Below are 72,089 nucleotides of genomic sequence, written 5' to 3' on the forward strand. Positions count from 1 at the left end.
CAATCTTGGGATCATCCATGACACCATAGTCTTCATGATAATTTGAAGGCAGGATAGGCTCCTTTATAGTATTATTCATAGGTTGGGGAGAAACCTCATGCACAATAACCTCTTCATATTCATGGGAAAGGTTGTCCTCATGAACTCCTTTGACCTCGAACTTTAGCTCATGCACCTGTTCCCTGTGAATATCAACATCACCCTGCCACTCCAAGACCACCATTGATGTGAGAATAGAAGTGTCATTTTCTTCATGATTAATGACGAAAGGAAGATAGTCAAATGAGAGGACCAAGTCCTCTTCTTCATTGTTATCTTTCTCTATTTTGATGGTTTGTTGCTGCAACTGGTCATTCTCAATATCTTCCTGCAAAATATTTGCCTCTTCTTCCTTTGGGGAATGTGAAGGCTTGCCAATGATGCATTGAACCCCCTCCTTTTAATGAGGATGACAACCACCTTCCCTCCATACAATAGGTCCACCCTTGAAAAGGGAGATAGCATCAGGAAAAGGCCTAGGTTGGAGTGGTAGAGGGGATGGCTCTTGCAAAACAATAGCCTGAGCTTCCTTGAAACTTGGGATTTTAAATCTAAGAGGCTCAAAAGAAGGCTTGGGAATTTTTCCCTATTTCAAACTTGGGACTTTAAATTTGGGAAGCTTAGGGGCAAAAACCTCCTCTTGCATGAGCCGCATCTCAATGGTTGCCCATAGCTTAATTTCCTACTTCCTAGTAGAGGCAAGTTGCCTTGCAAGGAAATCCTCATGTTATTTCCTTTCGGATTCTATTTGTTGTTGTTGAAGCTGAGCCTGATAGGCCAGCTCCTCTTGTTGCATGTCAAGCTCCAACTAGCTCTTGAGCTCAATCAGATGGTTGGTTTAATCAAGCATCATGCTTTTCATCTCTGCAATTAAAGCCTTTTCATCACTTTGGGGATAGTTAGGCTACCAAGAAGATTGAGTAGGCGTGGATGGGTGGAAGGCATTAGGAAAGTACTCACCTACTTGTGCAATGAATTTTTTGGGGATGAAACTAGGAGAAATCCTTGTTTGGTCATGTTTGTAAGGAGGGGAAAAAGGCCTTGAATTCTCAAGAAATTGGGATGAATAGAAGGTACACCCATAATATGAACTCATGATGAAGTATCCAAGAAAGCAAGACCGATTCTAATAAAATTATAAAAGACAAGTAGGTTTACCTTACCAAGGATTGAAACATACCATCAATTGCCAATATCTGATAGCAGAGTCACTAGGTGCTTGAAAAATATTATCTCCAAAGCCTTGATGGACTAAACAACACACTGAATCTTTAGTTTGGTTTAAGCTTAGGACTTCTTGATCAGTACATTCTTCTCAGAGTTGCCAAGTATGTAAATGTTGCCTCCAAAGGAAAAAATTGTTGGCAAACACACCAACTATCAACAATAGTTAACAGATTAAAGCAATAGTTAAAATAACTTGAACTAGAAATAGTTCAACTAGTCGCACCAGGTGTGCCAAAAAGTATTGTTAGAAAATTTTGCACTTTTATTGAACACTAATGCTCAAAAACCTTGTGAAACATGGAAACAACCTCCAAGTGTGGGACCTTGCACATGTGAGCTTGAATCTCTAGAGAAGGCCAATTTCCTTTCCAATCAGGGTGCAGTATTGGACCAACCCAACACTTGCAAAATCTATTCTAAGCATGTTCTAATCACTTGCAGAGGAAAAGGGAGAAAGAAAGCTGAAAAGAAAATGAAAAGTGACCAAGATTGAAATGTATCTTTCCCTTCCTTTGAATGCACAAGATATCAATAAAACCACCCAAGGACATACACAAATATTAGCCTATCAGTTGTCTCCAAGGAAAAACTAAAAGGATAGAACCTGATATAATGTTGAGAGGGATTGAAAGATATCCTCAGACAACACACATAATCACATTTAATGCAATCTGAAATCTAGGGGAAAGAAAGATTGCAAAATAAAGGTAAAAAAACACACAATGTATTTGACAACAAAGATAAGGCAAAATAGATAGTTTTATTAACATAAAGGCAAGGCAATTATAGTTACAAACTGAAGAGTTATATAAGAGAAAAAGGGAGAAGAACCCTGAGAAACCATACAAAATTGCCTTTATAGGTCAATCATAACTCAAATAGAACATTGGTTTTGGAAACCCTAACTAACTAGGGTTAGGTTACAAAGAGACTGAGATCATGAATCAGATGGAAGATCTGATGTTGTGTGTTGGAGTAGATCCCTAGAGTGTTACTATAGTCGATGGAGACATGAATTCACAAAAAATTGGGTGACCCTGACAAGAGATGGTATTTGAAGTCCTCTATCAGGCCGAAAAAGTCTCTACAAGCAATAAATAAGCATGGGAGACCATGGGAAAATTCTATAGAGTCTAGAAAAATTTGTTGGCAATTTGGAGGAATTGATTGTGTTGCATTTATGTTTGTCATTGATGTCAACACTAGCTTTTTTAGTTGTCTATCAAGTTCTGGTAGAGTGGTTGGACTTTGATGATGATCTGGAGACTATCTCTGGTATATTTAGATTGGTGCAATTGGTTTGGTTTGGTCATTCATGTTATTCATATGCATGTCACATTCAGTTGGTTCAGGATTTGGTGATCCAAAAGCTATTATATGCTCTAGTAAGCCTTTTGGTTACCCCTAAGGGTTCTATCGACAGAGATTTGTTGAAAATCTTTTGATGGATTCGATAAGTGGTGTTGGTGCAGCTTTTAGAAGGTTTTCGGGATGTTGAAGGTTATCTTGTATGTGTTCTAGTTGATCGGTGTTGTTGCATTTGGTTTATGGTGACCTATTTTAGGTCTGTACTTAATGCTATTTTGTTAGGTTATGGACCGCTTTATGTAACGTGTTAGTGGATGCTCTTGATCCGTTATCGGTTGGATTTATTGTTTGGTTAATGTTGTTTTGGTCTTAGGCTGACTTGGATTATCATTGGTTTGTGGGTTTATGTAATGGATTTATTGTATTATCTTTTAGGTGGTCGACTTAATTGTTTAGGTCTCGAGTTGGTATAAATATGATGTAAGATATCTTTGTAGTTTGTGGCATGTGGTCATGGTTATGCGATTATCTATGTGCGAATAATATTGTAATCATATACAGAGGATTTGGTCGATCATAGGTGATAAAATGGGGTTTGTGTAAGAGGTTTAAGACCTCTGGCATTGAGCTTAACTAGAACTGTACTTGGGCATAGGAGATTCTATGAGAAGTGCACTCTAGCTTGTTGGCCTTCATGCATGTGCAGGCCTCTTAATGTAATATTTATTCATTTGATCAGTGGATAGATATTGTGGGTCTCCAATCCCATTGTGGTTTTTCCTCATTGAGGTTTTCCACGTATAAATTTGTGGTGTTCTAGTTTTCATCTTTGTGGTTGCATTATTACTCATTATTATCTACTTTTATGTTTACCAGTTACTAAGTTGTTGTGCTAATAAGGTTAAAATTAATCATTCTGACAGAACACTGATTCATCCCCCCTCTTAGTGTTCTTGCATCCCAACAATTGGTATCAGAGCCTAGTGCCTCGGAGTAAGTCTAACAGCTCGAGGAAAATCCTATATCTAGAATCTATGGAGATGAGTTTGAGGAAGGAACTTCAAGTAGCTCTTGAAGACTATGATACTGAAAGGTTGAGGAACATGAAGATACAAGATGAGTTGATATCTGTGAAGGAATTTTTTTTTCTTTGTAAGAGAGGTTGTCATCTACACAAGATAAAAGGAAGGAACTTTGTGATCCATTTCAAAATCAGGATGATGAAGAGAAGAATTCTTTAAAGGAACTATATTAGAAACTAAGTTAGGAAAATGGTGTCATGAAGAATGAAATGCAAGCCCTAACCATGAGGATGTCCAAGGAGATTGAACCCCGGAAGAATAATGAAGAAAATATTGTTGAATCTCTGAAAGACAAGTTTGAAGAATGCATTAGGTTGGTGCATGAGAATGATATATTGAGAACTGAATTGGTACAATCACAAAACAATGAGCAAGAGTTGGAAAGAATGGTGACAATCCTAAGAAGTGATTTAGATGTTGCAAATGAGTAAAAAGATAAGATCAAGGTTAGTTCTACAAAGCTTGATGAATTATTGAAGAATCAAAGGGACAGTGGAGACACTAGAGGTCTTGGATTTGAGCATGGAGAAAGCTCCAATACAGCAAATCAGGATGATACATCCGATTAGAAGAACAATCAGGAGAATTCACCAGACAACCAGAATAAGAGGTCATCGGTAAGGCAACTCAATGCACATAAATTTAATGGTAGATGCTTTGTTTGCAATAATTTTGGTCATATGGCACTTGAGTCAATGCAGAAATAGAGTCAATCAGAATAATAATTTTGTCGGTCAATGTTTCAATTGCAAAAAGTATGGTCATAGGATAGCAGATTGTAGAATGAATGTAAAATGTCATGCATGTGGAAATTTTACACATATGGCCAATCAATGTAGGTCAAGGAATGGTCAGGGTTATAGCAAGGAAATTAAAAAGAACAATGTCACTGGTTATGCATGCAACAAATTAGGACATATTGCTAAATTTTGCAGGAGCAAGAACCTACCGATAGGAAATGACAAATCTGATGAGAAGGGAAAGCAAAAGGTTGATGATATCCAGAAGGAGCATGAGAAGAAATGGATTAGAAAGTTTGAGGATCAATCAGCTAAAGCATATACCCCAATTACTCAACCGACAGAACAGAATGTTCCTGCACCTACGGGAAACTCATCTGGTATCTAGGGAATTTGCCTTAGGGGGAGGTAAATTGATGATTGATCTTTCATTAGCCTTGGTAGTGGTCTAGAATCCTATTTCATATCTTTGGAGAAGTTATTTTGAAGGTTAATTGATGAATATTTGTTGGATCTTGGATCTGGTTTTGGTAAATCACTTTATGAGTTATGGTTTGGTCATACATCTACAGTTAAGTATTTCAGAATCTTTGGTAGTGAATTGGAAAGTATGATCTTAGATGAGATAAAGGAATATTTTTTTGATTACTCAAATGAAAGAAAAGCATATAGATGTTATAACAAAAGATTCCAGAGAATTGTGGAGAGCGCTAATGTCAAGGTGGATGAGTAGTACAAAGGTCAAATCAAAACTTATGAGAGAGAACTGGAAATGGAAATGATCGTAACTGAACCGGTAACATTTGTACTAGAACAAAATGTTGAACTAGTTACCCCGACAGTATCAAAAAATTCAACAATAACTAAAGATCAGAGTAGAAAAACAGTAAGTCAGAAGACTCCTAGGTATGTAAGGCTGAATCATTTAGAAGATCGATAATTGGACAAGGAGAAGGTTGGAAGCTTATGAGGCATGCTTAATTTCTCTAATTGAACCAACATCAGTAGATGAAGCATGTAAGGATGAATTTTGGATTAAAGCTATGGAAGAGAAATTGGATCAAATAGAAAAGAACAACACATGGACTTTAGTTCCCTGACCTAAAAATAAGAATGTTATTGGAACTAAATGGATTTTTAGGAATAAATTGAATGAAGAAGGACAAGTTGTGAGGAACAAGGCTAGATTGGTCTGTAAAGGATATTCTTAGAAGGAAGGAATTGATTATGATGAAACTTTTTCTTTGGTAGCTAGGATTGAAGTTGTAAGATTATTTCTTGCTTATGTTGCCCATAAGAAATACAAGGTTTATCATATGGATGTTAAGTGTGCATTTCTAAATGGAGATCTTTAAGAGGAAGTATACATTGAGAAACCTAATGGATTTTCTCTTTCAGATGACAATAGCATGGTTTGCAGATTATGGAAACCTTTATATGGATTGAAGCAAGCCCCTAGAGCTTGGTATGCAAGATTGGACAAATATCTTTTGAAGCTTGGTTTCACTAAAGGTGTATACACCTAAAAATGGTCTAAAGATAGTTAATTTAATTCACAAATGATTTGATTAATTTCCCCATTCAGTCTACTTATAAATAAATCTAAGGATTTATTTATTAAGTTCACTTCAATAATTCACCTTTAATTAATTAATCCTCTCCCCATTTTAAATTCACTCTTCTAATCTCATAATTAGTTAAAACAAATCAAAACATGATTTGTTGAAATTAATTATCTTTTCCTAATATTTGAATTTCTAAATTCAAATGAGAACATGGCTCCTAACTTCTAACCACCTAACCTAACTCATTCTATCTAATCCTAGGTTTAACTAACCCTTTCCTATCTTGCACATCCTAACCTCTTATGGGTTGGATATTCTACCCTTGAGACACGTGGAAATTTTGCCACATGTCTCCTCCCTTGGAAACTTGCCCTCTCATGAGCTAGGTTCCTTGATACTTGTCACCACAAAGATGACAAGTGTCCCTTCCTCAACCTCTTCTCCAACTTCCCCAATCTTAGCCCTTGATATCTTTAGGTCAAATTTGGACCATCGATTCCTACCACCTCAGCTTTGGCCTTGGTATTCCTATAAATACCCCTCATTTTGGAGTAATAAAGATCCCTTGCATTCATGGTTTTAGCATCATTACTATAGGCAATTTTATCTCAATCATCTAGCATAATTAGCATCTTAGATTAATCATGCATACAATCATGTATCTCATATCATTTTGGATTAATCTAGTTTATTTCATTAATCTTGCATTCATCTAGTTTGCATTCATATAGATTAAATCCTTCATCTTGGTGTAGTCAAGTCACTGGTATTGCTTAGACAAATCTGAGAGCATATCTATACTCGCATCTTTTAGGAGGCAATAGGTCGATTTGTCATGGTTTTACATTTATTGATTTTGATCAACTAATCATGCATGTAATGATCTATTGAGTGTTTTTGTTGCAGATGCAGATTCCAGATTTCACGTGAACATTAATTGGTGCCCATCGTGGGGGCCGAAACTCAATTTTTGGCCTCGCAGATCATCAAATTATCAACCTTCAAGATTATGTCCATACATTCTATAGAATCTCGTACGATATTATTTTCTTTATAGTACGATATTATTTTCTTTGTCGTATGGTTAGGTGATAATTCTCATACGGCTAGGTGAGAAAGCTCATATGAGTTTCTGCTTTCTTGTATCAAAAACAGATTGCATTTTGTGGTTTTTCTTGATTGAATTTTGATTATGCTAATTCTAACACTGATCGGTTTTGACATTTTTCACAGCTTAACCAGTTTTTGCAGGACGTTTGTCCAAGAACACACCTGTCGCTAAAAAATAATATGACTATTCATTCGTTGTTTTTGCAAGTTGCCTGAGGAGATTCGACTAAAATTTGTTTATTCTTAGGTTTTTTGGGCACTTAAATTGCAATATGGTAAATGAACAAATATGTTTTTCATGTTTGAGAAGAGTCTAAAAGGTAGGAGAGTATGCTCTTGTCTATATAGACAATCAAAAATCCTGACCCTTGAAGCTTTTCGAGTTTGAGATTTGTGTTCCTTTAGCAAGTCTGTCACAGTGGGAAAAAGTAATCACCCTGTGAAAATGACCCAAGTGAGTACTGCTAGACCTAAGAATTCTGACTCACTATAACAAATAAGCCTCTTGGGATTAAAGTCTTGGAGGAAGGAGTTATTTGAGTTTTCTCTTTGAGATCTCTCATATCAAGTATTTGTAGGGCCTCGCGGTCTCAATCACGCTTGCATGACTACATCTTGTTTAGGTACCTTGTCGAGCTATAGGCCTCAATCACACTTGCGCAACTTCAAGGGGTAATTTCAAGTGGAAATCTTTATTAATAAATTTAAGATAGAAGCTACATGGTTCACCTTCGAAAGGGGGATAATCTTTGTGCAAGGGAGATAGTAACTCTCCCAAGATATTTGTCATATCATGCCCCCATTAGCATTTGGAGTCGACTAATACGACGTTGAGAATCCATTAAGAGAGACTCAGCGGTCGTATTCTAATTAGCTATTGGATGTGTACCTAAGTCTGCAAGCAAAGGTTTTCTCTCTCAGCCAACTTCCTTAGGATTAGCATGATGTCCTTGAGGTCACTTTGCATCTAGGTGTTTGTTGTGTTTTTGCCCTCACAACTGAAACTGAAATATTGAAACTGGATAAAATCATCAAAACATCAAAACTCATTTGTCAAAACTCTGTTCTTTCCAAAAACTCATCCATGTCCAGTCCTGTGTCGTATGAGTCTTACAATTTGTCATTCTTGTCTCTAAGAATTAATGTCTACTGCACTATAAATTGTCATACGAGTCTTCCATTTTGTCATTCTGGTCTCTGATAATTATCGTCTAGTTCACCCTAAACTATCATACGAGTATAGGTATCACCTCATACAAGATTTCCCTTTTGTCTTCTGAAAGTCACTAATTTGTTGTCTGGATTACAGTCTTTTGTCGTACGAGATTTTGTTCTCATCTGTCCAAAAATCTATGTTTTTGTATGTCTTTTCGTATCCGTCGTACTTGCCTAATCAATCCATAGTGAGCATATACCGAGTATTTTCCATCCTATGCATAGGTTGTCTTCTCGGGTTGCTAGGTCAAGTTATCTTTTGTCAAAAAAAATTCAAGACTAGACACGCTAAGGGTTTCAAGTATTCATTTCCAACAAGTTCAAGATCTAACATCTCAAAGTGCATCATCACATTTTCTTTGATAAACTGATCATTCAAACATAGTTTCTCATCAGGATCTATCATCCTTTATCACAAAACTACAACCCTTTGATCATATTAACCTCGTTCTCTATCATAGGATATATCATTCCTATTGAACTTGGTCATATCAAAAATCACAAATTTGCACTCCAAACTAAGATTGAAAAACTTGCAAACTCGCAAATACTTGGTTGACCATTTCGTGTCTTATCAATCTATCATATTTACCTCAACAATTGATCACTTATTGGGGCACATTATAGAAAATTGAAACCTCACAAAACATTTAGAACATGTGTATGCCTATTTTAACTAGGCCTCAAAGACGAAAGATTGAAGAAACAAAAATAGAAATGCTTGAAATGGCAAAATATCACGAGGAAATGGCACACGAAAATGAAATACAAGAAGAAGAGATAATGGATCAACACATCAAAGAAATCAAACTAGATCCTAATTTTGATAAATTCATGGAGAAAATATTGGAGGGTGAAAAAGAAAAATACTTCCTAATGTTAGCAAAATCTAGTGCTACACTCCTCAAAGATTTTGACGTAAATGATTTAAGACCAAGGGGAGGATCAAGTGACACTTACAATGACAATGAACAAAACCAAGAATTTTTCAGTTGTAAAAAGGATGACACAAGAATTCCTGATGATTAACATTTCAAAGAATCATGTTATGCACTCTAAGACAAAGCACATCTCTATCAAATATCATTATCTTAGAGAAGAGCTCAAGAGAAGAAAGTGGTGTTGGAGTATGTTAGCACAAAGGAACAAATAGCAGATATCTTCACCAAGCCACTGCCAAGGGACACTTTTGAGTTTCTCAGAAGTAAGTTAGGGGTCCTACCCCTATCTTCTATTCACTAACTGGGTTCTATGAAAGCATCAATTCAATGACTCTACAAAATATCTTTTTAGAGTTGATGCTGATTTACACACTTTAGGGTTTTCTAAAGGTGTGCAGGAAACAATACAGGAAATAATATAGGGAATAGGAATTGAAGATATAAATGCTCTGATCGAGACTAAGTTAACACATAATAGCAGGAAATCACTTCATACAGGAAGAAATTATATTTTAGTTCTTTACTTTTTGGCATTGTTGTCAAAGGGGGACAAGACTGGAGAAGACTGAAGATTGGAGAAAAGAAAAAAAGAAAGATTGAGAAAAGAGGAGAAGTCTAATATATGGGGGAGAATTTTGATGATAGAAGGAGAGCATTTCAGAATCTCACAGCAATCCAAATCAATTAGGTCAAATCAATTGGTTTTTCCATCAATGCCAAAGGGGGAGATTGTTGGCATTATAACAAGTAAGGAGAGATTGTTGGCATTTCAATAAGGATATTGAGAAGGTTATTGATGATTATGGATATAACTGATTAAGGATGTTTTACTGTCTTAATATTATTATTTTGTCATTGATGCCAAGAAATTGATTTTCTAATTCAGTATGATGTTGCCATATCTTGAGAAGTATGATTTGATGAGTATAAAGATGTTGGTAAAAGACACAGAAAGAATGTGATCAATAAGGGGGGAATAAGTTATTCAATGGGCACCTATTACCGAGTTAGACAATGATGAGATCATGATGTTTAGTCCTACATATGTTATTGATTGAAAGGTTAATACTATACTATGTTACCGAGCAAAGAACCTAGTCGGTAAACCCTAAGGTTATCGCTATCGATTAATGAAGGCAGAATGTATACCGAGTGAAGTTTAGTATTTACCGAGTAATAACATAATGCATTAAATGATTACATGCATTATTTAATGAAGGAAGCTGATGGGCTGGCTATGATTAAATGATTGGTATATCGTGAATGAAGTTTGTTAAAGAATCTATGGCAAAGGAAAATCGACAGGAAGATCTACAGCTCAGATTGAACCGCAATACCCTAGCACAAGTTCCAAGAAATGTATACAAGTTCCAAGGCAAGGTAAAACATTTTTAGATTGAAGGATACATTGAACCTGGTCAAAGTTTGAAGATCTGATGGCTATGATTGATCATGGGAAATGTGATCAAGGAGATTAAGCGGTTGGTGAATTGTTTATAAATAAGGAACTGTTGATAAACAATGCATGTGGGCAAGTGTATGCACAGGGATGCTACATAGTGATTACCGAGGACAGAAGCTTGAAGACCTATTTGAATAACAGAGTATAGAGCCCAGCAGATGGACAGGGTAAGTCCTATATTGTATTGAGAAAATAAGAATCGGATTTAGCATTTTAGATGTGAAGTTGCAGATAGATTTTTATTACTATTATTTTGTAAAGTGACATAAAATCTCTTAACCGAGTGGACTTAATAGTATTATTTGTAAAACCCTCTAGCAAGGTGACATTCTGATTGAGTGTTTGAAATCCTTTAACAAGGTCACTTCTAACAAGGTGAAGATCCTAATAGACCTGAGGGAAATCCCTTTACCGGGTCACATCTAGCAATTTGTTTGTAATCTTTAATAGGATTTGCTTTTAATCGAGCATACTCTAGAAGAATACATTTCTGAGTGGGTCTAAAATCCAGCAGTGGTTTTTCCCTATTTGGGTTTCCACGTTAAATCTAGTGTTATGAGTATTATGATGTTTATATGCTTTTGAGTTTGCATGTTTAGCAGTTTTGGTTATATTACTGAAGTATAAGTTACCGAGGTTGAATCTGATGTTTTTATGGAAGATTAAGTTTGTCTGATTCACTCCCCCCCCCCCCCCCTCTCATCTTATTAGCTTGGCATCTATACTTATCTTTAAGTATCACAACTATCAATTGGTATCAGAGCTTTGGACTCTGGAAGAAAAATTTTAAAGGTACTTGAGGCAAAGATCCAAAGATGTATAAAAGGGATGCACCAAAACTAAACAAGTCAAGTTTCTCTACATGGCAGAAAAGGATGAAACTGCACCTATCAGGAGTTGGAGAATATGTTGTATATTACCTGGAGAATGATTTCATTACACCAAGAACCTATCCATTGACAATGGAAGAGATAAAGGCAAACCAAGAACATATCCAAGCAATGATTGAAATAGCATTTGCATTGACCGATTTAGAGTTTAATGATCTAGAAGGCTCCAATGATGCAAAGGCGATGTGGGACAAGATTTGGTAATGATGCACCATGTCCGATAAAAGGTAAAGGATCTATAACACTTCTTGATAATGCAAGATGCAATGATGTTTATTGGGTTGAAGGTTTGAAATACAATTTGTTGAGTGTAGCACAACTAAACAATATAGGATACTGAATAGAATTTCAAAAAGGAATTGTCAAAGTTTATGACAAGAATGGAAAGTTAGCTGCTATCGAGACACAAACAAAAGGTAACACATTTCACCTTGACTCAACTTGGAATAAGTGTCTGTATGCAAAGATAGATGATACTTGGTTATGGCATAAAAGGTTTTGTCATGTAAATTTTGATAATTTGATCAAAATAAGAAAGAAGCACTGAGTAAGAGGTCTACCGAGTCTTGAAAAACCTGAGAATTCTATGTGCCGAGGATGCCAAATGGGGAAAATGACAAGATCAAGCTTTACAAGTAAGTCTTACACTTCTAAGGGAATTTTAGATCTTGTGCACAATGATCTTTGTGGTCCTATGAAAGTTCAAAGTTATTATGTTGATAAATATTTCATATTATTTGTGGATGATTACTCAAGGATGATGTCAGTTATGTTTTTAAAAGAAAAATCAAAATCTTTTCAAATGTTTAAATGGTACAAGGCAAGAGTTGAAAATAAAATAGGAAGACAACTGAAATGTCTTAGATCAGATAGAAGAGGAGAGTTCACATCTAATGAGTTCAACCTATTCTGCAATTATCATGGTATAAAAAGACAAGTCTCTGCACCAAGAACTCCACAACAAAATAGAATTGTTGAGAGAAGAAACAGATCTATTGTGGATTGTGCCAGAACCCTAATGATTCAAAAGAAAGTGCCACAAACATTTTGGAGAGAAGCAATAAGCATAGCAGTTTACACCCTGAACCGAGTACAACTGAAGAAAGGTACTTTGAAGACACCATATGAAATCTGGTATGACAAGAAACCTAATGTAAGTTATTTTAAAATCTTTGGAAGTAGATGATATGTACACAAGGATGATAGAAATGGCAAGTTTGATCAGAAAAGTGAAGAAGGGACATTTCTTGGTTATTCTTCTAGAAGTAAAGCGTTTAAATGTCTGATCAAATCATCTAACAAAATAGTAGAAAGTGCAAATGTGAAAATTGATGAATTTGCAGAAAGAAATGATGAAGGAAATTCCAAAGAACTAGAAGATGATGATGAATTTGTCTATGTTCAACCGACAAGTCCTACCGAGAAAACTGCAGAAGGAAATGAAGAGAATATACAGTTACTGAGTAATGAAGAAGATCATAAAGAGCCTATCGAGCCTGTATTAGCCAAATATGTCAGAAGACATCATGCACCAAGTCAAATTATAGGAGATAAGGATGATCCAATGATGACAAGGAACAAACTGAGACAAAACACATGCCTGATATCTGAATTTGAACCAAGGATAGTGAAAGAGGCATTTAATAGTGAAGATTGGATAAATGCTATGACAGAGGAGATTGATCAAATCAAGAAGAATGACACATGGACACTAATCCCAAGACCGAAGGATAAAAATGTAATCGGTACAAAATGGATTTTCATAAACAAGCTGAATGAAAAAGGAGAGGTCATTTGAAATAAAGCAAGACTAGTTTGGAAAGGTTATGCCCAAGAAGAAGGAATTGATTATGGTGAGACTTTTGCACCTGTGGCTAGACTTGAAGGAGTAAGAACATTGTTGGCATTTGCTGCTTACAAGAATTTCAAGGTATCAAATGGATGTCAAATCTGCATTTCTGAATGGTATATTAGAAGAAGAAGTTTTTATTGAACAACCTGAAGGATTTGTTGAAGACAAGAATAAAGATCAGGTATGTAAATTGAACAAAGCTTTATATGGTATGAAATAAGCACCTAGAGCATGGTATGAAAGATTGCACTCTTATTTAATCAAGATTGGTTTTATAAGAACAAGTGAAAACAACAATATGTACATGAAGAATGATGAAAATAGAATACTAATCTCAGCCATATTTGTTGATGATATTATATTTTGTGGGAATGACTCTCTATGTAAGAACTTTGGAAATGAAATGAGCAAAGAATTTGAGATGTCATTAATCGGTGAGATAAAGTATTTTATAGGTTTACAGATACTGCAAATAAAAGATGAGATTTTCATTACTCAATCCAAGTACATAAAGGAAATCTTGAAGAAATTTGGAATGGAGGATTCAAAACCAGTAAGTACTCCTATGACTACCAACTCTAAACTATCAAAGAATGATGAATCTGCATCTGTTGATGAGACACTTTACCGATCCATGATTGGAAAGTTGCAATATGTTGTTCACAGCAGGCCAGACATAGCACATGCAGTAGGTTAGCTATTGTTTATAAATAAGGAACTGTTGATAAACAATGTATGTAGGCAAGTGTACGCATAGGGATGCTACACAGTGATTATCGAGCATAGAAGTTTGAAGACCTGTTTTGAATAACAGAGTATAGAGCCCAGCAGATGGAGAAGATAAGTCCTAAATTGAATTGAGCAAATAAGAATATGCTTTATCATTTTAGATGTGAAGTTGTAGATAGATTTTATTACTGTTATTTTGTGAAGTGACAGAAAATCTCTTAACCGAGTGGACTTAATAGTCTTATTTGTGAAACCCTCTAGCAAGGTGACGTTCTGATTGAGTGTTTGAAATCCTTTAACAAGGTCACTTCTAACAAGGTGAAGATCCTAACAGATATGAGGGAAATCCCTTAACCGGGTCACATCTAGCAATGTGTTTGCAATCTTTAACAAGATTTGCTTTTAACCGAGCATACTCTAGAAGAGTATATTTCTTAGTGGGTCCGAAATCCCACAGTGGTTTTTCCCTATTTGGGTTTCCACATTAAATCTGATGTTATGAGTATTATGATGTTTATATGCTTTTGAGTTTGCATGTTTAGCAGTTTTGGTTATATTACTGAAGTATAAGTTACCGAGGTTGAATCTGATGTTTTTATGGAAGATTAAGTTTGTATGATTCCCCCTCTCCCCCCCCCCCCCCCTCTCATCTTATTAGCTTGGCATCTGTACTTATCTTTAAGTATCAGATCTATCAATATATATATAAGCATGTGTATTGTATACATATTCATTAAACAATTGGTAATGATTATAATATATATCTTTACCTGAGTAAAGATATCTAAATGATTAAATTTATGATTGGTAAACAATTACCTATGATTTATTTAAAATAATATTAATGTGGGGAAATTACATGAATTCTAAAATAGTTAAAATCGTAGAATTACAACTGAACGATTTAATTAACATTGAAGTTGTATTGGCATTAATGAATTGTTTCAGTCATTTTAAATTAGAAGGGGGTAAATTATTTATATACGACTATTTAAATCTTTTAAGGGGATTAGTTGTTCATAATGGAAGATTTATTTTCTAGATGACTTTATTAATGACTTAGTTAATTTAATGTCATATTGGAACTTTATTTTCAAATATTCAATTAATTAATAATAATACAATGAATTTGTATTAGTATTAATTTAATGGATTTTCATAACTATTTAATAATATACAAGGAAATAATATTAATGGTAAATGTGGTTAAAATTGTGATTGCCAATGGATAATTTAATGAATATTAATGTTGTTTTACTTAATTGTCATATTTTTACGAAGGCATGTTTAATTTTAATGTTGGTCAATAAATATTTAATATTTTGAATAGGAATCAAATTTAAATGTTACAAAGTAAGTATTCTATTTTTTAATTTGATTAATTTAGATAAATAAATAATTGAGTAAATCTAATATAAACAATATATATGACAAGTAAAGTATTAATGAAATGAGAATTAGATTAGGCTGCTTAGTTTGTATAAGAGGTGATTGTGATTTGTTAATATAGTTATTATACTTTGTAGCTAGAATCTACTTGTAGTATTCAAATCTTATATGTGATTGATGTGTTATTGAACTCTATAAATCTATTTAACAAAATTGGGATTTTGGTTGTCTTTAAAAATCATCATCATGTCCTATTTCTACAATTTGTTTATGTCAATCTTTCACCTCAAATTTGAGTCCTATGTCCTAAAAGTTTATCAAGATGGTATTAATTATGATCAACGTTAATGAACATGTTGTGCCATGTTATATTACTTTAATTCTTATTATATTTTTAATAGAAATAAAAATATATAATATAAAACATCTGCTAAAAAAATAATTTATTATTTATAAATAAAAAATAATATTTAAATAATAAATAATTTACAAACAAAAATATTAGGATCAATTTTTATATCATTTACACAAGTACCTTCTTTAAGAGAAGAGACAAACAATTATCTAGTCATTTATTTGGAATTTTTTTATCATCTATCAAATTAGTCATTTATTTAGTCATTTTTATTTGTGTGATCTCACCCAATGAACAAATTAGTCATTTATTTAGTCATTCATAGCGCTTTTGTAAAAAAATACTAAAATTTGGTCTTGTGACTAAAAATTTTGGTCACGTAGTCATTTATTGGCCATATTTCTACTAGTGGAAGCAACAACAAGAACCTGCTCATGCTATCATGAGAAGCAAAGCCAAATTCATTTTGTCAGGTCCTAAAATTGACACTTCATCCACTTCAAAACACTATAGTCTAGTGGATCAATTATAGAAAACTCCCGCACAAATATCAATTTTAGAACTTTTAAAACTTTCACCCACACATAAAGAAATCTTAGAAAGAGCACTAGTAGATATGACAGTATCCAAAGATCTTGATGTAGATCAATTCCAAGCCATGGTGGGACACCTCACAACTCCTCATTATTTATCATTCATAGAAGAAGATGACATGTCTTTGAAACATCCCCATAACGCTCCATTGCATATTGAAGTCCTTATTCATAAAATGCTTGTTAAACGTGTCCTAATAGATGGAGGAGTTGGCTTGACTATTTTCTCATTAATTCTTGTTCGTACTTTAGGTTATTCTGAAGATGCAATTGATCCCTGTAAAAATATCACAATCAAAGCATATGATGAAGAAGAACGTTCCTCCAAAGGAATTGTGGTATTACCCATCAGAGTAGGACCCTTGCAGAAAGATATAGCATGCCAAGTCCTAGACCTGGATTTATCATACAATGACCATGGATTCAAGACATACAAGCTATTCCTTCAACTTATCACCAGTGCCTGAAGTTTATGTACAATGGGAAAGAAATCACAATTTCAGCAGACTCCAATCCATTCCAATTTTGTAATAATTTGAAACCAGCACAAGAGGTCATTGTTCCGCATAATAGAGAGGCATCGTCTTCAAGCACACAATCCAATAAAAAATCATCTTCCTTAATCTTGTCAAGTTTTGAAAAACAGATACAGCTAAGGGGTCAAGGGAAAGGAGAATATTCATTGTCACAGTTACCACTTTCTCCTAAATCTTATGGTAAACCATCAAACTCAAAAAAACAACTAGTTGTAAAACCTCTTCCAATATTTGATGGAGCATTTGTTAGTGTTGGGACATTATTTGAGGAAACAGACGGAAAAGATGTGCTACAATAGCTAGATAAAGATGAAGAAGTTCAACAAAACATCAATAGTGTCAAAATACCCACAAAAAAATATGAAAAAGGATTTGACATTCTTCAAAAAATGGGATACACTAGAACTAGTCCTGTAGGAAAAAGAAAAGAAGGTATCTCAGAACCCATACAACCTCATACTCAGGTGGCTATAAACAAACCAAGCTTAGGGTATGGACAAGTTACTCCATAAGAAGAAACATCTTCTAGGCAGCAAAAAGATGAACATGACAAAAGACAAGAGCAACTTGCAATCGAAAGAGAAGAAGCCTCTGCCAAACAACAAGAACAAGAACACATAAGATCACAAAAAGAGAGAGCTTCTAATTAGCAAGAAAGACAAAATAAAGGTACTTCCCAAGCATAGCCAACTCCCAATCAAAATAGACAAGAAGATGGTATAAAGCAAGGAGAACTAATAGAAAGACTAATAGAACTAAATATCAGCCCAAAGGAAGTTGAATATGAGAGAAGAAAAGAGATAGAAAGGAAAATAGAAGAAACAAACCAAAAGCTATATGAACAAATCTGCAGATTGCAAGCTACTAGTGAGACAAATTCCAATGAATTGGAATGGGATTTCTATCATTATGAACAATCAGCAGAAGAAGGCTGCTATGAAGAATATGTGGGTGTCGATGTAGTACATGCGTATGTAGGACAAATGTTAGGCATTAGATCACTTGAATTAGAATCACATTCAGCCGACTTGGATTTAATCAAGGACAATCGGGAACTAATTGCGAGAGGTCATTCTGAGGAGAGTATCATCCTAGACATTGAAATATGTATTGAAGACTTTAACATTTTTATCATGACCCTTAATTCCTTTGAAACATCTCAACCTAAAGATCCCTTACCTTTAATACATCCTGAACTTATTGACTAGGATAATGGAGGACATACTAAAATTGATACCTTTCCTAATGACCATGGTATAGCCTTATACCTCAATGCAATTGAGCCTACAACAAATTCCACCAAGGATTTCACCATCGCATCTTCCAATCAAGTGGGTGCCAAATCTCCCAATCGCAAAAGTAAAAATAAAGGAAAAAATGTCAGTTCTAATGTTGAAAACCATTTATTAATAACATTAGACCAAAGAAAAGTAAAAAGAAAGGACGCATCTAATGGTGAAAACCTCCTTGAGGCGACAGAAGATGGGATATTTGACACCTTACCTGAATATTATCAAGAGAGATCATCTATACTGATTGAACCAACAAAGGCAGTCAACATTGGCACAACAGATAAACCAAAGGTTCTACATGTGGTAACCTCTCTATCAAAACAAGAAAAGCAGAAATATTTGGAATTTTTTAAAATACAACAAATCAATTTCGTCTGGTCATATGCAGACATGCCAGGGTTGGATCCAGATCTTATAATGCATCACCTAAATGTCGCTCGAGGAGCTAAACTAGTAAAACAGAAATTGAGAAAGATGCATCCTCATATAGTTCTCCTTGTCAAAGAAGAAATAGAGAAATTACTAGACATGGGATTCATTAGACCTGTAGCATATCCTCAATGGGTATCAAACATAGTTCCTATTTCTAAACCGGATAAAAGTATCAGAGTATGCACAGACTTCAGAGATTTCAATAATGCATGTCCAAAGGATGACTTTCCTTTGCCTAATATTGACATCATTGTCAATTTACCTATTGAGCATTCCATGTTTTCTCTAATGGATGGTTTCTCGGGATATAATCAGATTAAAATAGCTCCAGAAGATCAAGAAAAGATATCTTTCACGTGTTCATGGGGTACTTTTTGCTAGAACGTCATGCCATTTGGACTAAAGAATGTAGGTGCTACTTATCAAAGAGCCATGACAACAATATTCCATGACATGATGCATACATTCATGGAAGACTATGTAGATGACATATTGGCAAAATCATACATTCAGAGAGGAACATCTAGAAATACTGGAAAAGATCTTTGATCAGTTAGAACAATACAAGCTAAGGATCAATCCTAAAAAATGTGTCTTTGGTGTTACTTCAGGTAAGCTATTGGGATACATTGTTTCAGCTAGAGGTATAGAAGTAGATCCAACTAAATTTAAAGTAATCATGGAAATGGCATCTCCCAAGAATATCAGTCAACTCAGATCACTTCAAGGAAGATTGCAATCAATTAGAAGATTTGTTTCTCAGTTAGCAAATAAGTGTCAACCATTTACACATCTATTGCACAAGAATATTCATTTCAAATGGGACAATCAATGTGAAGAACCATTCAACAAAATCAAGGAATATCTCATGCAACCACCAATTCTAATGTCACCAATTCAAGGACACAGGAGTATCATTAGGATTTTTTCTCGCACAATAGGATAATGAAGGAAAAGAACGAGCTATTTACTACATCAACAGAACATTAGTGGGATACGAGCTCAATTATTCACCAACAGAAAATGCATGCTTAGTAGTAGTATTTGCATCCCAAAAGTTGTGACACTGTCTACTCTCTCACTCCATCAAACCAATTGCTAAAATAGATCCATTAAAGTATTTGCTTGGTAAGGTGACATTAACAGGAAGATTAGCAAAATGGGTCATCATCTTGAGTGAATTTGATATTGAATATGTGGACCGAAAAGCTATTAAGGGACAAGTTATTGCAGACCAGCTGGCCAAAGTACCACTTCAAGATGATCATCTCTTAAACATTGAATTTCTAGATGTTGATATACTCACAATCACCAAACAGACCTGGCAGTTGTACTTTGATGGTTCATATACCCAGCATGGATCAAGAGCAGGCATTTTATTCATCACACCGCAAGGTCACACAATTCCAAAGGCATATAAATTGAGTTTTCCATGCACCAACAATACAACAAAATATGAATCTTTGGTCACAGGAATAAAGATGACCATAGAATTGAACATCACACAATTACAGGTTTTTGGAGACTCTCAGCTCATCATCAATCAAATTAATGATGATTATCAAACAAAGGATGAAAAATAATGCCTTATAAAAAGATTGTAGATGATTTCAAGAAGTATTTTGTAGAAATCACTTTTAATGAGAAGATTCTAAGAAATGACAACAAAGCAGTAGATGCCATGGCAACACTTGCTTCTCTACTTCAGACATAGGAAAATCAAGAGCGTTATGAATTCCTAGTAGAAGAGTTGTTTTACCCTGCCCATAATTGTCCTAATTCCCAAATTATATGTCACCTTGTTGGGTATGATTCCTCCCACTATGGCCAAATTTATACATACCTGAAAGATAACACCCTCCCTCCTGACTTGTCAAAGAACCAAAAGAGAAATTTCATTCGCCAATCTTCCCATTATACTCTTGTCGCGGATACCCTTTTTAAACGAGGTCTAGACTGTACTTTCTTAAGATGTCTCAAGCAAGAAGAATCTAAGAAGACCTTAAATGAAGACCATAATGGATTTTGTGGCACTCATTCAAGTGGTCTTACCCTTTCGAAAAAACTCATACGCTTGGGCTATTATTGGCCAACTATGGAACGAGATTCTTTTCTGATACCTAAAACATGCAAACAATGTCAAATCCATAGTAATTTAATTCATGAACCAGCATAAGAGCTTCATGCTTTGGCAACCTCTTGGCCTTTTTGCCAATGGGATCTTGATTTAGTAGGAAAGATAAATCCTCATTTATCCAACGGTCATAAATTCATCCTTGTAGCTACAAAATATTTTACAAAATGGATTGAGGTGGTACCTCCCACAAATATCATAGAAAAGCAAATCATTGAGTTTATCTTGAAATACATCATATGTCACTATGGCATACCCATGACCATTATCATTGATAATGGGTGACTATTCAAGAACAGGACGTACAAGAGCTTTGTGAGAAATTTCAAATCCAACATGGATTTTCTACACCCTACTATCCACAAGGGAATGGACAAGCAGAAGCATCAAACAAAATAATTTTGAAAATCCTCAAAAGGATAGTGAATGATGCTAGCAAAGATTGGCATATTCAATTGAACCTTGTTCTATGGGCCTACCATACAAGTATCTGCACACCAACAGGAGCCACACCTTTCTCTCTTGTCTATGGATCATAAGCAATACTACCAATAGAAGTAGGGATACCTTATCTACGAGTATCATTAAAAGGACTTATCCCAAATGAAGAACAACAAGTATCCAGACTACAAGAGATAGAATTGATCCATGAACGATGACAAAATGTCTTTGATCATTTGGAGGTGTATCATCAAAGAATGTGTCAAATTTATAATCACAAGGTCAAACCAAGAGCCTTTCAAGTTGGAGAACTAGTGTCAAGGAAAATCCATGAAACCAGTTAGATCAAGAAAAGAAAGGGAAATTTGAACCAAAGTGGTTGGGTCTATTTGTGGTCACAACAACATTTGGGTCAGGAGCCTATTAGCTATCAACGCCAGATAGGGATCAGCTTGAGGAACCCATCAATAGCATGCATCTGAAAAAAAAATTATCTAAAAGCAGAAAAATCCAAAAAAAAATGAAAAAGCAGAAAATACAAAAACAACGAAAACAGTGAAAAAAAAAAATCAAATATGGGAAAAAGTGCAATAAAAACAAATGGTGAAAACTTGGCAATAGGCACTATCTGTCAGCTAGCTCTTCCATCTATTAGTTCACACATCCTTCCACTTGCATTCATTTTTTCATCAACGTTGTTCATATCCATAATAAAGCCTTTGTACATGTGCAGGCTTCGCAGGTGATTTCTCACCATGGTTTGGATTATTGTGTATACCATAATAAAGTTTATTTCTAGACTGGGGGCAAAATCCTGAATCTAGCTAGGGGCAAATTTTCCTTGGGCTTAATCAAATAGGTAGAACAACAGTTAGGCCACACTTGTCAAGTGAAAACTGAGACACATCCAACGTTGAACACAAAATCAATTGTCGCTCTAAACATGACAAACACATATCAATGGATGATATCTTTTGACTAATTATTTTAACACTTTGATAATAATGGTTCAACTATTTTATCTTGATTTTCGCTATAATGATTTTTGAGCGACTCAAGGATGTCTCTAACTAGAGAAACAAGGATGGAACATGATATTTTATTGTCTATTGTTTGTGAATTAATCGTTAATATGTGTAAATTTTTCTTAGGACATGATCATCGGAGTATCATCGAAGACATTTTGGATTTGCATATAGAAATGGTTAATATCGTCTGTTTTACGCAAGCAACAATCGGGTCATCTTAGTTTAACTATACATCGATGCTTGTGCTAACTTGCAATATCAAAACCCAGGAAAGTAGTGCTCAGGTCATCATGGTTCAATTATACCATCGATGTTTACACTCACTTCCCACATTTTTAAAGCTCAATAATGACAAAAAGCAATGACTAGGTGATTGATCTGATCGCAGCGTTGGATCTCATTTGCATTTAAAGTAGATTGCATTTCATTTTGCATGGGATCACAAAAGCTCATCTTTTCCCAAGGCCAAACGTTTCAATGGGTGGTATCTCTCTTATTACGTGATTGAGTATATTGGACATTAACAAAAAATTAATCAATTCATTCATTCAGCGTGATAAGTTAGTTCATTTCATCACATGTCAGCATCACATAATAAGACGTCATTCATCTAGATCCATCATCCATATAGATCATTCAATCTTTCATTCCTTCATTAATATCAATCATGTCCAAAGACATCATCATTGCATTGAGTTGCATCCATCTCATATCAACATGCATGGGAAAAGTCAGAAAAGCATCATACAAATAGGAAACATTTCATTACACGTGCATCGCCATACATATTCACATAATTCATATAGCATCATCTTGCATCATATAAGAGGCATGCATCCATCATCTAGGGTCCATAATCATATAGCAAGTAGAATGCATCCATAATCTCATAGACCATATAAGGAAAATAGGATCGACTACATATTATATCATTAGAAATAATCAAGGTCCAATGTACAATGATATCACAAAAATATCAAAATATATCTTAGGCATCATGAATGTCTCATCAATGGTGTATACAAAATCAAATCAATGATCAATCTCTCATATCAATGTCCACTAGGACGACGACCAAAAATTTCTCCAGATGTTGTCGGCCTAAACGAATCTCATGCTACTCCCCTAAATGCACCAACATCGGCACATCTAAATCTTCATGCAATGGGATATCAACAAAATGTCAATTCTTTATCCAATCAATCTCTTTGATCATTTGATTTGCTATCCTATCTGCTCATTGGAGATTTCCATCAATCTCTTTGAGGCACCTATTAGTGATTTTCATTCATCATGAGCTCATGCATCTAGTATTTTCAATCTTGAGTTTACATCATTAACGCTCATCAATCATGAAGTCAATCAAACTCATCCTATCAGATCATCAAATCTTGAGTTTATATCATTGACCTTCATCAATCATGAGGTAAATCAAACTCTATCAATCATCAATTCAAGCAAAACATCAAAGTCATCAGAGAACTGACACTTTCATCAACCAAAGTTGCAGGACTTAAGTAAATTTTATCGGGAAATCAATTTCTCCTAAATCCAAACAATTTAATCGTCCATTCTCTCAATTGATCTCCTGAAGGGGCATCCTCGCATCATAATCTATCAATCAGCATCTGGGGCATCATATCAAAATCATATCCACATCAAATCGAGATTTTTTTTTGAACCAATGCATCGTCACACATCGCTTCAAAGAGGGGCAAAATGTATACACCTAAAAATGGTCTAAAGATAGTTAATTGAATTTGCAAATAATTTGATTAATTTCCCCATTCAATCTACTTATAAATATATCTCAAGATTTATTCATTAAGTTTATTTCAATAATTCACCTTTGATTAATTAATCTAAATTAATTAATCCTCGTCCCATTTTAAATTCACTCTTCTAATCTCATAATTAGTTAAAAAAAAATCAAATCATGATTTGTTGAAATTAATTATCTTTTCCTAATATTTGAATTGAATGAGAACATGGATCCTAACTTCTAACCACCTAACCTAACCACCCTCTAACCTAACTCATTCTATCTAATCCTGGGTTTAACTAACCCTATCCTATCTTGCACATCCTAACTTATTTTATCCTAACCTCTTATGGATTGGATATTCTCCCCTTGAGACACATGGCACTTTTGTCACATGTCTCCTCCCTTGGAAACTTGCCCTCTCATGAGCAAGGTTCCTTGACACTTGTCATCCTAGAGATGATAAGTGTCCCTTCCTCCAACCTCTTCTCCAACTTTCCTAATCTTAGCCCTTGATATCTTCAGATCAAATATGGACCGTCGATTCCTGCCACCTCAGCTTTGGCCTTGGAATTCTTATAAATACCCCTCATTTTGGAGTAATAAAGATCCCTTGCACTCATAGTTTTAGCATCATTACTACAGGCAATTTTATCTCAATCATCTAGAATAATTAGCATTATAGATTAATTATACATACAATCATGTATCTCATATCATTTTGGATTAATCTAGCTTATTTTGTTAATCTTACATTCACATAGATTAAATCCTTTGTCTTGGTGTAGTCAAGTCATTGGTATTGCTTAGACAAATCTGAGAGCATATCTATACTCACATCTTTTAGGAGGCAATAGGTTGATTTGTCATGGTTTTACATTTATTGATTTTGATCAACTAACCATGCATGTAATGATCTATTGAGTGTTTGTGTTGTAGATGCAGATTCTAGATTTGAAGTGAACAAAATGTAATGCTAACAGTAACTTATATTATAAGATCACTAATGATGCAATATTGATTGTTGAGGTCTTTGTGGATGATATCATTTTTGGAGGTGAGGAAAAATTTATGGATTTCTCTGATAATATGAAGAATGAATTTGAAATGTCTTTGATTGGAGAAATGAGATTTTTCTTAGGTTTGCAGATTACTCAAATTGATAAAGGTATTTTCATTTGTCAAACTAAGTATGCTAGAGAGTTGTTGAAGAAATTTGGTATGGAAAATTCTAAACCAATTGGTACTCCTATGGTTACAAGTGAGAAATTGACAAAGAAAGTTGTATCAGCTCCGGTGAATCCTACAAGGTATAAATCTATGATTGGAGGTCTGTTATATTTGACTCAAACTAGACCGGATATAATGAATGCAATTTGTTTTGTATCAAGATATCAGAGTTGTCCTAGATAGAATCATGAGAGTGCAATGAAAAGGACTTTTCAGATATTTACAAGGAACAACTGAATATGGCTTGTGGTATCCTCAAGATGATGACTTTACATTATGTGCATATACAGATGCAGATTGGGATAGAGATATGGATGACCAGAAAATCACATCCGGTGGAGATTTCTTTCATGGAAAGAAACTTGTTTCATGGATCAGCAAGAAACAGTCATGTACTTCTTTATCTGTTGTTGAAGCTAAGTATGTTGGTGTTGCTACTAGTTGTACACAAGTTATATGGATGAAGAAAATGTTGAAAGATATAAGGATAGATTGTAATGAACCGGTAGTTATTCACTGTGATAACTCTGTTGCTATTGACATATAAAAGAATTTGGTATTTCATTCTAAGACAAAGCACATATCAATCAAGTATAAATTTTTGAAAGAAAAGGTGGAAGCAAATGAAGTCAAATTGGTTTATGTGAACACTAAAGAGCAGATTGCAAATATCTTCACTAAACCTTTGCCCAAGGAATAATTTGAGTACTTTAGAGACAGATTGGGGGTCTTTGCCCCTCTGTTTGAGACTTAAGTGATGTCGATTGGCGTTAGTCCGGTATGCATTATCAAAACTATTATTCATTCTGGATTGATGAGTTGGTGCTACTACTCAGGGGGAGTAGTCAGATGTGTGATTCAGAGGATCTATGGTTTTTCTTTGATGTTTATGTCAGATTTCTGGCATTGACGTCAAAGGGGGAGAGATATACATGTGAAAAACATAGATATCAGTCACAAGGGGAGTTTGGTCTATGGTTTGGTTGTTTGGTTCAGAACTTCATTGATATATCATTTGTTGGATGTCTTCCATTGGGGGACTCTTGTTTGGCACTTCTTGGCACTTGGATGTTTTTCACATCTAGTGTTGTCATCAATACCAAAGGGGGAGATTGTTAGAAATTTGGAGGAATTGATTATGTGTTGCATTGATGTTTGTCATTGATGTCAACACTAGCTTGTTTAGTTATCTATCGGGTTCCAATAGAGTGGTTGGACTTTGATGATGATCTGGAGACTATCTTTGGTATTCTCCAGTATATTTAGATTGGTGGAATTGGTTTGGTTTGGTCATTCATGTTATTCAGATGCGTGTCACATTCAGTTGGCTCAAGATTTTATGATCGGGAAGCTATCATATGTTCTAGTAAGCCTTTTGGTTACTTGTAAGGGTTCTACTAGCAAAGCTTTGTTGAAGATATTTTGATGGATTCGATAAGTGGTGTTGGTGTGGCTTCTAGAAGGTTTTCGAGATGTTGAAGGTTATCTTGTTCATGTTCCAGTTGATCAGTGGTGTTGCATTTGGTTTATGGCAACCTATTTTAGATTCGGACTTAATGTTATTTTATTAGGTTATGGATCGGTTTATGCAACGTGTTGGTGGATGTTCCTGATGCGTTACTGGTTGGATTTATTGTTTGGTTAATGTTGTTTCAGTCTTAGGACGACTTGGATTATCATTGGTTTGCAGGTTTATGTAATGGATTATTGTATTATCTTTTAGGTGGCCAACCTAATTGTTTAGGTCTCGGGTTGATATAAATATGATGTAAGATCTCTTTGTAGATCATGGCATGTGGTCGTGGTTATGCGATTATCTGTGTGTGAATAATATTGTAATCATATGTAGAGGATTTGGTCGATCAAAGGTGATCGAATTGGTTTTGTGTAAGAGATTTAAGGCCTCCGAAATTGAGCTTAACTAAAACTGTACTTAGGCATAGGAGATTCTATACTTGCAGTTTAATCTTCTTTCTAGATTGTAGTCTGAAGTTTTTTGTAGTCAGTGAAGCTCCTTTTGTGATGAGTAGTGTGCTCTAGGTTGTTGACCTTCCTACATGTGCAGGTCCCTTATTGTAATATTTATTCATTTGATCAGTGGATAGATATTGTGGGTCTCCAATCCCATTGTTATTTTTCCTCATTAAGGTTTTCCACATATAAATTTGTGGTGTTATGGTGTTCATATTTGTGGTTGCATTATTACTTATTGTTATCTTATTTTATGTTTACCGGTTGCGAATTTTTTGTGCTAATAAGGTTAAAATTAATCATTTTGGCAGAACGCTGATTCACCCCCCCCCCTCTTAGTGTTCTTGGATCCCAACAAAAGTAATGGTCATTTCCTTGTGACATCTAGAAGTGGTTGGAGTGAAATCAAATTCGATTTGGGCCATCGACGAGGTTAGAAATAAATTTCAACCATCAAGTCGACAACCACCCCAAGCACATGTTTGAATTTTAACGTTCATCCCCGAGTTTGAATATGGGTTGTCGATATCCCCCATTCACATGTGGATGAATATTTGAGATGCACCTAGAAACCCTCAAAAAGACCCTAAATGATCAAAATAATGTTACAAGTGTGGTTGTCGTTGCACCAAAAGATCAACCTGTTAATGCTTGATACAACCACTAGACTTATAGAATCCACAGGAGGTGGTTAAACCATGTCACAAACTCGAGAGCTACGTTGCATAGAACAAGGAGACCAAGGGAGCACACCTTGCAACAATCCCCCCTTAGCGCAAGTGAGGGGTTTGAACTTATGACCAAGCTCTGATACCACTTGTTACAAGCGTGGTTTCCGTTGCACCAAAAGATCAACCTTGTAATGCTCGATACAACCACTAGAATTATAGAATCCATAGGAGGTGGTTAAGCCATGTTACAAACCTGAGTGTTGCATTGCACAATGCAAGGAGACCAAGGGCACACACCTTGCAACAAATAAAACATAGTCGTTGATCTTGCGCTTAAGCAAAATCGGACGGTTGTCCCTTGCATGTGAAGCTTTGTCAGTCCCACCATCATTTCTCACTAATCAGATTGGACATGTGTAAGGATCTCGCAAGATCAAAGGTTAGCCCAAAAAAGTTACATAGAACCTGCAAAGGTGTGATTAACCTTTCATTTAACCATAAGCAGCTAGTCGTTGGATCGCAGGTTGTAAATAACACATGTCCTAATTGTTGCGATGATGCAATTGGCAGCTTACGGTAACCTCCAAAGTCCATCGTGACATCGCAAGGTTAATCGGCGATTTACCTTGACTGTTGCAAACCTGTGATCGACAATCCATGTAACATTTTGCCTTATTCATCGATCCCACCAAACATGGTAGCGGATAAGATAGGTCGAGACTAGTTGTGGGATGAATAAGGGACACTCCAGTCGGTGGCACTTAAGTGATAGGACCCCCTGAGCCGGTCAATTGAGGAAAAGAACAAGTTCAAAAAATACCAAGGAAGGAAACCTTAAGGGGATGGGATTTTAGGACTTGGGGAAGTGTGCAGGGTTTTAGCCATTAGGTTATCTCAAATTGATCGTTTACATGGCTCTCAAGGTGACATAAAAAATATCAATAGTAGCAACAACTTGTTCTTTTCTAGGGGCTTGATTTCCATCAAGACAAGCCCAATATCATTCCCTTTATCTTAAAGTAAGTTCCACTACACTTCTAAGCACAACCACATTCAAAAATAGGTACAAAAGTGAATATGTATGATCTCAAAATTTTACGTTAGGAGAGATTTAAGTTGAACCACCTCCTACATAATGCAACATAATCTCCAATGTTGAATTCTCTACATGAAGTCCTCTCATGCCTTGATCACAAATCTATATTTAGATAGATCATCTACCACACCATTCCAACAATTCAATAACAAGCTTAAGTTGACACCAAATCAAATTAAATCAAATAAACATTGAATCTCACCCATTTACACCATTAACACAATTAAATTTTAAATTTAACTTAAAATTTGATTAGATCTAAATTATATAAAAGAATATAATGTAAAAACATTGTGTTCCTCTATACAATATTATTTAAGAAAAATACATTTAAAACCTAATCATTTAACAAATCATATTGTGAATGTGGATTTAAGACTTAAACCTCATCCTAACACCTAATAAGTATATTCAATAGATGTATCACTAAATCATAACGAAGAATAAACATGACTAAATTATAAGAGAAAAAACTATAATTTAAAACTCTACAAACATAAAATAATCGAAAAGATGGTTAATACTACCCAAAAAAATTAATATTTAGTAGAAAGACACTTTTAGTATATATGAACATTTTTGTTAATCTAGCTAGCTACTTTTTAATCTTATCACTAATCAAACTAGATTTCTTTTGGTGAATGTTAGCCCATCACTTATTAAACTTGCTATTATATTAAGACAAGAGTTAAAGAATTGAGTAATAAATAAATAGGTAAAGATATAATTGAAAATTGGAAGATTTTTATTTATTTGGATAAAAAAACTCATCTATAACTTATAACAAAAAATATTTTTTAAAATATTATATAAATTAATTGATTAATTATATTTGATTTTTACTAAACAATTTGATATTTTTAATTTAAATGATATAAATATTAATTTTAATATCCATGTCTAGTAATAATATTTAAAAAAATCTAACATTTTTTAAATCTTATTAAATATAGATATTAAAAAGTCTTTATTTTATTTTAGAATATTGTTTACTAATATAAATATAAATAATGTATCTATTAAAGTAATGTATTCATTGGTTTTGAGTAAAAATTAAGAAAGAACTTATGAAATAATAGGAGAGAGAATTTAATTATTGTTTTTGAAGAATCTCTACTTATTATTTGTAAAGTTATATATTAATATTTGTAATTTGATTAAAAAAAATCACAAATCATATCAAAGAAACATTCATTCATATTATTAAATAACATAGTAAAGTTTCACGCTCTGCAAGTTTCAATTTTCAAACTCTCGTCGTTCATGGTGGACTCTGTTGGTGGGGATCATCCCCCACTGCCTACGGACCCCTCTTTGGACTCTGCGATGCTGACAATGTCTGTCACATCCCCTCCTAGTCCCAAAATGGATTCTCCTTCTGGTCCGGCTGTGATTCAGCTTGAAGGTTCTAATTTGGGGAGCTCTCTGGTCACGCACATGGTTTCTAATCCTATACCCAATGTGTCAGTTATTCATGATAAGAAAAATATCACTGAACCTCCTACTGATAACCTGAATCTCAAGGCTGGAAAAACATGTTGGTCGGAAACACTGAGACTGTGGACCCCAACATCATCCCCGTCTACTCGCAAATTGAGGAGGGGACATCTTTAGAGTTCCCTGACATTGTTCTTGACCGTATTTTGCACAACATGGCTAATACTTTGGTGGGAAAATTCTTCTCCATGTGCCCCACAGTGGAGACGGTTAGAAAATGGGTCAAGGACAAATGGAAACTGAAAGGCAATGTCTCTGTTAGCACCATGCCTGGAGCCCTCTTCCTCTTCAAATTCACTGTTGAGGAGGATGTTGCTCTTGTCCTTTCTAGCTGCTGGTCCTATGGTCAAAAAAAAATTTCCCTTTTTCGATGGAAGGTTGGTTTTGACCCATCAGTTGATTTACAAAAAACTGCTCTGGTTTGGGTTCGTCTACCAGGGCCCCCCCTTGAATACTGGGATGAGTCCATCTTTAAATGGATTGGGAATTCCTTTGGTCATTTTGTTGGTGTCGATGAGATTACTAGAACCAAATCGCATCTAGTCTATGCACATTTCTGTGTTCAAGCTACTGTGAGCATGAATCTCCCCAACTTTATAACCCTCAAATCCAGGCTAGGAAGCTGGACTCAGACCCTTGTTTATGAGAATGCCACCCTTTTCTGCCAAAAATGCCGAAAAGTTAGGCATATTATTTCTCAATGCAATGCTCTACCTCCCTTGCCTCTTAAGCTTAAGGGCCTAGCCCTCGATGAAAGCCCTATGCCAAATGTTCCTCCCAAGCATAATGGCCCAATTGTGGGGCATGTTGTGGCTCCTACTTATGGCCTGGACCTACCTCCCCCTGCAATTGAGGACCCGGTTATGGTCAAGTACCCCTTTGCTAAGAGTATTATAAACCTTCTCAAATCTCCTGCAAAGAATGTGGATGAGGCCTCTAAATCGGCCCCAAAGGAACAATGCATCTCACCGTTGGCCAGCTTGGTTTCACCGGTTGATCAACTGGAAGATGGTGAGATTGTGAGGGCCCCATTCTTTCCCTGGAGATGACTCACTTCTCGGTGATGTTAACTCATCCCACTCTGCACCAGGGTATCCCCTCTCTTGGTGCACCTGGTGCGTCATCTAGTGATTGCAAGACTCCTGTTGATGAGGGTTGGATTACTCACAGATGCAAAACCAGGAATTCAAAGTCTGATGTGGGGATGGACCTTAAAGCAGGTCGGCCATCGCAGAGACTATCGGGACTGAAGGAAGCAGCAAGGGATATTGCCAATGGCAGGCAGTGGACTTTGGAGACGTCCATAAAAGGTAAGAAATGAAGGTCCTCTCATGGAATATGAGGGGCCTCAACAACCCCCAAAAGCAATATGCTCTTAAGAATTGTATTTTTAAAAATAAAACTATGGTCCTTCTCTTCCAAGAAGTTAAGATGTATATGTCTTCATTTTCCCTTGTTCGTGGAAAAATTTAGCCTGGTGCTAAGTGTGTTATCAGTGATTCTACTAGAGCCTCTGGTGGCTTGGTTACCATGCGGGACCCCTCCTATTTCTCTGGTAGTCTTCTCTCCTCCTCTACCAACCTTTTGGTCTCTAAACTCTCTTCCCCGATGGACTCCTACCTTCTCATTAATGTATATGCCCCTAATGTCAGATCGAGTAGACTGAATCTTTGGAATGACATAACTACTCTAATACAAAATAATGCCAATGCCCACTGGTTGATCGCAAGTGATTTCAACTCTCCTCTGATCCCCTCTGAGAAGTTGGGGGGCCTCTCGGAGTACTCTGACAGCATGACTGATCTTGTCGACTTCATTGGTAGGAATGGGTTAATGGATGTGGAACTAACGGGGCAAAAATTCACTTGGTCCAATCTTAGGAAGGGAAAGGATCTTATTCAGGTCAGACTTGACAGATTTCTCATCTCAGGCAATTGGGGAATTGGTCCCTCCTTGAAGCTCACTACCCTCCCCAGAATAGTCTCTGATCACAACCCCCTACTCCTTTGGAACACTACGAATTCTGTAAGGAAAAATCACCCTTTTAGGTATGAAATTATGTGGAATTCTCATCCGGAGTTCAATGAATGCATCAAAAGATGGTGGAGCACCTGCATCCCTGGCACACCTATGTTCCAGATTGCCCAAAAGCTAGATTTGATCAAAAGGAATGTCTGGGGTTGGAATAAATATACCTTCGGGGATATCTTCAAGCGAAAAAAGGATCTCAATAGTAAACTGACAGTTATCCAAGAGCGCATTGATCAAGGCGACTTCCTTGAAGCTACTCATATGGAGGAGGTTGCTCTCCGCAGAAAATGGAAGGAGAACTCCCACAAAGAAGAACTCTACTGGAAAAAGAAATCTCGAGTACAATGGCTCAAAGAGGGTGATAAGAATACGACTTTCTTTCATAGATTTGCTATTATCCACAGGCGAAGAAACCACATCTCCTCCTTCTTGGATGATAACAATCAAGAGGTCAATAATGAGGACAGTTTGGGTAGACTGACTACTAACTATTTTGCCACTTTGTCTAGGGAGGATGGTAACTTTGGGGCTCCTGCTAGGGAGGATCTTCTCAACTGCTTCCCATCCCCCCCTCTTGGTGGAAGACAACAACCTCATTTTGGCCCCTATTTCTAAGGAGGAAGTCAAGTCCACTGTTTTTTCTATGGGTTCCTTCAAAACCCCGAGTCCTGATGGTTTCCCCCTTGCTTTTTTCCAAGATTTTTGGGATGTGGTGGGCCCTGATGTTATTCTGGCCACCAAGAATTTTTTCAGATATGAAAGGCTTCTCAACAAGCTCAATAACACCTTCATTGCCCTTGTCCCTAAAGTACAGGAGGCGACCAGTCTCAAGGACTTCCGCCCTATTAGTCTCTGCAACACTATTTATAAAATCTTCATCAAAGTTCTTGTTAATAGGCTCAAACCTTTCCTGGATTCTCTGATTAGCCCTACCCAAAAAGGTTTTGTCTCGGGTAGACAGATTCTTGATGCAGCCATCTCTACTCATGAGATAATTCATTCCATGGATAAGTGCCATCAGTCGGGGATGGTGCTCAAGCTTGATATCTCTAAGGCTTATGATAGAGTCAACTGGAACTTTCTCTTCAAAGTTTTGAAGACAATGGGGTTTGGAGATAAACTCATTAAACTTATTGGGGAATGCATATCTATGGTTACCTACTTTGTGCTTTTCAATGGGAGCCCCCTGGATAAGTTCAGGGCTTCCAGAGGTCTGCAACAAGGGGATCCTCTCTCCCCTTACCTTTTCATCATCCTTGTTGAAGTGTTGGCTTCCAATTTGAACTTCATGGTTAACAGGGGAGCTCTCTTGGGCATCAAACCTGCCTCTACGATGCCTCCTAATGTTTTGCAGCAGTTTGTCAATGACACTATTCTCTTTGGTATCTCCACTGTGTGGGAAGCTATGACTTGGAAATCCTTTCTTAACTCTTATGCTCAAGCCTCTAGTCAACACATTAACTATTAGAAGAGCACCATTTACTTCTTTCACACTCATGTTCAACTCCAAGATAAAGTCAGCAGAATCCTTGGTTGTCAAAGGGCCTCCCTCCCTGGCACCTACCTTGGTCTCCCTTTGACTGTCAAAGATGTCTCTAATTCCTTCTGGATCTCTATCCTTGAAAGAATGTAGAAGAAGTTGGCTGGTTGGAAAGGTAGATTCCTCAGTAGTGCTGGGAAATTATAGTTGTTGTCCTCCTCCCTTCAGGGGATCCCCATGTACTTCCTCTCCCTTTTAACGATTTATACGGCTATGGCTGCTAAGATGGAGAATATCCAAAAGACTTTCCTTTGGACGGGGATGGAAGAAAAGAAGAGGCTCACTTTGGTGGGCTAGGACAAAGTTTGTCTCCCTAAGGCCATGGGTGGGTTGGGAACCCGCAAGATCTCAAGGTTCAATAAGGCCCTTATGACCAAAATTGCATGGAATCTTTTCAATAAGGATGCGGATTGGAGCAGGATCATCAGAGCTAAATACCTGGCTAATGGGGATTTTTCCTTTGTTCTGAAAGAGGAGGGCCTCCCTAGGGGTTCCAAAATTTGGAACAACATCTTGAGTTGCAGGGACCCTTTATCCCATTGTATGAGGTCGCTTATTGGAAATGGAAGGAATATTCTCTTCTGGGAGGATTGTTGGCTGGGAGAGAAGCCCCTTGCTCCATCCCCCTCCCTTAGAAGGCTACAGGGTGTTGCCAAAAGTTTCTTTGGAGAAAGGGTCACTGATTATTTCATCAACAACACTTGGAGGGATCTGGAGGACTGCTGCATTGATCATCCCTTCCTCCTCCCTGCTGCTAGAGAGCTCCAGAAGCTCTTGGCTGGCACCTTTCTCCCCCTTTTTCCTAGGGAAGATAGATTCATTTGGAAGTTGGACCTTTCTAGAGACTTCTCTGTCAGAACTACCTACAACAGCTTGATAAGAGAACCTGATAACACCTCTATCTGGAAAGAGGTATGGAATCCCCAACTCATCCCCAAGGTCAATTTCTTTTGGTGGACTGGTCTCCTCAACAAAATTTTGACCCAAGACAATTTGGTCAAGCGGGGATTCCACTTACCTAATAGATGCATCCTTTGCAAAAAAGATGAGAAAAGTCTTGCTCATCTCTTTCTCCACTGTGTCTTTGCTCGGGAGCTCTGGGGATGGTCTACAATAAGCTCAATATTTATTGGATTATGAATGACAACTTGTTAAGTTTGTCCCAGGAGTTTTGGGGCCCCTCATCCAACCCCCTTATCCCAACAACTGTGGAAGCAGATTCCCCCTCATGTGAGCTTGAGTATTTGGAAGGAGAGGAATGACAGGATATTCAGGGAGAAAGAGGCCTCTGTGGAAACTGTGTTTGTTCGATTCCTAAAGTTAATTCTTGAGAATATCTCTATTTCTAAAACCCGATTGGCTTCAAACCTCCCTCTACCTGGGACTGGGAAATTGCTAGATGTTGGAGCATCCCCCCCTTGTTCTCTCTTGTTTACTACTCTAAGAGACTCCTAAGGCAAAGCATAGTTTGGTCCCCTCCGGCCACACATTTCAAACTCAACTTTGATGGGGCTGCCAAGGGGGTCTAGCTGTTGGTGGAGGGGTTATCAGAACCCAATTGGGGGCCTTTGTTGCTGCTTATGCAGGCAACCTGAATGGGCATTCCTCTAATTAGGTTGAAGCAATGGCCTTAGCCTGGGGAATCTGTATCGCTCTCACCATGGGAATCGGGATTATGGATATTGAGGGTGACTCTAAGCTCATCATTGATGTTGTCAAAGGGCGGAATAGGCTCAATTGGACCATTGAGGGAACCATCAGGGACACCCTGAGACTCATCTTTGGGATTGATTCGTTCAAAATTATGCATGTCTACAGGGAAGGCAACAGAGTGGAGGATTCCTTGGCGGCCCTTGGCCTAAATCTTTCTGGTTTGAGATGTTGGAGGAGCCATAATTCCCTCCCAAACCATGTTAACTTCCTTCTTCATGAAGAGAAAACTAAAATTCCTATCAATGATTGAGTTATTGCCTAGTTTTTTCCTTACTCTCCTCTCTTCCCTTGGGGTCGTCTAGAGGTGTTGGTTTCATAATTCAAATTATGAGAATATTTTTTTGATTTATATCGATGTGGTGGTGACTCGTTCAGCCAGGCTGGCGGGGAAGGACGTGCTACTTTGTTGGCAAATCCTTTGGACTTACCGAATTATGATGAGGTATGATTGGAAAGGTAACGTGTTGGTTGCCGCTAATATTTGTTGGCTTTTCATGCCTCGTAACTAGGAAAACATTTCTAAAAGTGATTTCAATTTTTCCCAAGTGCCCAACTTCATGTCTCACTTAATGATGTCGAGCTCACACGCTTCCCATTGTCTTTTCTCGGCTTGCTTCTCGAAGGGTCTCTGCAATTTTCTCTGCGAAAATATTTTCATGTCTAAAGAAGTTCTGTTGGCGAACGATATGGGGGGTGAAAGAGTCATATATGAACCAGACAAACCGGATGACTTCAAGAATGACCCCTTGGTCTAGAATTTTTGTGTTGAAGGAGGGGTTGCCGATTTTTTGGAATGTCTGCAGGACCATGATGAGTAGCTCTCGACTGTTTTTGCCTCCTCCTGGTCTGGGAGGCGTGTTTCGGTAGGTGGCATTTCTTTCGATGTCTCTGAGGAAACTATTACCTAGGCCACGAAGCTGGCCCTTGACAGACGATGCTGGAAGCGCACCAACCATGTTGCCAACAACGAAGGCCTAAAACTCTTCTTCTGCAATCGTGAGGAACTTGTCAAACTCCAGGGTGGGTTTGCTCAGGAAGAGCTTAAACACCCGTGGAATATGATCTGCCTTATGATCATGAAATAATTCACTCTTGAGGGCAGGCACAAGGTATTTTACTACTATCATTTGCCCCTTCTAAATCATTTTCGCAATAACAATTTTCTCTATCTGCCCTTTTATTTACTGCATTCCATCGAAAGCTTTGTTAAAGACACCATGGACCCCAAGCATGGGGATAAGCCACCCTACTTCCTTCACTAGGGCCTCATTTACAGGTTGTACAAATTTTGTGAGGCCCTTTGGCCCCCCTGGAACCTCTCACTCTCTCAGCCCCCTATGCCAACTCGGTAGCAGCTTGTCGCCCTTTCCATGGCCTTACCCAAATTTTTCCAATATCCACATGAAGGCTTTGCTACGGCCAACTTCTCCATGTCTCTGTCCACTTATGCCTCCACTGTTTCTTTATTTGTGGTCTCTCCCGGCTTGACTTTGTCCGCCTCTCCCAGCGTTTCCCACTCCATGTCCAAGGGTAAAGGCAAAACCCCTATTAAACACAAACGTATTGTCTTTGAAGACAATTCGTCTTCTGAGGATATTGAGAATGACAACTCTTCCTCTGATTCTGAGGTTAAAAGGAGATCCTCCAGATTGGCTTCCAAAAGCTTGCATAAAAAGAAGACCCCTGTGATTGAAACTATGGACTCAGAGGAGGACCCCATTGAGGACAAAGAGGGAGAGGACCCTAAAACCACTATGGGGGGGCCTGTTGAGGATGTTGCTGAAGCAGATATGACTAGGGACCCCATGGATTTGGGCACTGTTGGTGCCGCTAGCAAGGGCAATTATGAGATGCAAGTCCAGGACTCTATTGATGTTAAGGATAGGGCCACTATGAACATGGGCACTGTGGGTGTCACGGGTGACAAAAATTCTGATACTAAAGCCCTTGACTCTGGTGACTTGAACTCGGATTTAAAGATGGCAGAACAAGTGATGAACTTTATTCCTCTGATGGGCCTGGGCACTGATATTGATTGTTCCCCTGCTGAAGATGTGGCCAAGGCGATGGATAAGACTATGGATGACAAGGCTACTGTGAACCCCCAGGGTGTCCCTACTCTAGAGCAAATGGAAATGTTGTGCACGGACGTGTTGGACATCATGTAGAGGATTGAGAAACTGGGCCTTGTGATTGAATTGCAGGCCATCATGGATGATGTCAGTCGGCTCAAGAGCAAGGTGGAGGCCAAGGATGCCCAAATTGCGAGCCTTAATGAATTTCATCTGCATATCATACATAACTCGGCGCTCACCCTCTCTCTACTGAGGGAACGAATCGCGGACACGGAGGAGGAGACCCGGGAGGCTAAGGACATGCATAAGTTCCTGTTTAATGAATGAAACAATGTCATTGATGCCACTGGGGTGCGAAAGGCATCCCTGTAGTTTGTTTTTTGTGTTTTTTGCTTCTTGTTTTTTTATTTTCAAAGACTTGGTCTCAGTTTGATGTTAATTCTGTTACTATTAATGTTGTTATAGTGATGTTAATAGTTCTGCTATGTAAAGGGTCAGTGCCCTCGTTCTCACTGTTTTTTCAATCAAAAACATTCATTCATACAATGATATAGAAAACAATTTACACTATTTAGATATGTGTATGTTTTATAAATGTTCATTAATCAAATAATTTATAATCATTTTACACATGATAAATCCATTTTATATTTTTTAAACATTAAAACTTAATTTTATAAAAATATCATTTTCCATATATGAATCCATTTTTTTTTTTTGTTTTTAAAAATTTGACTTTTCAAAATTGTAAAAAGTGAAGGTCTGATAATTCATGCATCCATAAACAGCTTGGACTTGGATGCTGTTCAGCAGTGTAAAAACAATCATAATCTCCTTCAGATTGCTAAGTTGTCATGCACTGTTTATTTGTACTAATACTTGGTGTCTTTTTTCAAATCTGGCATTAAGAATAGTCTTCTGGCTTTGATTTCTACTATTTCTTTAGCTTTTATTTTTGTTTGCGTGTATTGGTAAATAATCCCGTACGCACGTGTTTTAGACGAACTTAAATCGATGTTGAATTTCTGGCCCTTCAATAATACACGGAAACATAGAAGGGGAAAGTATGATTCGATATCGTAACAGTAGATTTTTATTTATTATTTTGTACGGGGGTTTTATGTTAAATTCCGATTGTTTTTTTGATTTTTTGTGGGTATAAGAGTTAAGCTGAAATCAGTTGAAAGCAAGAATTAAAAGCATTAATTCATGAACATAATTTGAGCATAATTTGAAATCTTTAAATTTATTAAATGTAAATATATAAATAATTTTATTCTTTTGATTAAGAGTTAAGAATTTGGATTCTACATAAATTTAAATGAAGATTAGAAATAAATTTATTAAAACATAAAAGTTAAATCACACGAGATGTATAAATATTTTTTTATTAAAATTTAAGTAGAATTTGGATTCTATACTAGCTTACATAGAGATATCCTTATAGGCGCTTCGATAAGGATATCTCTCGACGACATGGGAAACAATAAAAAATTCAAAATAGAACTATATAATATTATATTAATGTTTGTTGCAATAATATGTAATATTATTATTGCAATTATTATTATTATTTTCTATTCGTTTGTGTAACAATATTATAGTATACTATTATTATTAATTTATATTGTTTTGATTATTATGATATTATATTATAATTTAATAAAAAATAATATTCATAATATAAATTTTAAATATTTTAAATATATTATATTATTATTTTAAATTATTTTTAGTTATAATATTATTAAATGTATTATTAAATAACTAATTAGATATAATTAATAATTTGATATAAAGTTAGGTTTTGGGTCATTATCAGGTTAGGGTTAGGGTTAGAGTCTAGATTAGAGGGAGTTATATAGGATATGGTTGGGCTTTGGTTTATGGTTATGTTTTGGATCAAGGTTAAGGTTAGTACTATGATCAAGGTTAATATTTACATCATGGTTAGGGTTATGATTAGGGTTAGGGTTTTGATAATGGTTAGGATGTGTATATCATGGTTACAATTAGCATCAAGGTGATGGTTCGGTTTTGGTAAATAGGATTATGGTTATGATTAGGGTTTACAATTATAGTTAGGCTTTGGGTTTAGTCATAAGGTTGAGTTTATGGTTAGGGTTTAGTGTTAAGGTTACAATTACTTAGGGTCAGAATTAGGGTTATGGTTCAATTACATTAAGGTTAGGGTTAAATTAGTATTAAAGTTCAATTAAGATTAAGGTTTGGGCTAGATTAAGGTTAAGAATATATTAGGATTAAAGTTCAATTATGGTTAGGGTTAAGCTTAGGCCAGGAGTATTGTTAGGGTCAAGGTTTAGGATTATGGTTAGGTTAGCATTAGGATTAGGGTTGGGTTGAGGATTATGATTAGGGTTGTGATTTGGGGTTATTGTTAGGATTATTGTTTGCATCATGCTTGGGGTTAAGGATACATTTTGAATTATGATTAGGCTTAGGGTTAGGGTCATTGTTAGGATTATAGCTAGGGTTAGGGTTAGGGTTAGGGTTAGATTTAGGGTCATTGTTTTTATCTTGATTAGGACTATGGTTAGGGTTAGGTTTATCTCTAGGGTTAGTATTTACATCATGGTTAGGATTATGGCTAGGGTTATGGTTTACATCATGGTTTGGGTTATAGTTAAGATTTACAATTAGAGTTAGGATTAAGGTTAGGGTTAGTGTGTGTGTTGAATTCAAGTATAATGATAGACTAAATAGGTAACTATAAAATCTTGATCTATTAACTATAAATTTAAGTGAAGATTAGAAATAAATTTATTAATACATAAAAGTTAAATCACATGAGATGTATAAATATTTTAACATTATCATTCAATAAATATTTTAACATTATCATTTTTGAAAGATTTGTAAAACTAACTATAATTATAAAGGAAATATTTTAACATTATCATTTTTGAAAGATTTGTAAAACTAACTATAATTATAAAGGAATGTCCTCCATAATCTCAAGTTAAATATTCACCTTTGTTTTTTTAATAGTCAATGATACTTTTTAACTTTCAAACCTTCCACATTTATCTCAAGTTAGGGTACACAACTACGGGTCCTTTCCCCTAATACAAGATACTCAATGATTTAAAATATATATTTATATATATATATATATAAATTTATATATATATATTATGAATTATTTATTTGTATTGTTCAAAAGTTTACTTAAGAAGCAAGAATTGAGAAGTAACATCCATTCATCCATGTTCATCCATGTAATAATATAGATACTCAATGATTTTAGGAAAAAATATATATATTAAAATTAAAATATATATTTTATAATTTATTTATTTATATTGTTTCAAAAGCTTATCTAAGTTGAATAATATCCATTAAGAACCAAGAATTGACGAGTAATATCCATTCTACTCATGTATTCTATATCAAAACCTCGCACTCTTCTTCCCTAACAGACATTCAGAACAATTAAAATACAGTAATACATTTTTAAAATATATAAATTCCCATCTTGAATTTTTTTTTTTTTTCAACTCTTAAATTTTAGCTGAAATTTAACAGAAACATTAACCTTAAAAACATGCCTGGTCCGGCCACCTACCCTTGGAGAAAGTAGAGAACTGGAAAAGCACACAATTCCATCCTTCCTTTGAACAGATCACTTCTGACCCAGCCAACTTCAATATATCAAGAGACAATTATCGGAGATACAATCGATGAGAAGAAAAATCTCACAGTAAAATTTCAATGTTCTCAACCCATTTGAGCATTGGGATTTGGATCCCAAATTAAGAGTTAAAATTGGCAAAAATTAAGCATCTGTGTGCTTCCTCAGCTTATAAATCATGAAAAGTTTAGGGTCTAGACAACCACTTAAAAATACCTGTCATTGAATGGGTAATAAATGCACAAGACAGAAAAACTAAAAAGTTATTTATCGATGGCAGAAGAGTTGGCCTTTTTAATCATCCAATTATTTCATCCATGGTCATTGACTTCAAACAAATTAGTTGATTGCCAATCATTATTCCTCCTTCAGAATTGTTCATGATTAGACTTTAAATAACCTTGTTTTTTATACAGTAATGTGATTACAACAAAAAAACAAATTAATTAAATGTTCCATCAGAATCAGGGTATTTATACAGTAATGTGATTACAACAAAACAACAAAAATTAATTAAATGTTCCATCAGAATCAGGGTATTTGCCCTAAAAAATTAAATGTTCCATCAGAATCAGGGTATTTGCCCTAAAAAATCACGAGCTCGGAATATGGAAATGCATTATAACTCCAGATTACGCAACTTAAAATTCCTTTCAAAAGACAATTACATTCGCTAAAAGAACCCTTTAAGGTTCGAGATATATCACCAATGGTAAGAAATAGTAATACCCTGTACAATTTTGCCTTGGTAAACAAGAAATTTATCTTTCCTCATATATAATCATAATATTGGAAAAAAAATGCTGTAAGAAAAAATTACAACGGGATGAGGCAATAATAGATCAAGTCAGTCGTTATCTTCTACTATTTTTTCTTCCCAGATCCACCACCACGACGCTGATGTTATCAGCACTCCCTTTTGCAAGAGCCAATTTCGTCAAAAGCGCAGCAGCGGCAGCTGACGGAGATTCATCGCCGTTACCTAACATCGATCTCAAACCCCCACCTGGCAGTCGACCCGACAGACATTTGCGGGCCACATCACACACCAATTCGTTGGAAAGAACGTCCCAAAGTCCGTCACTTGCCAGAATTAAACACTCGTCTTCGTCTATCCGATCCGTTATCGTGACCTCCGGCTCTGATATGACGTAGGGTTTCAGGTACTTGTCACCTGATTGGAGAATTAACAAAAGCTTTTAGACAAAAGAATGCATTGAATCTACAAAAAATTTTAAGAAGAAAAAAATATAGATTTTGGGCCGTTTTCTTCCAGCCAAAGTTTACAGATTTAAATCCATCCAGTGAATGAGTGCAGATTTGAGATCCTCTAAATAAGTTGTTTATTTTAAATCCCCCAGGCCAAAATATGCAGATTTTCAATCCCTTCGAACCAGAAATTGCAGATTTAAGATCTTTAAGACCTAAAATTGCAGATTTAAGATCTTTAGGACCTAAAATTGCAGATTTACAAGCCTTTTGAGGAGCTAAAAAATGAATCTTCAAAACTTTGAAAGTATTTGCAAGCCAAAACTTTAAGCGGGGTATTTCTAACCAAAAGAATGGCTATTTCTAGCCTACAGATTGAACATGTATACGCATTTCCCAGGTTAAGGGTCAAGATGAAATGCCTGCTTACCGATAGCCCTGGACATGGCCAGAACACCAAAAACGCGAGGCCCATTCCAGAAAATAACGCGGCCACCGGCGGACTCGATTCGTGAAATCTCATCTGGTCTGTCTGGCTGTAGAAGCAGAAAAAAGAAAAATTTGCTTTAAATCTCTGTCAATTCCTAAGAGAAATGAAAAATAACTCCGTGAGTTCACAAACTACAGAAGGATAAACGATATTAAAATTTTGTGCGATGAAAAATAGCCAGGATTATTTAACAGGGACGATAAATGATACCTTATGATCGACCGATAATGGAATCGCCGTGCCTCCACGTGACAAGACAGCCCGAGAATCGCCACAGTTAGCGACAACAATCTGGTGCGCGCCTACTAACGCCACAACGGCGGTAGTACCTACGGTTTCCGACGTTATCGTCTGCTCACAACTACATTCGCTTCCTCCGCTAGCTATGCAGTCATTTTTACACCGCAAACCCCCAGACAAAACCTCGGTGTCCACTCTGCTAAAGCAGTTCTTCATCGCCGTCTGCCATTGCGTCTCGCTTAGCAGATCACCGCGAGCCTTCATCTCCTCCACAAGAACCTCGTGCAGCCGTTCTTTGCAGAAAAAAGCTGCCTGAGAACAAATAACCATCGACATAACTAAGAGATGCCAGAAATTTGCTTGTCGAAACAATACAAAGGAAATGAAAAGAGGAAAAGATATACACCTATGAATCTGTGACACACCTGAGATCCTCCATGGCCGTCGTAAACGCCAAAGAAGTGCAAAGCGCCGCCAGTCTGTTCATCTTTCCCGCAATTGAACGCGGGAAGAATCGAAACCGCGTCCTCCATTTCTCTGCGTCGTCCACAAAAGGTCACCATACCGTGCTCAGGGCAGGCAAAGTTTTCATAACAGTTGCCAGTACTACCGGAGGACCCCTCTGGCGTCAAAATTACGCTTTTCTCCAATCCGCCACTGTCAACTTTCGAAGCTGGAGCACAAACCCTATCTCTCCCCTGCTCTCCATTTCCAGACTTCAAACCAGCGTTATCCAACGCAGAACTATCAACAGCATTATCGCATTCCCTGGCACAATCGCTACTGCAACAGACGGAATCCTTGGACAGCTTGATCCTTTTCCTTGCTGCATAAGAAGCTGCTTCAGCCCCAACAGCAACCGCTACAACGCCCGAAGTGGCAACGAGTTTAAGCTTTCGGATCTCCATCCTCCGGCGCCTTGCCATACGACATGACTTCCGCTCGCCAGGGGAAACATGCTTGTCATCCACAATACTCCTGCAGCAGATCTCTGGCCCTTCCATGCAGAATACTTCCCTTCCAAAAACACCACCACAAGCTCTAATCCTCAACACAATTACAAAACCTGAAATCCACAAATCTGGCCGCAAAACATCCAAAATCGAACCAAAAACCCTCTCTTCTCTCCCAAAATCTTCCCCTCAAAAACAAAACCCCTCCTTTCTTGCCCTCTACATCAAATCCCCTCGAACTGAACACAGAAAACTCCCAGGTTTTCAAGCCCGCCCCCTTTAAACAACCCCAACAGACCTCCCCCATTTCTGCAACCACACCCCCTCCATGTATGATTAGCTCCTAGCTTTCGGGCAGGGCAGCGAGCTGCCCGGGTTAGAGTAGGTGCGACAAAGTGGCGGTGGACCCAATCGGGTGTCATTACAGCCACAACACCCCCTACACGTGGACGTCGGATCTCGCATTCGGCACACACCTGTCAATAATCGGGCAATCGGGAACTGATATCTTTATTTCTGCCGGACTTTTCATTCGGGCACCCATGGACCAATCAGCGTCCTCCGTCTAGCACCCTTGATGTGACACGTGCAGTGCAGTACGACGCATGTGGTCCTCACCGCTGTCAGCCGTGCAAAAATCTTACACGTAATCCCAAAAAAATTAAAAATCTTCCATTATCCCCTGGCACTGACACCTGTCCTTACTAATCACAACCCTCTAACTGTCATTATTCTTTATCATTCTTTTTTGCCGAATTTCATTAAACTTAATAAAAATACTTAATTTGTTATTCGTTGATGCAGGTGAGGCGTACCGAATCAAACAAGAGGATAAGAAAGAAAAGGCCCCCACGAGCACGACACGCACTTGCCTTCGCTTTTTCTGCGCTCCTTAAACTCCTCGCTTCTTCCTGACCTGTCAGCGCCGATTCGTCCCTGACCAACCGCCTTTCCCGCTCCCTTCCGACACGTGTTCCTAAGATGCGGGAAGTTTAAGGGGGAGAATACTTTGGCGGTCAAAAGAACAAATGTCCTGTTGATATGTAATTGAAGACGTGCCACACATGAAACGGGGTGGAAAAGGTAAGGAAATTGAATTTTGTTGTTCCCTTGTCACTTTGTATGCATCACAGCATAGAATTTTCTATTTTTTTAAATTTATTCTTATAAAATTCATATTTTTTTATTATTTAAACAAACTAGTTATTAATTTCCCTACCCAATCTCATATTTTCAACAGATCGTGCATTTGATATAAAGTATTATCTAAGCAAGGATCAGATTCTGGTTGTAATATTCACACTGAAAAGATGGCCACATGTTTTGCTTTCGACAAGTGTCCAGTCATCTAGTCATAGAAGCCATAATTTAAGGGGCTTTAATTTTAAGCAATCATGGGTAAACACTTGGCTCCTCTAGAAGGCCTTGTTTAATTTGTTTATTTAGGGTTAGATTAGGTATATATTTTTAGGTTTATTTTTTATTGTTTTGGTGTATCAAAGAGGATAGATTAGGTATATTTGAGTAACGTTTAAAAGACCATAAGATTGTAAAGGAAGGTAACCTTTTGCATTCAACCATAAATCAATCTTTATTATTATTTAATGATGATAAATAATTGGGGAATGACCAAAAAATAATAATAATAATGTATAAACAATGTGGTTTTAAAATATTAAATAAATACAAGAGATTTAGGAACAACAATGAGGTATGATTGTTCATGAAGTTTAGATTTGTGTTTTATATATAAATTTTATGTACAACTATAATTTTTGAGTCAATTTTATGGTTTGGGTTAATTTGCATAGTGTGTGTGTTTTTTAATATGTAGATCTAGTTTGATTGAATATGTGCATTTGCAAATCAATTTCTCTTGAAGTGTGTTATGCTTATCGGTGATCCAGTCATCGATTCAATTCCAAATGATCTAGATACAGATAAAGATCCATATACATATCCACCAACCGCAAAGACACAGTTCATCGGAGGTAGCTAGAGCCTAGGTGATATAGATGATAGTAGCATCAATGTAGATAAAGGGTTGTCCATTCGGTCTAGAATAAGCTGGAATAAGCAAGACTGGTGCTCCTCCCCATCCATGCTATACCCAGTCCTTCATAAATTGTGAGTATGCTTTTTTAACATGTAGATTTGATTTGGTTGAATATGTGCATTTGCAAATTGGTTTGTCTTGAAGTGTGTTATTTTCCCTAATTGTTAAGGACTAATGGTGTTTAGAAATAGTTTAGAAAATTTGCTAGATCACAAGGACCAGGTTCTCCTAGGTTAATCCCTTGATTAGATTGGCTTTACAATGATGTCAAAGATCAAACACAAGAATCTAAAATAATGTATATGATCTAGATGACTTCAATGCAAATTGGATTCCTTTTAGTACTCAAAATCAAAAGATTTGTATAATGGTTATTTGCAATATATAGTTTTTTTATCCTACATAATCAATGATGAATGAATTTGCATTCAAGGTCTCTATATACCAAGTCATAGCACCTACTCCCACAAACATTTATCAATCGGGTCACGATAACTAGTGAAATAGGTTAGAGTTGACATAGAATTGAATTTTTTTTAAAAAAATTGGATTAAATAAATGCATGGTGAGAGATTGATCATGCATGCCACTAGATTGACTCAAGAAATGAAAGTATTAATATCAAGTGAGGAAGGAGTGTATGGGAATTAGTGTCAAGGTACATGTAATAAATGACTAGAATTTAAGGATATGTGCAGAGTACTAAAAATTCCTTCAAAATGGGCCCAAACAATGGTGTACAAATTTTACCATTACTTTTTGGCCCTACTATGAGGTGCATGTGAATCCTAAATGAACGTGTATTTTGAAACATATGAGCACCAACAAGCATGCAATTTACTTAACAAGAAACAAAATTAACATTGTAGGTCTCATTAGTATTTGGATATTCTCTTCTGTACTATAGAACCTAAACATGCAACAAAGTTGACAATGTGGTTTGAATACATGTGAACACAAATAAAACTAAGAAAATAAAATGATATGACCTCATAGCCTAAACACCTATTGGAGCATTATTTTTTCTCTTATGGCCTTCCAAGTGATTGAATTGATTAGATCAATGAGGTATATGGCCCATGTTTTAATGACATTGTAGACAACATTGGCCACAATGTCATCTTAACTCTTGCATTTAGTTTGGAAAGCCTCTAAGATACATTGTACTTGTACAGTTAATTGCATTCTTGAATAATATTAACTATTATAATCCTACCAATAATAACTTCTTCCTAGAGTATTAACTCTTTATTTCCTAGAGTATTATCTCTTCTAAAGAGTTGAGTTGCTCTTCCACATCACTCCTAGAGATTCAATCCAAAGTATATAGCCTATATTTTTTCCATCATTTCTCTCCTCATCATCCTTACCTCTATGAATTTATTCTTGATATACTCTACTTTTTCATATTCTTGAACGTAAATGTATTATTTCCCATCTCCTTGAAATGTCTTCTCCTCCTAAGCTAAATCAAATACCCATTGCAATCAACAAATGGTCCAACAAAGAAAATTGGCATCAATCAAGAGAAGGAGAAAATGAAGATGGCATGGGTAAAAAAATCAAAAGATAATGTTGAAGAGAAGATTGAAAATGGATTCAAACCTACTGTGGTTGTTGAGCCCTCTTCTACAAACTAATAAAGATAACTATATCTAAGGGGGAGAATTGAAAGAAAATCTTAAGAGCCCCCTTTACAGTTCGATGTTGGAGTGCTTTCAGCGTGACAGAGTTCAAGAAGTCATTTCTGGAGGTTTTCGGATGATATGATTGGTCTGTAATCCAATTAAGTGAGAAAGGTAACTAAAACAGTATGTGCATGTGCGTGTGTCAACTTTTTGGAATTATGTTAGTAAGAATGCATTAATGACTGTCAGACACTAGTTGATATGCATATATTGGGATTTTTTTGAGCTCATTTGTTCACTTGTGAATTGATATCTCGAGAGCCCTTGTTCGAATAATATTTTTGTGTGATCAATGAGATTGAATTGATAGTCAGAAGCAAACCCTAGTTGTTCATGTAGAGAGTAAGGATGGCAATCCATTTTGTTGTTGACCCCAAGCTAAAGCCATGACCCGTTCTCAAGCCATATTTGTATATGGCAACTGTTAAAGACAAAGAAGGTGCATTTTCAAAAGTTTTGATCTATTGTCTATACATTGAAGATGTTAGGGCGTATATTCATGCCAAAATGGAGGAGGTAAGTCATGCAAAATTTAATGATCTCTGGAAGGATTTGATGGAAGATAATTTGATTATCCTTAAGAGCCAATACAAGAATATTTCAGAGTTAGAGTTAAATATTTGGAAGGTGTTTCCCCATTTCTCTTATGACACTAAATGGATTAAAATTATTCCGAGTCGCATTCATGGAGATACAATGTATTTGGACAAACCCTACAAGATCACGAGGGATGATATTAGGGCTTTGATTGGTTTATGTTTGAATGACACCATTCTGGTAAAGAAATCTATGAAGAATGATACAGTTACAAAATTAACTAGTTCAAGATCAGACGGTAGGGCAATGATTGTTGAAGACATCATTGTTCTAGGAGTGAAATACGTAACTAAAGGCATAACTTACAAAGTCTACATCATAACTAGGTGGGCTCTACAACTATTATTGCAATACACGCTACTTTTCGAATGGTGGTTGTCGGAGAAAGATTCAACCTATGTGAACTAATGTTGGAACATTTGATGGAGAACATGGACAAGACAAGGAAAAGTGATATGTTTAAATATGGTTCATTGATTATCTATCTTGCTTTCATGTATATGAACGAGCTTCCTAGAAGGGATAACTATGTTTGGGAAAAGTATACACCTATTGGAGCGCAAATTGGGCACTAAATGTTAAGATTTTTAGAATGGATGACAAATCATATAGTTGAACATTTGGTGGTTGGTTCAAACATTTTCAAGAAACGATGCAACAAAGAGAGATTTTTTCCAGATCTGATTCAAAAATACAAAGATACTTTCACATTCCTTGTGAGCAAAGACAATTCCTATATAATGGCAGCAGAACCTAGAGTTGCATGGATTCTAGAAATTTTGTATGAAGTTTTTGAGGAATTAGCTAAATCTAAGGTTGCTGAAATAAGTAGGTTGGAGAGAGACCCTAATGAGCCTCATTTTGGAAAAGTGGAAGAGATAGAGGCAAAACTGAGAGATGGAAAGACTATTAAGGGACTTAATAAAAGAATGTAGAAGATATTTAATGATTTAGGCTTATCGAGAGTTGCAAAATCTTATGGTTAGAGGATGATGAGATCTATGTCTACATAGCCTCCAGTGATGTTGAGTTCCTCTGGAAATCCTGCTAAGGTTGCATCTATTGAACAAAATGCACCAAGGAAGAAAGCAAAATAAAAAAGGAAGCTTAATATTTAGGAAGTTGGAGTAGAGGAAATTAAGAGCAGTAGTGGGGGAGAAGAAATTGAGAAAAAAAAAATCATTATCAGTCCTCGAACCAAGAGAACTAAAATGGAGAATATAGAGGAAGAAGACCTAGTGCCTCTTACAAAGAAGAAAAGAAGTGAGACCTCTACTGAAAAGAAAAGTGAAACAAAGAAGAGGAATCAGAAGAAAGGAACAAAGGAAGAAAATCCTGAGGTAGATCATCCACAATATCAGCAACTGAATTTAGATAGTCTTGTAAATAAAATTTGCGTATATAAATATTTGGGATATGTGGTAGATAACTATGATGAATCTTTGTCGGTAGAAAAAGAGACCATTAAAAAGGTAGTAATAAGTTATATGATCATTTTTAACAAAACATTGAGTGATATTCAAGATGAAATTCCTAAAAACTTATATGAAGCCCTGATAAAGAAGAGGAAGAATGCTATAGCAAAAGAGAATGATATCAGGACAAGTGCCATAGACAAATTTTGTAGTCCTTTATGTAGGTTGCTAGGAGCAAAATTCATCAAGTTCTTAATGCAAGATTTTGGAAGGAAGAGAGAGTAAATTTGATTATGAGTGAAGACCTTGAAGATATTAAGAGGATTATAAGGCAATTGGATGACATAGCTATTGAGGTTACAAAAGAGGTATTAAAGACTTTGTCTTCTCCTTCAAAGAAGACAAACACATAATTAAGCATTGGTCAGCCAAGTGGCAACACACTTGCTTTGGAGAAGGAAATAGAAGATCAGAGGATTGATACAGGTAGATGTAAATCCGTTTCGAATTATCAAGTGCATCTTAAGCAAGTTCTTATTAATGCAGAAGAACAAAAAAAATGAACAAGAGTCAACGAATGTTATAAGACAACTGAATGTTGAGGTTACTGGTCTGAAGAATAAACATGAGAATCAAAATGATGCAATGGAGATGCATGTTGATACTAGTAAAGAAGTGACTGCAAAAGAGAATGTTGAAATAAATAAAACACAAGAAAAAATAGAGAAGAAAGTTGCAGAAGAAGGAAATAAGGATGAAATATGCTTGAAGAAAGATCAAATTTATCCAGAGAAAGAGACTGAGAAAACATCTATAGTATAATCTTTTGATTTCTCTAAGTCAATTAAGCTAAAGGTGGTTATTGAACCTGGTATGACATCAGAGGTACTGCAAGTACTGGTAACTCAAAGAAGACCAAATCTGGATAAGTTATCACCCTGCCAAATGCTACAATTGAGTGATGCTCTACATCAAAAGAATAGAAAGAAATATTTTGTGTCGAGCTCAAGTTAGTTGAAGATATGACAGAGTTTCTCCATGATAAACTTATGGATGTTAGAATTGATGAATCATTAAGTGAAGAACAATTAAAGACTTTATTAGAAGAACTAAAGGCTCAAGCTTCATGTCTTGAAACAAAGATTGCATATATTGTTGAAAAGAAACTGTTGGATAACATATTACAATGGCTAACAAATAAGTGTGCAAAAACTCATAAACAATTGAACAACAATATTGTAGTGTTTGAGAAGAGTGTGGATAGTGTGATACAAGTTTACAAGTTCTGTCATTCCTAGCCTGAGTCTACAAATGAAATTCAAAAGAAAATTGAAGCTCTTGAGGCCAAAATATTGAAAGCATTTAAAGAAATTGATCTGAAAAATGATGAGGATACAAAGGGAAGAATAGAAATAGAGCAACAATATAAATAGTTGAATAGATTATTGGAGCAAAAAGAATGTGTGAAGAAAGATTTTTATAGATTAAGGGATATTGTTGATATGCATCTCTCTAGCATGGTAAAGGTTATAAAAGATTCTCAATCTCTGAGTGCATCTATACTGTTCCGGTAAGTTGTGATGTTGTAGAACAACTTATTTTGGAGATTGAGAGTCAAATCAAAGTTTTAATCTTTGTGGAAGTCAATTGGAGTTCTGTCTAGACATAATTAAAAGGTATTCACAAAGATATCATAGTCCCTACCCTACAAAATATATAAATGAATCTTTGGTAAGGCATTTTTTTTTCAATTGTGTACATATTTTCTTTCCAGGAGTGTTTCTATTGTAGGAGTATTGCACATATGAGGAGCTATGTATAGAAAATTCATTGTATATTACTCATGTACCCTTTGTCTTTGATGTCAAAGGGGGAGAAGTTCTGGTATTTGGAATAGATATGTTGGAACAAGTGTCACCATCAATGACAAAGAAAGAGATTGTTGCAATTATGCTATTCAAATTATCATTGATGTCAACTCTCTTGTCCGGAAGTAGTCCAAATGTTTATAGAAGTCAAGTTGAGCACAAACAGTGCATGTATGAACAAATGTTGTGTGAATGTATGGAGTCTCTCTGAAGATGTTTCGGGTGGAAAATATTGTTAACATGTTGTGTTTCTGGAGAATGTGTAACTTGTGTTTGGCCCAGTTATGTGAGATGTGTGTTCGAAGGATAAGTGCAGAGTTTATGCAGTTTCAAGATATTGCAAAGGAATGCATTGCATTCCTCATTGTGTCGGTACTCTAAGGATGTTGTGGATCATTGGATCATGTTCCTGGGATGTTGTATTTTATTTTTGGTGGTTTGTTTATCTTATTTTTGGTGGTTTGCTTATCCTATTTTTGGTCTGGATTAAGAATTTGTGTATAATTTTTTTTTTATCTTGAGAAGATGTTTTATGTGAGTGGTTGTGCATGGTGAGTGTAGAATCCTTTTTGGAGATGTTTGTAAGGTGTGTCGACTTGGTGTAAGTCTCTATGCATCTTTTTTTGCCTTCTACTTGAGTTGTACAAATCATTTTTGGGTTGATGGCGAATATACAAATTACACCTTCTTCAGGCTAATTTTATGAAAGATATTGATGATCTGATTGGTATATATAGGATAGATTAGTTGGGTTATGATATGACATTATATGGATATGTGAATGTAAGATATATGATGCAAACATAATGTGAGTTTAAAGTGATACAGAGGTCTGAATGTGTTATAGTGCAGGAATGAAGATCGAATCAGATGAGTATTAATTAGTGAATTGTTATTCACATATTGATAGATGTGTGTCTCTTATAATTCAGTCTTTTAAATATATTGTACCTAGACAAATGATTTGTATCTTGGTCTAAATAAGTGTTCTTTAGTTGTGCAAGTCTCTTTGTGTATCTTTCTCCAAGCTTGTGCACCTTAACCTGTAAGTCCAGAGCAATGAGCTCCCTAGTCTATGACCAAAATCATTTTAAACACTTAGTACATATATTCTGAGTCTAATTATCATTTTGATTTTTCCCAGTTTGGGTTTTTCATGTAAAAATCTTGGTGTTCTTGTGTGGATGCATTTGTTTCTTCGGTTATTTACTTTCATGCACATGTGATGAATGGATGTTATGGTTTAAGTGATTTAATCGAATCAAATTTTTTAGCACATGCTAATTCACCCCCCTCTCAGCATCTGGTAGTGTTCAACATAAACATCAATGGAAGATGCCTTGATGTAGTTTGTTGCTCCTTTAAATCAAATTTGCTCTTGATCAGTTGGAATTTAAACATAATGATGATATGATAGCTAGATTGTTGAAATAAATTGAGAGAGATGCCTTATATAGAGATTACATAATTGAAACCAACTATAGGTTGACTTAGATTTGATATATTTTCACACATATCAGAATTTGAATTAGATAAGATTGTCAATTGATCCTCTCAAAATTTAGGGAAAAAAGTGTGGGACCAGGAAAGTAGGGCAAGATGGTCTTAACAAAAAAAAATTGACTTTCGAGGAAGGCAAGATAACATGTTTCTTATGTCAATTCCAGCTTGATGGCAAAAACCATAATGTATAGATATGTGAAATATGCTTTGAAAGTTGAAATTGAGGTAGAATTAAGATTAAATTAGGTAAAAAGGGGCACACCTAAGATCAAGTGCCCAATTTATGAAATGTGAATTGATTAAAAGGGATTTAGGTTAAATTAAATTGTTAATTAAATGCCTAAGGAAGTTCTATAATGCATAGAGGTAAGGGAAATACTAAAATAGGTGCTAGGAGAGCATGAAATTGTCCACACACTAATAAAGGTGTACAATTTACGACACTACATTTAGCCCCCACTTTAGCAAATTATGATCTTACGTTCATACTCTTGGTAAAGTAGAAATGAAGAGATAGAGTATCTAAGAGAAAGACAAACTAGGAATAGGATAATTCTAAGGAATGGTCATTCCCCCAAGTATAGGATCCTATCAATCCATGCAATTAACTTTCAAATATACACAAAATCAAATAGTGTTAGTACTAAACACAAAGTTCCAAGTCAATTAGCTGGAGAGACCTCGATAATCCAAATGTCTCAACTGCTAATATCATTCTTGGCATGTTATTGCACAAGCACAAGTGGACTTATAAAAAGAACAAGGATGTCCACCAATTCAAAGGAGAAAAGACCACGATCCAACGCTAGCAAATTGTGTTATGCTATGGTTCGCGTGAGAGAGAAAGGAAGATGGATTCTCACAGGACAAAAAATTGTGTTATGTTGTGTGATCTATGTAGGAAGGAAGAGTTGGAATAGTCTAGAGAAAGTTGTGTTATGCTAGTTCCACTCATCTTGAAAATACAGTTCAAGGAGGGTTGAAAGGTCTAGCAAGTTGTGTTGTGCTAGTCAACCTACCTTAAAGAAGTTGAAAAAGGAAGAGTTGAAAGGTCTAGTAAGTTGTGTTATGCTAGTCAACTCATCTTGCTATAATGTTGTTTGGTTTTAGAAATGAAGCACCTCGTTTAAGACTTTGGTATGATTTCAAGCATGCAACAACCTGCATAAGTCACATGATAGAAAATGTCTTGTTTCAAGAATGCAACATGAGGATGCAACAAACTATCTAAGACAAATGGTGCACAAAATGAGGATGAAGAATGGCAATGCCACAATCCTATAAATGGTAGATAAAATGAGGATTAAGTATCAAGATGCAATAATCCAATAAATGATGGATAAAATAGGGATGAAACATGAGACAGTCCCAAATTGATAGTTGATATTTGAAATTTCAACTAGGAGGGTGCATATATGTCCCCCTTTTAAGATTTCAACATAGTCCTATCTTGATGTCTTAAGGTAGTTAAAAATAAGGATACCCACCTTCAACACCAAGGAGATATATGTTAAGCAATAATGCATGCATTCCAAGATAGGAAGAAAGATGCCTATATAGGATTCATTTCTTGAAGCAAGGAAGAGATAATTGTAAAAGAGATATCTTGCAACAAATGTTAAGGGATCCTTTTGAGGGATGCATCATTGACCAAGGAGAAGATATATTTGCATAAAGATACCTACCTCCAAGAGTAGAGGAGATTCTTAATAAAGATGACATCTTTGGAAGGAGAATGGGACTAAGAATACACACCTTCTCCAATGTTTAGGAAAAAGTGGATTCTTAGTGAAGGATTGCACACTTTCACTAAAGCTAGATTATTCATAGAAGACAAACCATTTCAAGGAAGAATAGGTCCTAAACAAGGAACACGCACGCACTCGCATGAAAGATAATTCTATGCAAGAAATGACATCAAGTTATGAAAAGATGCAACTCAACAAAGGAAAAGTGAATCCTTAGAAAGAAAGAATGATTGAAAGGCTATTCTTGCCCCCAAAGTGTGGAGACAAGAATAAAAATGCTATTATCTTGCTACCTGTTGACAGGTGTTTTGACACACTCACCAACAGTCAGGTAGTTTATGTCAACACTCACCACCTCTCTTGAAAAGCAATAAGTTTTGTGAAACTAACTACTCCAAGGTCTCTATAGTCAAGTCTCGACGGTGATGGGCAACTCAATGGTTGATGTGATTGTACCTGTCAAGGGGCCTACTAGTTGAAACAACTTCCAATAGCTTGACTTTTTTTTTTTAATGATTTAGATTCTCTTTCAAAATAAACAACAAAAAATAGATCAGGGAAACAAGAAAATAACAATGAAACCAATACAATAACAACTTAACGAACTACTCAATTAGCACTCTGCAATCTAAATATCATCGAATCATTCAAACCAACATTCAATAATGGACCTCCAATAAACATGCAAAGTCATGCAACCTCACAAATTCATGAAAACGAATATCACCACAATATTGTTCTATCACATTAATTCTCATACACCACTTGCATGCGCAATATGACTCATAAAGTGATAAAACATAAGATCAAAACAAGTTGTTGATTTCAAATAATAGACGTTACCAGACTTCCAAAGAACAAACTCATATCACATATGCATAAATCAAGGAATCTATAAGCTTCTTCTTGTATTAACTCCAAAGAATGTATCATAACATCTACTCAAACTCATAAAATCTGCATAAAAATATCTAAAAGAATCTCTAATTGGGCCTCAAATCATCAATTTGCGGACCCTTACAATGAATCAAAATCTCTAATTTATAGAGTTTCTTGTCCTACTTTCTAGGAAATAAACCTATCTAAATTAAGCAATAAAAAAGCAAGGAGTCACAGTTGACATGCAAGTCTTTGCCTCAAACTCTAGTTAACTACTATGAAACTGTGACTGGGTGACCATTACGAAAAAGGTGCTCCATGAACCAACACTTCGTACTCATGCAAAACTTGCTCAATAATTAAAGTACGTGCTAGAGTAGTAGTTGAAGTCTCAGTACTAGTGACATGCAAAATTCTCAAAATTGTATGTGCAACAACTATATGTTCATCCTCTACTCCTTTTATAGCTCTTATAGTTGTTGATAAAACATGCAACTATCTTCAGGAGGATCAACAACATATGAAATCCGGAACTCAGACTTCTCCAAAATTTGCTTTGCTTGCTCCCACATGTCGACCAACTTATCATTTGCCCCTGCATGATAAACTCAGGTGATTGCGCTGACTGTGTGAAGATGGTTGCCTCTACTAGCCCCAACCTCTTGATCCTCCTATAAGGAGCATCCAACCTTGGTTTGCCCAACGGTGTTCTAATATCTTCTAGTTCAATATGTCCTACTTCGATATTGGTCACCCATTTGATTTTATCCTCCAATTTGGAAGCATAAGTCTGACCTTGGTAGTGGACTTCATGGTTGCAAGTAGCTTATCCAATTCCTTAACTTTCTTGCTGGAGGTTGGGTCCATTTAATTTCTCTAATATGCAAGAAAGAACAAAAAATTAGCCTATCATATAGTCAAAATATCAATTTTATCACCCACTTCGGGACTCTGGGGTTCCAAGGTGGAAAACTCCTTCAAAAACAATTAACTTCGAAACTCCGGGGTTCTGAGGTAAGGATAAGCTAAAACGACCAAGCCCGAAACTCTGGGGTTTCGAGGTAAGAGAAAACAATAGAGTTCGGAACTCTGGGGTTTCGAGGTAGTTTAGTTGAAGGCCCAAAAGGATGGTTTGAAACTCTAAGATTTCGAGGTTCTAGGGTGGAATAAAATAGCAGAGCCCGGAACTCCGAGGTTCCAAGGTTGAAGGCATGGCCAAAGGGGAACAACTTCGGTATCCCGAGGTACCGGGGTTGAAGGCGTGGCCAAAGGGGAACAACTTCGGAATCCCAGGGTTCTGGGGTTTCGAGGTTGTGATGGGAAAAACACAAGACTTCGAGATCTTGAGGACCCAAAATCCCGAACCTAGGGCACGCAAAAAACACCAACACGCAAAACGAGAAAAGAATAAAGAAAAAGCCAAAGAAAATCTACACTAGAAAACTAGAAAATCTACACTAGAAAACTAGAAAATCTAAACAAGAAAACACAAAATAGAAGAAATCCACCAACCTGGCAAGAGAAAACACGCAAAATCTTGGCAACATGAAGGCACGAACTCGGGAGGTCAGAGTTGGAAAACTGGAAAGCTTGAATGCACAAATGAACTTTGAAAAATTCTTTTTCCCTATTTGTATCCCTCCCGATAAGTCGTCTGTACGATCGCCTTAAACATGACCTCGGGAGCCCAAGGTTCCAGACTTCCGAAGTGACAAACAACAAAAACCACGAACACACCTCGAAACTTTGGGGTTTCGGGGTGTGTTTCAACAACAAGCAGGGCACCTTGGGACTCCGGAGTTCTGTGGTTTCGAGGTGGAAACACAAAACAACTTCGGGATTTCGAGGTTCCGGAATTCCGAAGTTCACAAACAAACAAGCAACAAAACACGAAGAACTCAGAGTTCCGGGATTGCGAGGCTTCAACAAAAAAGAACAAGGCAAGACCTCAGGATTCTAGGGTTTCGAGGTGGAAACACAAAACATGAAACAAAGGGGGCTGCCTCGGGACTCTAGGGTAGAACTCAAAACGAAGCAAAGAACGCCTCAGAACTCCGGGGTTTCAGGGTTCCGAGGTGCAAAAGGCAAAAACTAAGAAAAACAAAACTACTACAAAAAACAAAAGAGAGGGGACCCATATTTTAAAGACAAGGAAACTGATGGGGTTAGGTATGCAAGGCATAACAAATGGCGACTATCTGGAAAAAATGACTCTAGGCATTTTAAAACTTTTGAATCTTTGGTGTAACCTGACACCTAAGGCTACTATCATTCAAAATAATGTATAAGAGCAAAAAGATGAGTGAACTAATGAACAAGCAATTGAGTCTAGAACTAAACAAGATTAACTCTAAAGTGTGTGTGCATGATTCGTTACTCCATCGTTCTCAATAATGAAGATAAACAAAGGAAATTGGGCCCAAGCTACGTAGGTGAAGTCAATCTATGTGTTACGTGCAAGGTCATCCTGGGCATAGCTCTATTGTCAGCCGGGTGTCCATAGCCCCAATAGAGATACCCCTGGCTCTCGTCAAGCAGCGCTCCACTGCCAGCCAGGCGTCCATAGCCCCAGTGGAGATTACTTGAAACACCCAAGTTTAGTTGCTACAAGTGAATCATTCCTTTTCTCTTTCATTTTTTTTAGATCATTTTTTTACATCATAGAATATAGAATGATTATTTCTTCGTGACCTTTAAGCAACTTTCAAACATTGAAGTCTGATTACTGGGTTGGGAGCCACAATGGACAACATGAAACATCCTGACTTCTAATTTTTCACTTGGAAACAAGTTCATCTGATATCTTTCAAAATTTTCTGATGTGACTTAGTGTGATGGTGGTGCTGAGTAATCAGGTTATCCTTTTTCCAATTGAGAGCCAAGAACTCAGATCATAATTAAATCATTATATATCACTTTGGACGAATGTAGACAAAGATTTCAAGATTAACCAAACGATACTGAAGTTGTAAAGAGCAAAGAGTCGAAGTCTCTCAATATTTTCCTAGTTTGTTATGCAAAGAACATCTTTTCCCAAGAATCCTTGAAAATAAACATGTGCCCCAACACAACGAAACGAAACACACGAAACAAGACAACAAACCAAAAAGGGAAATAAACAAGTAGCCAAAATAAAACTGAACAAACAACAGGCAAACCCAAGAAAACAACAAACCAAAACCAAAACACCGACACACAAGAAGACCAAAAGATAGGAAAGACCAAACAACAAGGAAAAGCAACGAAAACAAAAAGGAAACTAAACTAAACCTACCTAGCTAGCCTAAACTAACACTAAGACGACTTAAGACTCGATGTTAACAAAATGAGACAACAAAATTTTTGACCACTTCTTGACTGTTTTTTCATTATGTTCAACAGTAACAACTTAGTTGGCCAAGTCCTAAGTCTAGCAAATTTATTTTTGTACTTAGAAATGTAAAGCTTTAACAATTTCAATTCATTTTGAGAGCACAAAACTTTAAAGATCAGTAATTGTGGGTTTTCATTTTGATCGTGATCTACCCATAAACAAGTTTTAATCTCCCCCACCTCATACTCAAACACAAAGTAATCAACATATGGAGGGAAAAGGAAGGAGGCCACCTGATTTGATTACATTGTAGGAGCATGCTCCCATATAGTTACTTCATCGCTATGAGGTCCCAGCTCAAGGTAGAACTTGGTGTCCCGCTCAGGTTCATACATGTCAAAAAAAGCAACATTTGTCAGTGACATGTTATGTTGATTGTCAACAAGATTAGCTTCAATTTCTAACACATCATTATCATGAATAACAATTCCAAACAGTGAACTAAGACATTCGACTACCACTGGACTATTTACTTCAAAGCCTTCTTCTAATAAACAAGAAATATGAGGTTCTTTCTTCTTCAAATTACCTTCTTTAGTATCCATCTTAAAATTTGCAGCAATATCCCAAGCAAGTATAAAATCAGGACAACATACCTCCGGGTGTGAATTCGCAAGATGAATTCTACACAAATCACATACTGCAAAATCTTCTATATTACGGGAGTATCCTGGGTTGTCCATTTCAGCACGTAGCTCTGCCACAAGGTTCATCATTCTTTGTACTTCATCTTCTGCAGTGAGTTGAATATAACCTTGACCTTCAACTTGCAAGGCTCGGGGATTCTCATCTTCTTGCACAACATCAACTTTATCAATTTCCTGGATGGGATCAACAAAAGTAGAGAAATCAACATTAGGCATTTTATCTTTAAATTCATAAACCTTAGCAAATTGAGAATATGAAACTTCTCTTGAAAGTCCATTTGAATGCATAAAATCAAATTGGTTGAAACACTCCCTGATTTCCCATTGTTGGATTTGTACAGGTAGCTCAACTTCTGATTTTCTTTTGGAAGTATGCTCTCGATCAACTTGACCTTCACCATCCTCAGCTTCATCATCAACATCTTGTTGCAACAAATGGTTAGTTTCATACAACAAATCAATTTCATCAACATTCATCGCATTGTCTTCATGGTCGAGGTAAACCCAAATAGGTAAAAACCACGGTGAGATGAGACTCACAAGATAGCTATCTGAACTCTTTTAAAGTTCGCCCTGTTAGGAGCCAAGCCTATTAAATCTTTTACAATAAGTCTTGTTAAGAATTGATCCTGTTAGGAATCACCCGATTAAGGGATTTACAAATGCCTTGATAAAAAGCAAATACCCTGTTAGGAGTAACCTCGGTAGAGGATTTGAGAATCCAAGCTAATGGACCGCCTTGTTAGAGGATTTAAGAAGTAACCAAGCTTGTTAGAGCTTACCCGGTTAGGGGATTTCAATTCTGCTGTAATTGTTAGAAGACAACAGGTTTTTCTTGATCTGTCTGAATAGCACTAAATTTGCTTGATCAAATCCTTTTAAGCTTCAATCTACCTTTACACAAACTGCAGATCCATTCTCCGGTTAGGCAACCACACACTCAATTGATTTCTGCCAACTCTTGCCAACACTTTTTACAAAACAACTTCATCGACCTTAAATACAAATCAATTAGGTCGGTAACACAACAAAAACCTAATTCTCTCATAGAGATTACAAACAAATTGGTTCAAGTGTGACCATTGGATTTTTTGAAATGTGGTGATTGATCAGCAAAGTACTGTACACTCAGCACGTATCCTCGCCAGGGTCTGGGGCCGGGCAGGGGTTCGGGGGCGGCAGCCCCCCCGAGAAAATTTTTTTTGCCATTTTTTTGTTGATGAAAACCGACATTGTAATAAAACCCTAAAAAGGCCAACTTTGTTTGTTGCCCTAAAAATGCATGTTATAAGCGGCTGGGATGCTTAAGGCATTGTAAGGTCGATGTACTGTTTTTGCTGGATAATAAGAAAGATTGGACGGCTGTGTATGGTGGACGTAACCCATTCTAGGTGAACCACGTTAAATCTCTGTGTTATCTGTGTCCTGTTTTATTTCTTTATCTTTTGTATTTAAATCTGCATATAATTGTTAGTTCATATTTGCTTCGGATCTGCTTGAAACCCTAACAGGATTTACATAGCAATCTATACACATTCTTCAAGAAAATTCCAACCGCTCCATGATCACCTATTCATCGGACTTGTAACTCATCACGTGTTTTGCATTAGATGCAATCCACTTTGCTCATTCCCTAGACAATCAAACAAACGGGCCAAAACAATTTGAACTTATCTTCATACAATGACCACACGTGTCACCATCATTACCGCTCATCATCAAATAATAAACCAACATAACCATTTCAACAAACTTAATCAGTTAGGGTTTAACAAAAACAAAAAACTGGTAGGGTTTACTGGTTACATAACATAGAAAGGGTTTAACCTTATACACCGGTTACTGATTCAACTCACATACTTATATATCAGTTTACAACATCTTCCACCTCTTCCTATCAGTTACAAGACAATAACAACAATATCAGCTATACCATAAATACCATTACCAGTTCAATTGACATCAATGACAACATATCATATCATTAATGCAATCTTCATGCAAATGCCAACAGAAATATGCTTTGAAAGTTGAAATTGAGGTAGGATTAAGATTAAATCAAGTAAAAAGGGGCACACCTAAGATTAAGGGCCCAGTTTATGGAATGTGAATTGATTAAAAAGGACTTAGGTTTAATTAAATTGTTAATTAAATACTCAAGGATATCCTATAATGAATAGAGGAAACCAAAATACTAAAATAGGTGCTAGGAGAGTGTGAAATTGGACACACTAATAAAGGTGTACAATTTATGATGCTACACATATGTATATATATGTATGTGTATATGGATGTGTGTGTGTACATACATATATATGTACATATATATATATATATATATACACGTATGTATGTATATATGTATACATATATACATGTAGATATATATATGTGTGTGTGTGTGTGTGTGTGTGTGTGTGTGTGTGTGTGTGTGTGTATACATACGTATAAACACACACATATTATTATCCTATTTCTATCCTCAATGTAAGTACATATTATTATATTTATTATAGTATTCAATATCATAATACCATTAATAGCCCCTTACTTGGTGCATACATGCAAAAATTGATGTCTCCTGTGTCTCGTCTCCTTATATCTTTAAAAAACCCTCAAATTTTCACCACCTTTATTGCATGAAACCTATTCATTTCTCTTCTATTCTCATGAATATCTATTGGAGTGCAATAAAAGACCCACTCCTTTTGTATAACTCTCAAGCCTTCTTCAAGGTTGTAGTACTATCATTAATTGTCACTTTCTAGGTTGATACCATATTAAAAACAATTGTCTTGTTCAAACCTTTATTCAAGAATATAAAGGTTATTATATATGTAATGCATTTAGTGACATACCTAAATACAACTGCTCATATTATAAAATGCTATAAATTTCACATTGTATGGCTTTGATTGCAGTGATATAACAATTATCACTAGCTACCAAACAAGGCCACACAGTCACAACATATTTTTCATGTCGTCAAGGAATGTGGATGCAAGAAACAAAATAGTAATTTAAATCCAAATAAAACAAAAACACATGCACTTTATAGATTAACACTCAATCAAAATTGGCCTCCATAAAATAGTCATTAGTGTGTGTGTGTGTGTGTGTGTGTGTTCTCATAACCCTAATGACCATAGCCTTTCCTACATGATCTACTTCCATCTTTCCAATAATACTCTCCCTCTCATGCTTGGAGAGGAAAACACTATCCTACATCCACCTCGTAACCCAATAGGAAGTAATTAATCTAATATTAGAACACATAAATATATCAACATAATTTTCTCAAAATAAATGCATGATATTAATGAGATCATCACATGTACAAATTTCATCATTTCACTTTGTATATATATATAATCAACATACCTTAATCAAATTAAAATTAATGTTTTCAAATCCAATATTAAAATACATAATAAATTGATATAGTCTAGAGGGTTGTGGAAAATGGGATGTAACATTTTGTTCACCCTAGTAAGCATGAGCACATCATGTCACCACAATTAAATGATTGACAAAAATATTAGATTGATAAATTCCCTAGATTGGATTTTGAAACAATTGTTACAAGCACACATTATTAATTTACCTCTTATAGAGCCCCTTGATGCGTCAAGGCCTACTATAAAGTAATATGTTACTCATTAGTTTTATGACTACCATTCAGTGCATAGAAATATCACAAGCATATAAGTGACACTCAAGCATAAAATTCAAGCTCTTAATATAACAAGAAGATGGTACAGTCTGAGTTGGCCTAGTGGTGGAGAACTTGTGCTCTTGAAAGAGATGTCACTAGTTCAAATCCCAAAGGGGGTAGGGTATATATATATATATATATATATATATATATATATATATATATATATATATATATATATATATATATATATATATATATATATATATATATATATATATATATATATATATATATATATATATATATATATATATATATATGTACACACACACACACACACACACATATGATAAGGAAATATGTGGTTATGGGCATATATCTTTCCCACCTCATTATGATACATAATTTTTGCCAAGTTTACTAATAGCATCTACATCAAACACATCATGAACAATAAAGAAAATTCTACATGCAAGTATACATCAATAGTGTCAATTGTGGTGGCATACCTACTAATGTACATAAAAATAATCCAAGTGTAGGAAAGGCTCTAAAAGAGACATCTCAACAGCATGAAAATACAAGTTCTTCAATGATTCTATTATAACATGGTGTCTTTATACATAAATAAACATTGGTGGATCATACTTCATTTGTATATTATGATGCTAATGGAAAATGTTTCATTTGGGTGAATACATTCAAGGGATACATCTTGTGGTTTCATTTGATGTACATTTCTTAATATTTATAATTTAACTAAATTATGTGACCTTACATACTTTTCACTCGATTTTGCAACTTGGAGGCAAGGTTGTTTCTTCCAATAGATTACATGTGACAACAATTGTCTTAATTGTGGGCCAAAAGTGGGGGCATCCTCTTCATGTAAATTTACTTTCAGACCAAAATGGGGACAAAATATAATGGTGAAAATTAAATGATATGCATTTTTACTATTTATTTTATGCCCCTTTGCCTGGGTGCTCCAAGCACTTGGTTTGGATGCATTCTTTTGACTAATTTGGTGCTCTTGTCAATCTCATTTTCTAGTTGACCATAAAAAACATAACCTAATCTATTTCTATGCATTTATTAGCATTCAAATTACTTGTTCCTCTCCCAAGTTCATTTCCACAACCATAGATTTAACTTATTTTAGTTCCATAGTTTGTGAAAAAAGATACCATCAATTTCTAATTCTAATTCAAATCTAGGCTTTTGCTATATGTTTCCAGTTATGATTATGTATTAGCTTGAGCACAATATTTTTTAAAGTGTGTGCTAGGGTGTTGTATTTGAAACCAAACATTGATTTATTTTTATATATTAAGAGATCCAATCACTCCAAGACCCAACGCAAAAAAATCTATTACACTATGCATCACTAAAAGAGCATGACATCAACATTATAATATCACTCTAGGCATACTACACAATTGCATGTTGTCTCCAACATTTGGTTTACATTGGTTTGGTAACAAGAACTTGATCAAAGGAAAACTCTCCTAGTTTGCAAGCTCTTACATCGAGATGCATAAAATCTAGCCAAACAAAACAACGATATTCAAATTCACAAACCAAGTTCAAACCATGCTTACAGTTCAATTTCTCACTCACAAAAGTGAATCAAAATACCATACAATAATCTTCTTAGTCCCAAAATATAAGTCTAGCAAACCCTAAGTCTCAAAATATTAATGAATCATCTAAAATCTTACGTAACAAAATTGACATCAAATCTAAAACTAAATACTTCTATTTGACCAAAGCTTTTAAATGTTCTCTATCAACTCCACTCCTTTCAAAATATTGAAATGACTATATTCTAGACAACCAAAACAACAAAATTGAGATTCATAAACTAATTCTAAACCATACACATGATTTAAGTTTCTCACTTTAAAATATGAACTATAATACCATTTAGTATTTTTCTCAATCCCAAGATATGCTTCTAACAAGCCCCAAGTTGATGAATCATCAAAATTGACCCGAAATCTAAAACTAAATACTTTGTTCTAATATATTTAAAACCCCTACATTTGTTCTAATATCATAATCAATCTCAGTTCTTTATTCTAAACCAAATATTCTTGTTCATGACAATTAATTAATCTAACTACAATATTTATATATTTAAAAACCCACAAAGAGAGTTAATCATTCCATTGAATGAATCCACACCTGACCAAAGGGAGGCCCACTGAAATCTACACCAATCCAAATATGTCACAATAGTGAGGTGTAGGGCATTGTGCATTAAAATAATTGGATGTAATGTTAATGTTCCACCATGTTAGTATAGTGGATTTTGTCTAAAGCAACACTCAATATCATATCAAATTTGATCCATCCCTCCTAATTCATGCATTCCTGTCGTCTATGCTTTGGTTTCCTAATACCAAAAGTGGATATTTGATGGTTTTGTTGGCTAACAATAATTTTGGGCCCCAAATTGTACAAAACGACGAAATATTATGTTGGATCATTTTCTAGGGTTTGACTAGGCCAAAGTGCGGTGTGCATAGGTTTTCAATTATTATTATTTTTTTACTTGTCTAGGCTTGTAAAACCTAGGTCATCTATTATTTTCTAAACTATTTTTTAATTATTAACTTCTAAAAGGAGGAATACAAATCCCTATCTAATTGGATGTTTTGATATAAAATTTGTTTGGCTTTTGAAGTGACATGGCCAAAATCAAATCTTGTATATTCCATCATAGCATTTAATAATTATAGCCTAGCAAGTTTTGTCGAGCATGATTTCTCCAACAACCTTCTTCAATTATTTGCCACGAGTTTGCAATGTTTATAAGTGATTTATGCTCATATTCGGTTGAGCTTGGCTTTAATTGGACCACCTATGAGACTTTGTATTATTTAAAGAGATTTAGCAGTAAAGTATTCTAATGAAAAGATGGCCGGTCTAGGAGTCAACTTCATAATTTGTAAGCAGAGAAAATTATTAGCAATTCCATCTAATGTATAATAGGCATGTGAGCTATTTGCACTCATGTGAGGTATCTCCAATGAGTGTAACATTTCTTTTTATAAAGGGTTTGAAATATTTTAGTTTTTTTATATAAAGTGTTAGAAATATATCGTCGATTGATTTGTCTAGTAATTTGAGTTTGGTATTGTGGGTTCTTCATATAATATGTTAGTTAAGTGGTGTTCTTGTTGTTGTGGTCATCAAGGTTCAAATTTTTGTTGGGTCATTGTGATTGCAAAGTGTGTGCTTTCCTTGATCTAATGTGCTCATGAGTTTGAGCCTTAGCATTGTTATATGAGGATGAGCTCCCCATTTGTGACCTCACCAATTCATGGCTTTGGATCAAAAGCGTTTCACATGAAGCCAAAAGGCATGTTGAGCCAACGTCACTGATTACGTTAAAAAGTTTACCATGCAATTATAAAATAAAATTAAAAATTACAAAAAAAAGAGTTTGACATTCTGTATAAACAATCAACCCCTTTATTCCTAAGTAAGACATATGTATTATCTTGTATGCATGATATAACTTGTAGTTGAAGTTCAAGGAGATATGTAGATTCATGAAACAAATAGGATCAATGTGAATGTGAGACTTTTACGATTAATTTTTCATGTGTTAATTGATTCTCTTCCAAGTGTAAGATCTTATGATTTATGGATTGTTAATGTCCATGCTATTTTGACCGGGATTCGATATTGACTACCACAAGCAATTGAAACAATTGACATAAGGTGGGTGTCATGAAGATCCTAAAGTGGGTTCATGAAAAGGCTTCACACAAGTGTTGGAATCCAAGAACATTGAGAGGGGGGGGGGGAGGGGGGGTGAATCAGTGTTCTGCCAATATAATCAATTTTAACCTTATTAACAATGTAGTTCAGTAACCGGTAACCATAAAAGAATATAACAACAAATAGAAATGAAACAACCACAAGAGCATACACCATAACACAAATATTTATACATGGAAAACCTCAAAGAGGAAAAACCACGACAGGATTGGGGACCCACAATATCTATCCACTGGCCAAATGAATAAATATTACAATAGGGGTCTGCACGTGCAAGAAGACCAACAACCTAGAGCACACTGCTCATCACAAAAGGAGCCTCACTGACTACAAACACCACATATGGAGTTACAAACAAAATTCTGAACTCTTAGAGTGCATCTGCTTTGCCGGATGAGTTTCGATTAAAGCACAGTTTGTATCCGTTTACACTGTGTCCTTCCTTGCCAGTATCTTGCTTCACTTCCCAAAACTTTAAACCAATATCCAAGACCAACTACATAATATTATATTCGCATTCTATCGATCAAGATCGCTCGCACAACATCACACCACTATATCCCATTACGCTCTTTCTCATTACCAAAATAACCTAACCGGACTGACTTAAATACCCTTCCCAAATACAAACATAAATGCCTTATTTTGGCTTACAATGATATTACAATTTATTTACATATCGGCCTAAGCAAAAATAAATTAATTAAACTTCAAGACTGATGCCTTGATCATTGTCGTGTAGACTTGCCAGATCAATCTCATGTGTCGGCCTCATATATCGGTTCCTAGTTTGTCGGTTTCCCTTGTCTACTAGTACCGGTTGACTTGAATGTCGGTTGCCAAACAATGTATATCGGTGAGTATCGGTTAAGTGACCAACCCAAAATGGTGTGTGTTGCCATCAATGACAACACAACTAATCCAGATGAGTGTCAATTGCCAACAATCTCCCCCTTTGGCATGGATGGCAACACTTATGTAAAAAATGGATCGTTGAAGTGTTGTTCTGGTTCCCTGCCAAAAACTCCAAAACTGATCTCAAAAATTGTTGGAAGACTTCTCCCCCTGAGCTATATATTACTTCTCATGTCCTAATCATTTTTCACATCAACCTCTCCCCCTTTGACAACAATGCCAAAGACCAGGGCAAAAATAAGAATAAGAAATGAAATTTTGTACAAACAAAAATGTGATTACCAGATCTATATATACTTGTAAATATCCGGGTAAGAATTTTTCAAAAATCCTAAGTATGCATCCCAACATGTCTTCAATGTGCTCAAAATGAATACAAAACCATTAAGACTATATGCATGAAGTTGTTCTTTTGATAGGTCTGTCGTAGTAGGTTTATTCATTAACTCTATGCTTTCCCTCCTGTGAAGTAACAAAGTGTTCAATCGGGGACTCACCAAACCTCTTAATTCTCTTGCACGTTGGATTAGCCTATCCATGTCATTCATTAATGCAGAAATCTCAGACCTTGTAATCAAAATCTGACCATCAATGGTACTGGTCAATGTTTGAGTACCATCAAAATTGTTGGCCAAATGTTCTAATTGGGCCTTTGCCGCCTTCAATTTCACCTCAAGGTCCGCTATTAGTTTGTCGATGTTAGTACAAGACCTATATATATTGCTACACTCATTTAGAGCCACATCAATCTTTGATATCTCATCTGTCAGCTGAAATCATGTTGTCACAAGTCACCTTTTGGGTTACATTATACTACTCAACCAACTGTCAGTTTTATACCCATTGAAGAGTTTTAAACTCTTTGGAAATATGCTCAGTCAAACCTTTCAATTTGCCAGATGGACTTCCAATCTTATCTACCTTATATTTTGGTGCAAGCTACTACAAAACCGGAATGGCCTGCTCAATAACCTGCTTATCTTCAGTCCCTTCCTTCCTTAACTTCTGAGCTACAACATACATCAATTCAAAACTTCTCAGTTGCTCAATATTCTTTTGTGCAAAATCAACTTGACCAAATGAGTCAAGTACCAACAATGAATGACTATCCAAAATCTTTCGGGAAGATTCAACCTCATGACTTGCACTGGTAGCTTCACCACTTGGTCCAATAACATTTTCAACCTTAACCTCTTCAGTATGTACATTTGGTGTCAGAGGTTTAATATCCTCAACTTTCTTATTTTTTGTTTCCACATCAATAACCTCTATATCCGGAATGATCTGTTCCGGCGTATCCTCCTTATCCTGTATAGTTTCAATGTTATCTACCAGTGTCTCTATATTAGGTACAAGTGGTTCTACTAGAGGAATATCCTTTGATATTTTCTGATCCAAAACCAGTGTATCCATTCCCAATTTACCTTTCCCCTTATCATCTACTGGGATGTCTAGAGTGTTAGACTTTTGAGGGACTTCCAGTGATGTAAAGAATCCTGGTTTATCTACATAGAATTTTACCCAAGCCTCATGTGTCTCCTTCACTATCTCATTTACTCTACCTACCATGAGATTCACATGTTAGTGTTTGCTTCGGAAAATTGATTTATTTGCAAACTCTAAACACTGATGCATCTCTTCATTAGTTATAGCACCATACACAATTAAAAATTCCTATACCTTTATATGTCTATCCTCTTCAACCACAGATAACCTTCTTGCATATAGCTTTTTCTATAAGTATCTGTTTTTCAATCTCCAAAAGTGATTTCTTATATATGTCCAAGTAGAACAAAACTGATTCCTCTATCTCCATTTGCTCCTTATCATCCATATGTACATAGTAATGTTGTATATTACTCAACATTCCATATTTAGTGATTTGATCAATCAACTTAGCAATTGAAAGAGGAGGAATAACTTCAATACTCTTACTGGATTCAAGAGCTATATCTACATCTGATTTCTTCTTCTTGTTGGGAGTAGAAGTAGACTCCTTAACTGATTTCCTCTTCTCTGTGGGCTTCCTCTCCTTCAAAATTTTCTTTGGTGCTGTCGGAGGGCTAACCTTCACTTTCTACTTCTTTACTTCCTCAGCCTTCTTCCTTGGTAACCTGATGAAAGTTTTGGGAATCTGTGAGGGCACAACATCAATATCGAAATCAGATGTAACAGGGGCAATATAAGTCTCCTGTTTCTTCCTCTTTACTACACCCTTGCTAGTTGTTGTTGCTGGTGGAGCCTGCACTACTGCCAGAGATCACCCTTCAGCTAGTCCTATGATCTTCTTTATCTTAGAGGACATCTTCTGCACAACTTCCCCAACCTTCTTGATATATCATTCCCTTTTCCTTTTACTGAATCCAATTTCAACTTCAATTTCTTTTTGCTTTGCAGTCCCAAAAGCTTTCTTTGTTTCATCAATCGGGGCATCAATAAGAGTCTTGGCATACAAGTCCAAGATCTCAGCATCTACCTCATAGCCCATTTTTGTTATCCAAATCTTCCTTGGTTGCACTGCCTCCATCAGTGTTTCATCCTTCTTTACCATAAAACATATTTCAGTTGAGTATTTGTCAACTATATTCTTTGGAACTCTTTCTCTCTTCTTCATTGCCTTCTGGAATGATTTGAAATAGCCCCAAATAATGGAGTCCCTATCTTGTCCCATATTCCTTTTTAGCATCTTTGATTTGTTTTGCTACCGGTATATCAATTGCCCATTGGGTCTTTCCAGTTATGGGTAACTCATTCAGAAAGAAAAGCATTAAACAGACAACGAGGTTGCCATACCGGGAAATACCCTTCTTCTCACCCTTGATCTTTCCTAGGTTATTTATCAATTCATCACACATCCATTGACATAGATCTATCTTTTCATTCTCCTTAATCATTTTGTGAGCATAGTAAATGCATGAATTGGAAAGAGAGTTCAACCAATTTGATTGGGTTACCTTGTAACTAATGATCATGCTTGCAAATTGAATTGCTTTGTCTTTTATAGTGCTAATTCTCATTGATTGGTTGTTAGATGTTGCACCGGTTAACTTCTCCACCTCATTGTTAGATATCTTCTTCCTTCCAGGGGTTGGACTAGTTTGGGCTTAACCGGTGATCACATGAATAGCCTCCTTGGTGATCTTGTGGGGCTAGTCTAGCCATATGAATTCGTCATGGACTCGACTAATTGCATACTGAATCAATTCATCCTCAAATTCTAGTATCTCCAAAATGTCAATAAAACCCAAATCCTTCAGAATTTGAAATTCTAGTTTCATCGACCCATCCTAGTTCAACAAAGTGCCAATATACATGTTCTTGATCTCAACAGAACCCAAATCCTCCAAAGTGTAGTGAATGTATGCATGAACATCTTCGACACACAAAATTCCTTCAAGAACCCTAGAAAATGCGCCAACTGAATCATTGACCTTCACAATTTGAGGGCATTTCTTGAAAA

The 72,089-nt window shown here is 35.9% G+C and overlaps 3 protein-coding genes across 3 annotated transcripts; 2 read left to right on the plus strand and 1 right to left on the minus strand.

Moving 5' to 3' along the window:
* Positions 1-30,742: 30,742 nt before the first annotated feature.
* LOC131857812 (uncharacterized) lies at positions 30,743-31,636 on the plus strand. The gene has a single exon (XM_059210540.1). The coding sequence runs from the start codon at positions 30,743-30,745 to the stop codon at positions 31,634-31,636; it is 894 nt and encodes a 297-aa protein (XP_059066523.1).
* A 2,009-nt stretch (positions 31,637-33,645) lies between these two features.
* Positions 33,646-34,086, plus strand: LOC131857813 (uncharacterized mitochondrial protein AtMg01250-like). The gene has a single exon (XM_059210541.1). The coding sequence runs from the start codon at positions 33,646-33,648 to the stop codon at positions 34,084-34,086; it is 441 nt and encodes a 146-aa protein (XP_059066524.1).
* Positions 34,087-42,213: 8,127 nt separating this feature from the next.
* Positions 42,214-44,838, minus strand: LOC131054643 (probable protein phosphatase 2C 68). The gene is made up of 4 exons (XM_057989187.2): positions 43,963-44,838; positions 43,508-43,849; positions 43,238-43,343; positions 42,214-42,772 (listed from the first exon to the last, which is right to left on the minus strand). Exons 1-4 carry the CDS (start codon positions 44,539-44,541, stop codon positions 42,453-42,455), a joined length of 1,347 nt encoding a protein of 448 aa, XP_057845170.1. The 5' UTR covers positions 44,542-44,838; the 3' UTR covers positions 42,214-42,452.
* Between the last annotated feature and the right edge of the window lie 27,251 nt (positions 44,839-72,089).

The sequence above is a fragment of the Cryptomeria japonica genome, chromosome 8 (genome assembly GCF_030272615.1).
Source record: "Cryptomeria japonica chromosome 8, Sugi_1.0, whole genome shotgun sequence".
In the NCBI taxonomy this organism is placed as follows: domain Eukaryota; kingdom Viridiplantae; phylum Streptophyta; class Pinopsida; order Cupressales; family Cupressaceae; genus Cryptomeria; species Cryptomeria japonica.

Excerpts from the sequence above, each read along its gene's own strand:
- LOC131857813 (XM_059210541.1), top strand. The coding sequence starts at position 33,646 with ATGGTGCTCAAGCTTGATATCTCTAAGGCTTATGATAGAGTCAACTGG.
- LOC131857812 (XM_059210540.1), top strand. The coding sequence starts at position 30,743 with ATGGCTAATACTTTGGTGGGAAAATTCTTCTCCATGTGCCCCACAGTG.
- LOC131054643 (XM_057989187.2), bottom strand. The coding sequence starts at position 44,541 with ATGGAAGGGCCAGAGATCTGCTGCAGGAGTATTGTGGATGACAAGCAT. Across the intron at positions 43,344-43,507 it reads CATTATCGGTCGATCATAAG|CCAGACAGACCAGATGAGAT; the intron begins GTATCATTTATC and ends CTGCTTCTACAG. Across the intron at positions 42,773-43,237 it reads GGCCATGTCCAGGGCTATCG|GTGACAAGTACCTGAAACCC; the intron begins GTAAGCAGGCAT and ends TTCTCCAATCAG.